The sequence below is a fragment of the Hydra vulgaris genome, chromosome 03 (assembly GCF_038396675.1).
Source record: "Hydra vulgaris chromosome 03, alternate assembly HydraT2T_AEP".
NCBI classification, from domain to species: Eukaryota; Metazoa; Cnidaria; class Hydrozoa; order Anthoathecata; family Hydridae; genus Hydra; species Hydra vulgaris.
Window position 1 is genome coordinate 33,684,514 of NC_088922.1, and position 72,089 is coordinate 33,756,602.

The following is a 72,089-nucleotide window of genomic DNA, read 5'->3' on the forward strand; positions in this document are numbered from 1 at the left end:
ACCCTTCGTAGCTAACCGCAAGTGCTCCTGCATAACTGGATCAAATTTAGCTAAAAGTTGTACTAAACCCAAGGACTTTCAATTATTAGACGTATATAGTTTGTCGGAGGTACCTCTGAGCGCCATATTGTTTTCAGCTAAATAAAGTGTAATATGCATCAATCTAGACAAAACATTATTCCATCTTGTTGTTTCTTTTCTAATCAAATATTACTCTGGGCAGTCTATTGTTTTCCCTGTTTTTAATCGAAGTTCAGTATCGATCCATGAAAGGTAAAACATGAAAGGTAAAAACTATGAGAAGTGCTATTCTCATGAATTTTTAACATTTCTGACAAGTGTTTCCAGTTGTTATATCCTTCAGACACTAAACTCGACGTTGATTTACTATTAAATAGCCGGCAACAAAAACAATAAACTCGATCCTTAGAGACGGAAAATATTAAGCAACGACGCTGAATTGTTTCGTTGTTTGCAAGTTTTTTTGTGAAACGATAATTAGAGAAATGCCGGCCTGTATCATTCTTTGGATAATTATCAATGTGAGTTTGTACTTGGTAGTTAGATATTATATGATCAATAACTTTGCTATTTCGAATGAGTGGCCATATGGCTGGATCCGATATATTCATAAAAACAATGCTTAAGTCATCTGGAATGCGTATGCACATCACCAACGGAGTTTGTTGCACATCGCCATCGCAAGTAGATATTGTAGTTTTAGCACAACTTATCTCGTCACTTTGAGAAACTTCGTCCACAATATCTTCAATAACTATCTGATCTACTGATGCATTCGTTGCTATTCCACATGTAGATGTCACATTCAGGTCTTGATTTTTTGTTGTGATGTATTTCTCTATATTTATAAACTTTTTTATTTTTTGAAATTATTTTTCTTTTTCTACCTTCCGTTTTCTATATTCTGACCCAGATGGTTTTCTTTTGATAAGATCAACGTATTCAGACATTTTGCAATAAATTAAGTATATCTCAAATATATTTAAACATAAATTACCACAATAAAACTTCGTTATAACGCTATTTGAGCAAGATAATTTTTTAATAGCGTAATTGTAGCTCAACACTTATTGGTTAATGACCCCTATTTAGTGTTAAAAACTCAACACCGATTGGTTAATTACCAATTTAATGTTTTTTAGTTTAACTCGTAAAATTTATTTACGTCTTTGTAGAGTTTTCTTGACGTTTTTTTTTATTTGGTTTAGTTTTAACAAGTACTCTTTGGTGCCTAATAGAAGGGGGGGTTGGAATAAGCGAGGGGGGGGGGTAGAAATATGACTAAAACTTAATAAGCAGGGGGGCTGGAGTAAGCAGGGGAGGGGGGTTGGAAAATTTCTTTTTTAATGAATAATGACGTAACGAAAGAAAGAAGAAAATAGAACGTTTTTTGAATAAATGATATTACGTAACGTAAGTAAGTAGTGAAAAAGAAAATTTTTATAAAAAATTGTCTTGTTTTGGATGGAATTTTTTCTAAAATTTAATAGCCGGGTGGGTTAGAATAAGAATGTCCTGGGTGGAAAATTGTTGAAAAATTAATTAGTGGGGGGGGGGGGGGTTTTGGACGTCTATTAGGCACCAAAGAGTACTTACAACTACGTAACTTTTTTTTTCGTTCGTAGACAATAATAAAAGTACTTTTAAATAATTAAAATGAGATCCAATCTCGACCAATATAACGATTGCGCTAAATTTCGCCCCTTTATATTCGGCGCCCTGGGCCATCGCCCAACCAGGCCCTACCCTAACGCCGCCACTGTATATATATATATATATATATATATATATATATATATATATATATATATATATATATATATATTTATATATATATATATATATATATATATATATATATATATATATATATATATATATATATATATATATATATATATATATATATATATATATATATATATATATATATATATATATATATATATATATATATATATATATATATATATATATATATATATATATATATATATATATATATATATATATATATATATATATATATATATATTATATATATTTGCAGCCGTGGCGCAGTGGTTAGAGCGCTTGCTTTTATAAGCAGGAGATCCAGGTTCGAAACGAGCTCTGGACAAATTTTTGCGTCACGGTAAGGACGGAGGCGTGAACTTCCTGGTTAAATGCACTTCCGCGGTGCTCTGTGACAAAACCGTTAGGACTTCTTGGGGCACCTAAAAAAAAATTGAAAAAAAAATATATATATATATCATATAATATAACGAGTTAATAAATATTTTATTAACTCGTTGCTCCCGCGTTAAGAGCTGGGTGGGCCCAAAAATTAGGGGTTTTTTGTTCCCAAACTCCAATCACCCTAATTCTTTTCAAAACATTCTTTCTTGATATAAGCATAAACATACAAAAGTTTGGAGTTTGCACAATGCCTGTAAGTGTCAAAACTCAAATATCTGAAAATCCAGTGTACACCACTGATAAAATAATAAAATATTAATTTACTTTTCAATCATCACTACCCATATAGATCTGAAACTGCGTGCAACTGCCACTCTTCTTTTCTGTAACACAAATATGGGGAAAATAATATGATGCACGCGTCATTTTTTTATATTTCGCGCTTTATCGGAAATAAACAAACAAAATTTATGTAATTTGTGTAATATCACATGATAATCATGTTGTTGATTTTTGTTTCGTTATAGATCTTATGGAATTATACATCATAATAAAAATTCATCTGTGCTAGAAGGCTTAAATAATAAAACAAAATTGTCATGATTGGCTTTACAATTTTTAGTTTTGCGTTATTTCAAAGTTCTGTCTGCATGCTTCATGTAGGCGATGAACCATGTTACAAACCAATTTTTGATAAAGGAATTAAAGAAGTAATGTAAGCGGAGTTAATTATTGTTTTTTTTTACGAGAAACCTAAATGAATATCAAAGTTTATTAATGCTTATTTTTTATTTTTAATATTTTTTCAAGTATAACACTAAGCAATAACAAAGTTTTTTCTATTTGTTACTTACAGTTTTGAATTAGAAAATCTTTTTTAAATTGAATATATATAATGTAAGGATGTGAGAAAATTTTGCCTATATAATATAGGAATGTGAGTTGCATATATAATATAGGGATGCCGCCCCCACCCCCTAAAATGTTACGCCCTGGCCTATGTGTATGTTTATACACACACTATTGCGTAGCTATATACTACAATAAATCTATTTTATTTTTGTATATTTATTTATTTACACATGCTGATATATGAAATTATAATAAACTAAATCAAAAATCTAAATTATATATAGATGTAATTATATTTGAGGGGTTTTCATAGAATACTTTGTTTGACAAAAAGAGATATAGGTAAGTTTCCTCGGTGGATTAGTCAATTCTTTTCAATATGAGGTTTTTACGGATTTTACTGATTCTTCCTTTCAGTTGATAATTTTTCTTTTTTCGTTCACATCTTCCCTTTTTTTAGAGCACACGTTTATATGTTCTCAATGTCTAAGGTTATTGATTGTTTTAGTGCTAAATGCTAAATTTTTCATCAGTATTTTTAATTAAGCCTTTTTTTAGTTTTCCATTAATACTTTGGGATAACAACTCATCGTAAATCACTCTAGGTTGCTTTTTTTTAAGTTCACGTGTATATCTTTTATTCATTTTTTGCAAAAACTTAATTGCAAATTTTTAAAGTAACATAAATTATGTTAGTTGTTTCTAAATTAAAAATATATTGTTACTGCAGTAGAAACATTCAATAAAAGTGCCACAAGTTAAGCACCTGACTTTATTTGCTTCAGAATTAAAAACAATAAAGTCTAATGAGCATAAAGTATTTAAATGGTTTTAACCACTATTAAATAATTTATTACTGGTTTTAAATTTTTAAAAAGCTGTTACTTATGCTAGTTAAGAACTTATTAAAAGCTGTTACTATTTTCTTTTTTCCACTAAAAACGATAAAATGTTATTAAATTTTTAAGTTTATAATTCATTTTTAACAAATCGGAACAGTATTTTGGAACAAAATATTTCATAAAAAAAAAATCCTTCTCAAGAAATTATTGGTGTGATAGTATTATATAATATTATCGGAATAAATTGTTTTTAGAATTATAGAAAAGCATCTATATTTTACATAAAAAATGTGTTTAATTAAAAATATAATTTATTTTTAATAATTCTTAACGTTGAATGCAAATCAGAACAATATTTCGGAACAGAGGGAGTATAAAATACCCTTAAAATTTAAAAAATACCTTTGATTACTTTATGACCTGTGGTGCATTGCAAAATATCTTTACAACATAAAATTACACTATTATTTATTTATAAAAGTTAACATGAAATATATTAAAATATAGGTTGACATTTTATCTAAATAAATACAAAGTTTTATTTTATTTGGTTCACAAATAGCTAAGCAGCCTGTTTTGGCCTAATTCTACGTTTTGTCAAAGCAAAAAAAATGAATTAAATATATTCTCACATCCCTAGAATATAGATGAATGATTTTTTTATATTGTAGTTATTTTAATGTAATAGCTTTGATTATTAATTCAGATTAACTTCGCGACCTCATGAAACATTAAACTTGAATGATATACCAAAAAATTTTGATTGGCGCAATATTGATGGAAAAAGTTATGCAAGCACGACTAGAAACCAACATATTCCACAATATTGTGGCTCTTGTTGGGCACATGGAACAACTAGTGCTCTTGCTGATAGAATAAATATCATGCGAAAAGGAGCTTGGCCATCTGCTTATCTATCTGTCCAAAATGTTCTTGACTGTGGTAGGTAATTAAGGTGGCTAACAATCTCCTTTTATGTTGAAAAGTATTGTGTAAAATTTAAATTTTAGATTTTTACTGTACTTCTCTACAAAAACTTATTCGTCAAGTTTTAGAATGTTTTATTATTTTAATCTACATTTTTCTTTTTAATATCTAGTTTATAATTAAAAAAAAAAGTTTTTGAGGAAAATTATACAAGTACTTGTAATAAAATACAGCCTGGCCTCTGTCAATAATGCTCTAATATATTATTTTAATCTACATTTTTCTTTTTAATATCTAGTTTATAATTTAAAAAAAAAGTTTTTGAGGAAAATTATACAAGGACTTGTAATAAAATATAGCCCCTGGACTCTGTCAATAATGCTCTAATAATTCTATATTTTTTTAGAAAGAAGTTTATCAGTTGATGCACATACTGAAACCGGGTTTCTGTTTTATTATGTCATCATCAATAATATTTCAAATGCAACTATAGTATTTATCTATATAAGTTATTTTTCTATCAAGCTAAAATGGTACAATTACCTAACAGATTCAAATGGTTTAGCTCAGTTAATAATTTTCTAGACAATCTCAACACTTAATTTGGTTTCATATATAAATTTTGAGAGTTTTAGCTTGTAAAAACACAAAAAATAATATATTATATTTTTATAATTGATCTTTTAATTTGCAACTATTTCTCTATGTAGCAACATTGCTACATTGAAAAATAGTTTCATTGTAAAATTTTACATTGTAGATATAATTGTGTTGGCATTTTTTATTAATTGGCCATTTTTTTATTGGAAATTGGTTGGCTATTACATGATTACTATGGTTTAAAATATTAAATCAAATTTTATTGTTGTAAAATTAAAACTTACTTTTAAATTATTTTGGTTAAAATACCGTGAAATTTATAGCGTTTTGAAAAACAAATTTGTTGATTTAATTCTTGAAAATTTTACTTAAAAATTTTAACTAATGCCTAATTATTGTTTTATTCTTACATTTAAAAAAACTCTAGGCAACTTTAATGGTTGTGTTTTTATGACTTGGAAACTCATTCTAGTATCTCATAATGAGGGTACAGCTCTAAAACTCAGTTTTATGGTTCTGAGGCCGGCTGGTTTTCAAAGAGTCAGGTTTCCCGAACTCTGTGGAAGCTCTCAGAGAGGCTGATTCAATCAGCTGTAAAATATCAGAGCACTAACAGTGCCATGTTGCGCATGGATGGTGTCCCTGTTTGTACTTTCAGTGTGCATTGTCGAGGCCACATTTGGAGCCCATACAACTTAGAGTTTATTAATAGTAATGAAGCAGTTGCTTGGACTATTAAATGGTGTACTGAGTTCTATCTATGCTTAAAGTCAAGTTCTTTAACAAATTTAAAAATGACTAAAGTACCAAAAACTATAATACACAAAAACCCATCGTTACCACCAAATTCTCTAAACCTATCATTCACTAATATTTGTGGTCTTCAAAGTAACTTTTCTTCTGTTGAGTCTTATCTCTTGTAAAGTTAACCAGACCTAATTACTCTTTGTGAAACTAATTTGAGTTCAGCTGTCTCAAATTGTGATCTTAGTGTTGATGGTTATCTTCCTTTACTTCGTAAAGACTCCAATATTTGCATGGTTGGCCTGGGCATTTACATTCATAAGAGTTCACCCATTTGCAGTGAAACTAGGTTTTAATCCACCAACTATTCTTTTATGTGCTTTTGTTTAGCACCACTTCATTCTATCGCCTTTCTCTTTGTTCTATATCGCTCTCATTCATTTCAAGACTGCACTCTTTTCAATGTTATTTCTGATCAAATTGACCAAGCGCTCTCTCTTTTTCCATCAACCAATATCTTGGTTAATAGTGACTTTAATGCTCATCACACTGAATGGCTTGGCTCTAGTGTCAGTAACTCTGCAGGCATTAAGGCCCACAACTTTTGCCTTCTCAATCTCTAACTCAAATAGTCAACTTTCCAACTCGCTCTCCAGACAATCCGAATCGTTCACCTTCACTATTCGATTTATGTCTTGTTTCTAATCCTAGTCAGTGCTCAGTTTCTCCACATTCACCCCTAGGTGCTTCTTTTATTCCCTCTCAACAATTCCAAGTCAGGCCTCACTCTTTTCCATGGTTTTCCTCGCATTGTGCTGCTGCAATTTTTAATCCAAACCATAACTTCCATATTAATCAGCAAAATAATTCTCCAGAAAACAGACATCTGTTTACTATTGCTAGAAACCTTCGCAAAAAGGTTTTGTCTGACGCCATAGCCCGCTATTTTCAGGTCATGAAATCTCATATTTCGTCTCAAATATTAAGCTCTTATGACTTCTGGTGAATCTTTACAACAGTATTAATAATAAGGGCAAATCATTATTCCATCTCTCTTGTAAAGTTCAGATTTTATCATTTCACCTAAAGAAAAAAGCTGAATTGTTTGATAAGAACTTTTCATCGATATCATCTCTTGATTCCAGTAGTTGTGTTCTACCTGATATAGCCCACAAACAGGTTGATCCATTGCTTGACATATGTCATTTTCTTCTTAGATTCATCTACACTTGTGGTCTGGACAACATACCTGTTATAGTCTTGCAGAAGTGTTCTCCAGGGCTGTTGTCTATACTTTCAAAACTATTTAACAAGTGCTTATCAGAGTCTTGTTTTCCAACCTGTTGGAAAGCTGCATCTAGTATCCTTATTTTCAAAAATTCTGGAGAGCGATCTGACTCATCTAACTATGGTCCCATTAGTCTTCTTACTATCATAAGTAAGTTTTTTGAATCTTTAGTTAATAAAAACTCACTTTCTGATCATCAATATGGATTTCCATCTTTTCGTTCTACAGCTGATCTGCTAACAGTAATAACTGATAGATTTTATTGTGCATTAGATAGAGGTGGAGAGGCTAAAGCTATCGCTCTTGACATTTCTAAAGCTTTTAAATAAGTTTGGCATGCTGGTCTTCTCCATAAGCTTTCTTCTTACAATATGTCAGGTAACATCTTTAAGGTTATTGAATTGTTCCTTTCCAATCGTAGTATAAATGTTGTCCTTGATGGACAGCACTCTTCTTCATATCCTGTAACTTCAGGGGTTCCTCAAGGCACTACCTTTGGCTCTTTACTCTTTTTAATTTACATTAACAATCTTTCAGATATTCTCACATCTAAGGTGCCTTTCTCGCTGATGATACTGCCATTTATTCTTGTCTTGATAAAAAGCCAACGTTCTCTGATTGCTTGGAGGGGGCATTTGAGCTTGAAAAGGATCTCACTTCTGTTACAGCATGGGGCTCTCAATGTCTGGTGAACATTAGTTCAGATAAAACCTTATTTTTTTCGGTCAATTTTTATCGCAATAATTTAAATCTTCCTATATTTATGAACAGTAATGCACTCTATGAGTCATCTACCCTTCATCTTCTAGGAATAACTCTTACTTCAGATCTTACTTGGAAACCGTATACCAAATCCATTGCAAAATTAGCATCTGCTAAGGTTGCATTTCTTTATCATGCTCGACACTTTCTTACTCTAGATTCTATTCTTTATCTCTATAATTCTCAAATCCGTCCTTGTATGGAATACTGTTGCCATATCTGGAGTGAATCTTTCAATAATGCCCTTTCTTTTTAGACAAGGTGCAAAAACAAATTGTTAACATAGTTGGATTTGCTCTTGCAGCCAACCTCTAACCATTATCACATTGTCATGGTGTTGCTTCTCTTTCTCTTTTTTACAAATACTATAATGGGCGCTCCTCTAAAGAGCGTCTCTTGTGCCATTTACTAAAATTCATTGTTGTGTTACTTGTTATTTAATTAAGTCTCATCTTTTTTCTGTGACTATTCCTAAGTGCTCAAAAAACTCTTATTCGTCTTGTTTTTTTCCTTTAACATCCTTGAATCATCTCGTTTTTTTCCTTGATCATCCTTGAAGTTCATAGAGCAAAATGACAATTGACAGATAATTTGTAATCTTTTAAGTCATCTGTCAATTGTCATCTTGTCCTATAAACTTCATCTTTTCTCTTCTAGTAACTTCCAACTCCTATAGAGGTTGCTTGCAGCCTTGTTGGAAGCGAAGATTTTGAAAAAAATATATATATAACTGATTTAAAATTAATAAAATGTTTTACAGTGAATACTTAAACAAATGCACCTCTTCACAGTTCCAATAATTATATGCCCACACATATCTTATCATTATATCTTCATTCCTTATGAGCGGAGAGACGCATGAAAAAAAGTACATACACAAATATATTAAGAAAGCACTCTTGAAAGTAACAGTTTTTGACATAAGATTAATTTTTTTTTTTTATAATAAGGAAATTGATTTCGCTTATTATAAGTTTATTTTAACCATTTTAAGCCTAAAATTTATACTATTTAATTGTTTGTGTTATAGAATATATTTGAAGATGAAATAAAAAAATTTAAAAACGAGTTTATATGTGGAGTGTAAAAGCTCTTGAAGAGTATAGAATGTGAAAATGATATATGTTGTACATTTTTCTCACCCAAAAACTTATTTTATTTCTTAATATTAAATATGATTTAGAAGCTTTACACTCCAGTACAATTTTGTTTTTTGTTTTTTTTCCTTTAATTCAAGGTTAGAAAAGCCCTGGGTTTTTTAAAAAAATACAACCCAAATGGGTTTTTTGGGTTTATGGCTTTTTTAAAAACTGATTAAAATGCCAAATTTTTATCATTGTATGTGTACTGTAATTATTTCATATATTCACCTTCCTATTGCTACAGTGTCAGGGGAGCTACTCATTTTTATAAAGTATTCTCCCTCAATCCTTAACTCAGAAGCACTGACATTTTTAAGCTGTGTGGAGAAACAGGTTGAGCAGGGTTATTTCAGATAGCGCAGAGTAGGTTTGAATCTCAACCTCTTGATTGCCAAACGTTTTACCACTATTCTACTGCCACATTATTTTTATGGTGCTCAAGGGGACTGTTCAAATACAAATGATGTTAATTAATTGCATTAAATTTAAAAAATATTCAGAATATTTTTTACTAATTTTTAAGAACCATTCATTAAGAACTATTATGATATTTTCACCTCCAGGTTCTTTATTTTTTCCTGGAAGACCTTTTATCACCTCAGTTTTGCTCCTCCAGTCAGTCATATAAGTAATTGTTTGTAAGCTTTTTTTTTTTAAACTATCAAGTCTGGTTTGTCTACTACTACTTTTTCGGAATTTGATCCCCAAGTTTTACTTTTTTATGTAGTGTTCCTTATGGAATGTTATAAGTTTTAGCAGCCTTCCTTATGTTAAATCCATGGTTTTTCACTTTGTTTACAGCTGTTATTAGGTCTGCTTGAGTGTGACTTTTTTTACAACTGCTATTTTTCTTTCTTTAGTAATTTCAAGGCAAGTTTCCTAAAATTAGCACACAAAAAACTCAAATTCTTGATAAAAATTTTTTTTGATTAAGCAAATAGTTATATAGACAAGCTACATCCTAAATTTTGAATAAGCAAATAGTTATATAGACAAGCTACACCCTAAGTTTTGAATAAGCAAATAGTTATACAGACAAGCTACACCATAAATTTTGAATAAGCAAATAGTTATACTGACAAGATATACCCTAAGTTTTGAATTAGCAAATAGTTATATAGCTACACCCTAAATTTTGATTTTATTAGAATAATAAACTGAACTCGACGTGTAGCAACTTTTATGGTGTTTTGTTACATGGTTTTTAAGATTTAAAAACCATGTAACAAAACTTGATAAGTCACTTTACTGCACAAACCACATAACTCTTGCTGTTTATATGGGGTAGAGAAAAGCTGAAAAAGACAAATTGTTTGCGCAACCCAAAATTGGCTTCTATATATTATATTTAAAGCAACTGAATCTAAATAACACAAGAAATATCTCTATTGTTTGTGTTTTTTCACCTTTTAATTAATTTGGTACTGATGTTCATTTTCATCTCTCTCCTTGTCTTTGGTAAATGCATACTAGTTTTCAATATGTTATCTTATCAAAAAGCAAATATGTTGCAAACTTGCATGCACATAACATATGTATTTAATGTTTAAAGGTGGTATGCACTTTATAAGGACAAGTCCACAGTCTAGTACATTAATTTTTTTTTTGCCTTACAACCTTCCATTTCCAGACTGTGAAAAAAGAGTAACTCTTTTTATATATAGTGTTATGCTTGTGGCCTTGTACTGAATTTTGCAGTTTAACACAAACTTTACAAAATAAAGATCAAATACCAATGTAAAATGACAGATCTAAAGCGCTTGTTCGGACATATAGGCATTTGAGAGGAGAGGAAAGATAAAAAATAACTATTAATCCCTTGTACTTTGAAATTTAGTTAGTAGAACAATTTCATTTTTCTTTATAAATATCTAACTAATTTGCCCTAATATTTTAATACATGTTACAATAATATTTAACTTGCTATATGGTTTAAAAATTAATAACTACCAACATGCTAGAAAAAATGATTGATCTGATTTTGGATTATTCTGTAAGGAGTTCGAACTAAAAATTATATTCTAAATACTACTTTGTATATAAATGCAGTCTATGCAAGAGTATTTCGATATAAAAGTTGCAATTTGATTTCGATATAAAAGTTGCAATTTGATTTCGTTATAAAAGTTGCAATAATGAAGCATTTATTGAAGCTAAAATCAGATTGAACTAATCAGTTGAAAAATGGGATATTTTAAAAAAACCCAAATATATCTATGTTTTTTTTCGGGTTGGATTTTTTTGGGTTAGGTTTTTTTGCCAACCCTGCTTTAACTACAAATATTATAAAACACAAACATATAAACAGTATAGATTTTAGACTTAAAATGGTTAAAATAATATTCTATAAAGCAATGTCTTTTTTATGGAAAGACAAAAAAAATTTTAAGTAAACAACTGATCTTAATTTATATGCATATTTACTTTTTCTTATGCAATTCTGGGCATAAGGAACCATTACATACTATTAAATATGTGCGCACCAAATTATCGGAACTGTGAAGAGGTGTATTTCACCTCTGGCCTGAGTTTTTATCTTTTTCTTTTTTAAGTTCATTTTAGTTAAATATTTTAATTTTTATTTTAATTAAATATTTTAAGTTGAATTAAAAATTATAGATCCCTCAGAGTTAGGATTGGCATTGCTACTTAACTGCTGACCTAAATGTGTCTGAAGTTGGCAATATTTTGCCAACCTTGTTTCTATGTTTGTATTAAAAATTTTGTGTAGAAAATCATTATTTTTTTACCTTATTTATCCTAATTGTGAGGGGTGAGAAAAAAAATTGTCAAAGTTCTAAATTGAATTTCCTTAATCTGTAACTACAATTAAAATAACATTTATATACATTAAAAAATTAGTAATCAGATCTTAGTTTATTATAAGTTTCTTGTTAAAAAGTGAGACATCATTGGCATTGCTACATTTCACTGTGTAAAATAAGACAAAAATATATTTTGGATCAAAAGTTTTGAATTTTGATGTTCTCACCAAATGATTTTAATTTATTTTTAAATATGTTATTTATATGTTCCATGTTAACATCTTTTATACAAATTTCTTTTAAATCACTTAATAACATGTCTCAGGCCTTGTTTTAAATAAAAAATGCTTAATGCATTAACTTAACGCAATATTTGACGTCATAAAATTTTATTGTTTTATTTTTTAAAGACATTAACTTTTTTAAATTACTGCAATGATATTAATTACCGCAAAACGAGATAAATGTTGTTTAACAACTTTTTTGTTATTACTATAAGGGAATGTTTATTTTATTTATTTTTTATTTTTTAATATTAAATAATTAAATTTAATATTGCATTTTTAAAAATGTTTGATAATAATAAATTTCTTTCTTTTCTCAACATTTGCATAAATGAATTAAAATATGTTAAATTTTTGAATTTTTAAATGGTTATTTCTTAAATTTCTAGTTGTGGCTTTGCAACTACAAATGGTTGTTTATTTATAAAAAATTAGCAAGTAACAAATAAAAAAAGTTTTTTTATTTACTTTATTAAAAGTTTATTAGTTTATTATTTTATTATTAAAATTATATTGCTGTATATATTGTCTATTAAAAAATAATCTCTGCGATTTAATTTGCGTTAAAAAAAAAGTTTAACTTTTTGTGCAAATTTTTGATGCGGCCGTTTATTTAAAATTTGATTTAGAGTTTTAAAAAAAATGTTGAGGAAGGAAAACCGAAAAAACAAACTTTTAATTTTATTTGAGTTTTTTTCATTAGTAAATAACGGTTATATCAAACATAGTTGTCATTCAAACTTTGTAACAAATATTTTTACATAAACGTCATTCAAAAGTTAATGTGATTTTTTAAAAATTAATTACTTCTTTCATCTTACGGCTTATTGAATAATTTAAAAGTTAAAAAAATGATAAAAAGTCACTTAACCAAAATCGCTTACTGTTTACATAAACTCGCTTAAGGCGTATGTAAATCGCTCTATGCGTAACGCTTTAAAACAAGGCCTGAGGTCTGATCACTGTTGCTGTGGTTGAGATTTTGTGCTAAATGGACTAAAATTTTAGGCTTTCACCATGAACCATCTCAGATTTTTATGAAACTTGGTAGGTTGGTTTACATTAATAAGAAAACCGAATTCTGAAAATTTAGGCAAAGTTTAAGGTTTTAATGTTTATGAGATAGAATCAATTAAAATTTCCTGATTTTTCAAAAAATGAAAACTTCTTAAGCAAAAACATTTGTTTGGTTCATATTTTGAAGCTCTATATTTTTGAAACAAAACTTCAGAAAGCTCTCTTATTTTATTTATTGTATACAACTTGTAGACTTACTTTTGTAAAACATCAACATTAAGTTCAATGCTACATTTATCCATTATGGCTGCATAAAAAACCTAAAAAACTCATAAATATAAAAAGTTGTTTTTTTGATGAATCAATATACAAAATTAATTATTTAATAAGGGACTGAATTTGAAGATTGTCAAATTATTGCATTTAAGAAGACAGGATTCAGCATTAAAAAGATAAGCAACAAGATAAATCATTCAAGAAACATAATTACCAATTATTTGAAGGATCCCAAGGGTTATGGTACAATTATAAGACCTGGAAGACCTCCAAAACTTACTAAAACAGCAACAAGGTGTCTTCTAAGAGAAGCTTAGAAAAAGGTTATCTTCATTCAGAGATCTTCAACAGCAGCTTCGATTTCCTGTTGCCATTTGTAGATTTTGACAAATATCAATTTAATCTCCAAACTTATTTTTACTAAACGTGTAGGAGCACCTTAGTTGACAATAAAACACATTGGCAAATGGATATGGGTATGGGCACAAGAAAAAAAGTCTTGGGATGAAGAATGGAACAATGTTATCTTATCAGATAAATAAAAGTTTAATTTGGATGGCTTTCAGTATTATTGGCTGCGAGTCGAGCTAATAATAATCAAAGCCATTGGGCCCATCCTAAGTAAACTTTTTTTTATCTGAAAGAAAAACAACTTTTTCTCAAAGAAATCTGGTGAAGGTTCCAGCGTTTGAAATAATTATTTAGAAGTTGCTGATCAACACTGGTCGTCTGAAATGATAAGAATTGAAAAGTAGGCGGTCAAATAATTTTCTGGACGATCAAATTTTTTGTTAGTTTGTATCAAATTTTTATAAGTGTAGCAATTTTTGCTTCACACTTTTTATGTTTGTGCTTGATAGCACTGGTCGCAGAATTCCCATTTAATTTAAAATTTCAAAATAATGAAAAAATAAAACTTTATATTGGACCTTGTTTTAAAGTGTCACATAAATACAAACAAGTTTTTTAAATAAATTTTTTTTAAGTGTTTTGTTATAAAGGCACTTTAACAAACCTTTTAAAAAAAAATTGTGATATGTTGTCCAGCTTATCGCAACTTATCATAAAAATTAACAAATAAGAATTTAATTAAGTTGATCAAGTCAACTTTTGATTCGTCATTCCATTATGCAAAGTCATTCATTCAAAACGTTAAAAAAGCTTTATTTTCTAATCACCTTAAGATATTTTTTTAGCGCATTGTGTCATTAACTTTAAGATTTTTGTTATGAATATCTCGTCCATTTATGAATATTTTTTCATATTTATATTACAAAATTTATTTGTTATATTTATAATATAAATATTTTTATTATATTTATAATATAAAGTATATTTTTTACATTCATTTCATTAAAACTATATTTTAAACTAAACAACTGTTCGCAACATTGTAAATGATTGTTTAGTAAAAACATTATTTAAAATTGACAAAAATTCCAAATTATATCAAAGTATCAAGCTCATTCATTCAATGTTTAGTTGCAAAAATGTTTCTTTCCCTCGTGTTCTACACAATGAAAAAGCGGTTCTAATATTAATGATCGAACTTTTACGGTTTCGATTATCAAAAAGAAATTATAGTTTTTTTTACAAAAACAATACAAGAAATATAAGAAACCTTTAAGAAAATATTTGTTGATTGAAACTTTAATGCAAGAATATTTATTTAAAAAACAATCAAATACTGAAAATGGTTTTGAACTATTAGTTTTTTGATTCGTCAGATGACGAATCCAAATCAAATAATGTATTTAAACCAGTTTTTTTCACTCTTTTTGAGTAATTTTTTTCTTACTGATTGTTTTGTCCTTCGCACTACATCATTCGCCCATAACTTTATAGCAGGACTTAAATCAAATACATTAAATTCTTTTCCTTGTAAACTTACTCAAATTTATATTTTGCAAATGTTTCTTTTTCAGAGAATTGCGTGTGTCCGTTTTCCATCTATTCATTATTGAAAAAAAGCATTTAACTTTTGCATTAGATACAGGCAAAGTAAATAGTAGTTTGACGAGAAGTAGAACTTTCATTAGAATCTTTCATTTTTTATTGAGCTGGAGAATATTTGCTGCCATATCTTGTGGTAACCGGTATTATGTGGTATTAAGTACTACTTAGTGTAATTTACTAAGCTATGCCAAGCGTCCAAAACTTCATTTATGCTCTTGATGAAACCAGCATGTTGCTACGGTGTTTTGTAGAAGTCATAAGCTTTTTCTATTCCTTTTATCCAAGAATGCATCGTTTTCAATACTTTGACACCAGCCTTCTGTATTTAAAATTTTTGTACTATACATATCAGGGATATTATCACATGTTTCTTAACGTTCTTTGACTAAATTCGTTACTAACTCAACAAGAATAGACTTTGAATTTTTTACTAATTGTTTAGCATTAACAATATTGTTAATTGCGACACCCTGGAAATAAAACTTTCCAGCCTTTTCGGTCACTTTGACAAGGAAATGTTTTACTGTTAGCAAATTGGTAAATTTTGACTTTTGAATATGATTTAATTGGTTTTTAGCTTGTTGAATAAACCCTGATAAAGCTAATACATCAATCTCATCACTTTAAAAAGATTTTGACAACATCTTTACCGGTGCTAAAATTTCGATAAACAATGCACTGTAAAGCAGTATTCTTGAATGAACTCACTTCATGTGGTATACTTTAAACTTAGCTCATTCAGTATTTGTAAAAGCGCAATCTTCCGTCATATTTTCCAGATGTATTAAATAAACACGGTATACGTCTAGTATCATCTCTAAAGCCCAAACTTTATGTGCAATCCATCATGTACCTAAAAATGAAACTTTTGCACTTTATTTTTTACTTTAGTCAACAAATTTAAGAATATTTGCGGATCCATCATGCATAACTAAAATGGTAAATAATATAATATTAATAAATCAAGCAAAATAATACCGGAAGTTTTCTTAGGTCGGTAACCATCAATGTTATATTCATTATCTTCTAAAATAGATACAAGTTCACCGAGCTGCCTTAACTTTTTAGGCAATTTTTTGTAAATATAATGCATTCTTAAAATAATGCAATCAACGTCATTAAATGATTCAGACTTTACTAATTTATCTTTTAATGATAACTCAAGACGATATGCTACACACCAACCAAACGTGATCTATGGAATTTCAGCTGTGAGCAACATTTTAACACCTGATTTGTCTCCTCTATTTACAGATGCACCATCAGTACCAAAACCAACTAATTTGTTATTGCAATTTTCAACTTCTATATTCTCAAGTGATTCTTTTATCATGTTAAAAACTCTGTGCAATGTTCCATATTCAACATATGAAAGTGAAAGAAAGTCACATTTAACAGATAGTTCCAATTTTCCTGTTGGGATTGGATTAAAGGTGACAACGAATATGGTCTTTTTTTTTCCATAATTGAAACATCGTTAAAACCATCAATTAGAATAGTGATAAAGCTTCAATTATTCAGTTGTTTTTTTTAAGACCTTTCGCCAAACTCAGCAATGTAGTCAATGAATTTTCCACAAGTATTTGCGTTCTTGTAAACTTGACCAAAGACTACACCATGTTTCTCTTGTAATTGAATTATTTTCGGATATAGATTAATTGGCAGTTCTTCTTTTACTATAAAGTAAGCAACTTCTAATTTTTCTTTTTGTCAAATCAAGATCCTTACTATGTATGGTTTGAATACCGGATAAAATGTCTGTTTGCCGCATTTCCTGCTGCAACTCATTTTGTTTTTCAATTCTATCGCACAAACTCATACCTCTCATACCTCTTGTTTTCATAAATATTTCAAAAGTTTTTAGTGCAACATTCCTTCTGCATGTATGATTGCAGATCTGTGTAGAAATTAACTGCATCATTTTCCAACACTCCATTCTGGCCTGTACCCTTTTAAAATCTGAATTTGAGAAGCATATTCTTGGCATACTCTGCATTTTAGCTCAGTGACTATTCCATGAACACTCTATTTCAAGTCAATCGTTAGTATTATATTTTGTAAGCGTTGAATCTTTCCACTTATTAGCTGTTTGTAATTGTAACTTTCTTTCGTAAACTTTTACTTTATTTTTAGTGGGTGTTTTAGATCCATTTTATGATTATTTTTATACTTTTTATATAATTTTACTTCTAAAACTTAGTTTTTCTAAATTGTAAACAAAAACAATTTTATTTTACTTAAAGCATTATGATGTTTTTAAGTCAACATTCTTTCTACCAATCATAAGCTCGCATTATTTATTTTTACATATTTTTATTTTTTATTTTACATTATTTATATTTACATATTTAAAGATTTGCTTCAAAGTTTAGTTTGAAAAGCATGAAAATTTGTTGGGAAGCTGTTAAAAACTTAAAAGGCAAGGAAATTATGTACAATTTCTCTTAAAATGCTTGTGATTTAAAAAGTTAAAGTTTTGCTGGTTGATAATGTATGCAATAGAGTAGGACTTGATATTGAAATATAATTTTCTAACTTATTTTCATCTAAAAATTGATTAATAAATCTTTAAACGATGTATTCTTTATTTTATATTTATTTTCTACCATTGGTTAAAGTTTGGAGTTAGTTTGAATACTGATTCGCTAAAAGTTTGAAAAATCAGGGGGTGTTGTTTATTTTCATTATTTATCTCTTGAGTATTTATCTCTATATATTTGTCAAGATTTAAGCTTAATATAAATAACCTAAGTTACTCCAAATGTGAAAAAAATCTACAGCACAAGGTTTTCTGATATAAATAATGGTTGTTTTTAGTAAAACTTATCATTGGAATGATATATAATATTTCTATGTTTTATTTATGATTTTCGATAAAGAAAAATTCTGTAAATGATGTAAATTTTTTCAAAAATATTTCAAACAAATTAATAGCATTAAGCAATTTAGAAAAGGTTTACAAGCTGTATATGCAATATACAAACCATTTATGCAATATTTAAATGAACCTCAATGAACTCCTTAAATTAACATTTTACTGCTGCATAGTAACTGTTGTTGTGCATTTGATACATGCTGTTTGTTATTCAAGTATTAAATATTCAAAATTGAATTTTTTTTTTTTTCAGCAAATGCTGGAACTTGTCATGGTGGTGGAATGATAGCTGTTTACAAGTATGCATACGATCATGGAATTCCAGATGAAACGTGTAATAACTATCAAGCCATTGACCAAGAGTGTAACTTATTTAATCAGTGTGGTACTTGTTCGACATTTGGTGAATGTTACGTTGTAAATAACTATACAAGATTTATGGTTTCTGAATATGGTAATTTTTTTTAATGGTTGTTTTATGGAAGATAAGCTAATGATTATTGCCGATAATTTAAGAGATATTTAAAAACAGGGCTTTAGAGCGGCTCCTTAGCTGGAGCTATCCCAAGCTGGTGATTTTACATGGAGCTGAGCTGGAGCTAAAATGTTTCCGCCCTTTGATATTTTGAAATATCAAAGTTCCATAAAGTTATTATTTTATATGAGATTTTTTCAAAGAGTTTAAACAATTATGCTAATTAAAATATTTATTTCTAAAAATTTCTAATGAATTAAAATTTCTAAAATCTATATATACATACATATATATATATATATATATATATATATATATATATATATATATATATATATATATATATATATATATATATATATATATATATATATATATATATATATATAAATTATGTTAGTGTATTTTACAAATAGAGTGCTCAATGTTCTTAAAGAACAGAGCAATAATAAATTAGTAAAAAACACTTATCTAACTTTTTTCTTCAACTTGAAGTTTCCCATTGCTGGATCATCAGGAAGAGTTACCAAATCTCAAAAAAAATTCAATTTATATAAAAAATATTTTACAGGAAGTTATAAATTATTATAAAAAATATTTTAATTACTATATTTTTTTGGTTAATGGGAAGTTACAGAGAGTAATTATTAAATAAATTTCTTTGGAATGGGGATAGTTTAATTTGGTCATTTGTTTTTATAATTGTTTAAGAGGTATTTATTTTCGTGCCTACATTTAGAAATTAATTCAGATTTTTTGTTTAATAAATTTTCCTGATTTAAATGAGTAATTATTTCAAATTTTTCTTGCAAACATAGCATACATTTTTTGGAATGTTATTATTATAGGCAGGGGCAGATTTTAGAATAGACCATTGTAAATTAAAATTTTTATTTTTTTTATTTAAATCCCAAATATATTTCGACAGCATAGTCTCTTTTGAATATTTTTTGTGTTTAAACAATTGTTTGTGGTTGGCATAACGTTTTTTCCATTCCCCCTCGGTTAAGCCAATATATTGTTTATCAGGGTTATTTTGTGAGGAAACAATGCACTTGTAAATTACATTTTTCGAAAGACATTTTCCATTTAGAGGGCAATCTATTTTTTGTTTACAATTACAATAATCAGTGTTTTTTTCTTTTATATGTTCATTTTTATTAATTAACGCATAGTTGTGGCCTTTTATAATTCTTTCTAAATTTTTTGTACAACTATAACTGACTTTAATGGTATTTCTGTTAAAAATCTTATGTAATTTATTAGAGGGAGGAAAATGTTTGTCTACTAATTTTAGAAAAATTTTACCTATATTTGTTGAAACATTTTTGCTGTACGGGGGTTGAACCAAATTATGTTTCTATTTCTATTAAGCTTTTTTGCAATTTTCTTTTCAATAATTAGCTCGAAATTTTGAAAGCCACTTTTTTTAAGGGCATCTTCATAAACGCGTTTAGGGAGTTTAGAGAAAATTGCAAAAAAGTGTAATAGAAATAGAAACATAATTTGGTTCAACCCCCCGTACAGCAAGTGGTAAAACCCCCTGTGCAATCCCCCGTACAGCAAAAATGTTTCAACAAATATAGGTAAAATTTTTCTAAAATTAGTAGACAAACATTTTCCTCCCTCTAATAAATTACATAAGATTTTTAACAGAAATACCATTAAAGTCAGTTATAGTTGTACAAAAAATTTAGAAAGAATTATAAAAGGCCACAACTATGCGTTAATTAATAAAAATGAACATATAAAAGAAAAAAACACTGATTATTGTAATTGTAAACAAAAAATAGATTGCCCTCTAAATGGAAAATGTCTTTCGAAAAATGTAATTTACAAGTGCATTGTTTCCTCACAAAATAACCCTGATAAACAATATATTGGCTTAACCGAGGGGGAATGGAAAAAACGTTATGCCAACCACAAACAATTGTTTAAACACAAAAAATATTCAAAAGAGACTATGCTGTCGAAATATATTTGGGATTTAAATAAAAAAAATAAAAATTTTAATTTACAATGGTCTATTCTAAAATCTGCCCCTGCCTATAATAATAACATTCCAAAAAATGTATGCTATGTTTGCAAGAAAAATTTGAAATAATTACTCATTTAAATCAGGAAAATTTATTAAACAAAAAATCTGAATTAATTTCTAAATGTAGGCACGAAAATAAATACCTCTTAAACAATTATAAAAACAAATGACCAAATTAAACTATCCCCATTCCAAAGAAATTTATTTAATAATTACTCTCTGTAACTTCCCATTAACCAAAAAAATATAGTAATTAAAATATTTTTTATAATAATTTATAACTTCCTGTAAAATATTTTTTATATAAATTGAATTTTTTTTGAGATTTGGTAACTCTTCCTGATGATCCTGCAATGGTGAAACTTCAAGTTAAAGAAAAAAGTTAGATAAGTGTTTTTTACTAATTTTTATATATATATTTATGTATATATATATACATATATTTTTTGTTATTTTGCCTCCCCAAGGCCAAAAAGGCCACTACAGATGAGGAACCTACTTAATTGTGGTTATAACCCTCTCTCAACTCTATAACTGCGAAACATGAACCTTGACAAACAAGGCCGCTGCGCGGAGAAACAAGTTGAGTGCAGTACTACCAGGGACGTGGTGGGGATCGAACTCTCGTTTATAAAGCGAGCACTTTACCACAACACCACTACCGCATGATATATATATATATATATATATATATATATATATATATATATATATATATATATATATATATATATATATATATATATATTATAAATTATTATCTTATAAAAAAAATTTTATTTACTTTCTGAAAATTGCAAGGGTTTTTTCAGAATTTAATTTTTATCCAAATATTTTGTGTGATATGTCATGTGGTTTATATTGCTGAGTATGATGAGTTACTTAAAAAAAATATTTCTAATCAATGACTGTTTAACAAAAATATACTTTATCCATGTATTAAGTCACATAAATTGTTTTAATGTTTTTTATTAGTTGAAACATTTAAAATAGATTTAAACATGTGAGCAGAGCTGGCTCGTGAGCATTGCTTAGTGTGTGCAAAAAAAAATTATCACCCTAGTTCTTCATTAACCTTTAAAAAAGGCCAGAGAACAACAATTGGCTTACATGAATGAAATTTTCATCTTCATAGTATTGATCGGGAAAAATTGCCCCACAGCATTTTATAAACTTTATACTTTTATATTAAAAATAAAAACTATATATTTAAAACTATTTTAAATATATAGTTTATATTTTTAATATAAAAACTATTTTAGAGAAACAAAATATAATTAACTAATTTATATGTTTAACTTGCGTATTTATAGAAAATATTTGATCTTGATATCACTTTAAATAAAATATTAAAAAATGGTATTGCGTTTTTTATATTTTATTCGAGATTTCTTGTTAAAATAATTTTTAGTTAAAAGCTTTTATTATATGTTAACAACATATAAGATATAAGTAAAAACAATTATATGGCAAATTTTTATGAGTCTTTGAGTGTATTAAGTAAATTTGATAGTCAAATAACTGTAAGTTATTGCAGTCACTTAACTGGTTGTTTTGATTTAGTTTAGATTTAGGTAAATTTCCAGTGATGTACTTTGTTCATTCAGAAAATCAAGCTAAATAGAACTTTAAAATTGGCTTCCACACATAGATTTAAAGTAATTAAAGTCAAAAGCGCTTTATTATGAATAAAATCTCCGTGCAAGAGAGCAAAGATCATACTTCTATTCAAAAGATAAATTTAGCGTGACATACTTTATGACCCCAAATAAAAAAACTTATAAAAAACACTACTTTAAAGAACAGCAAAAAAAAAAAAAGCTAAATAAGAAAAAAAAAAATTAATATGAAAAAACAACAAAAAAAACAAGTTGCGAAAATATTTTTTTCAAGAAAAAACTAATCGCGAAGGTGTGAAAAGCAATCGCGATCATGATATGCTTAATTCAAGCCCTAGTGTTATATTCATACAAAAAAATTGGAAGTGAAAATATAAAAATACCTCTTTAAATCTCAATAAACAAAGAGTCACTCTAATTAAAGAACAAATCCTTGTTCCAAATTGAAAAAAAATATTAAAATCATATTAACTTCTGGTATTTGTCATTAAATTCATCCACTATTGACTACTTTTTCATACATATGAAGAATAAAAATGTAATCAAAATTTTAAATTTTAAATAAAAGTGTTAAAAATTTTAAACTTTATAGAAACCTAAACTAAACAATTTCTATTGTTTTGGAAGGGGCACTCTTCTGGCTTTCATTTGAGCAAATTCAAATCTCTGCTCCCTCATATTTAACAACTTAGTTGTTTTGCTCTCAATAGAAATAATCGAAATTCTGTTCAGTTTTTCTTGACTGATGCTTTATCATAAACAGTTTTTTGATCAACTTTAGGTTGAAAAAAAAAATCTATTGCCTTGACAGACAGTGACTGGTTAGCAAGGTTCTCAATGCATTACAATTATTGGGGAATATTTCTTCAAGATCATGTGCAAATATATATGCTTCAATATATTCTTCAAGATCATGTGCAAGTTTTAGAATATCTACTGGATTTTTTTCATCAGTTTTTCGTGACAACAAACTAAGTTCAGTCATTAATTTTTCACCAGAAATATCCTTTTCGTCTATGTCAATTAAAATTTCTTCCAACCAATTACAATTATCTCTCAATACATCTTCACTCATGTTTGAAATATTTGGAATTTCAAATGGGAACTGAAAAGGAGACATGGTTGTTAAAAAATCTTCAAAACGTTCCTTCATAGATTTAATGACATGACTCAAAAGTATATCAAAGAAAGTTTTTTTGAACTTTGATCTGGAATCCAAAACAGAAACTTGGTTTGCTTTGAAAAAAAAATTTTTTCCTGACTCTTTTAGTTTTATTTGTGTAGTTTGTTTCGTTCAATACATCATGCCAAATAGCAATTCCACATATGAATTCCAAAGTATTTATTTTAGCAGCAATCGATGTAGCTGATACTTTAGTGGTTCCATCACTATCACTTTTGGCAACTTCACTTTTGGCTCGCTTATTTTTATCTAAAATATACTTTTGTAAACCCTTGCTTTTGCTTCTTATATTTGCACCATTGTCGTGTGCCTGACCTCTCATATCTTTAAGTGGAAGTTTATTTTCATTCAATGAAACCACAGGTTTTTGCTCCAACCCATGACCTATAAAATTAAATTTTGTTTATATACATTTCTTAATTTATAACAAAAAAATAATATTTAATAAATTTAAGAATCACTCTCAAATGTCGACCACGACTGAGTTGTTACGCTTTTCTAGATTTCGAAAAACAAGAGTTAACTGTTGACCTGATGACTAGTATCTGATGTGCAATCCACAATAATGGAGTAGTATTTGGCTTTCAGCCATGAGCCACTTACTGCATAATTTCTTGGATATTTTTGCTTAAGTAATGTGTTTTGTTTAGATTTTCCCCTGCTTTGAAAAAATGATATTCCATAATTAAGTCAAATTCTGCCATAAGTTCAACTATTTTCAGGAAACTTTGATTGTTTTCTTCATAAAGTTTATTAGATCCTTTAATTTCCATGTTTATGTGATGCCATTATAATGAATATGGAAGTTATCTTTTTACATTTTCCCATCGACCTATTTCATTCAAAAGTTGCTTCTTCTTTACACAATCAACGGTTTTTGAACTTTGAAAACTTCTTTTCAACTCAATCTAATTCCCAAATTTGCCAATATGATCAACACCAAGTTTAATGATAAATGCCTCTAGTCAGCAGATCCTGTTTTCTCAAAGAAATATAATCTAAACAAACGATTATCACTATTTTTTGGGTAGCTGATTAATTGGCGGTTTACAGGACCTTTCATAACTTTTTCTTGAATATTATGGTTTTTAAGAGTCTAAGGCCAATCAGAAACTTTTCCCCATGTATAAAAGTGAATGCAAGCTGTGTTTTAAAGTTGGTTTATTTATTTATTTAAATTCACCTCCCCAAGGCCATGAAGGCCACAATGAGGAGGTTACTAAAGTTGTGGTTACAACCATCTCTTAACTCTATAACTCTGAAACACATATATATATATATATATATATATATATATATATATATATATATATATATATATATATATATATATATATATATATATATATATATATTTATACATATCAATAGAAAGTTTTAAGAATATGAACAGATCTTTTTTAGTATATAGGGGGCGGTTGGGACACCCTAATATGTGTATATATATAGAAAGTTGTTCATTTTGTAAAATTTGCAAAAAATTAAAACTTGCCAGAAGTACTGTAAAAGATACCATCAAACGAAAGAAACAGGCATCTTTGAAGACAAAAAAAGATCTGGTAGACCACGGAAGACAACAAAAGCAGAAGATAATAGTATAATATTGATGAGTAAAAGAAATCGAAGACTTACGGCCCCGGAAATAACTTTAGGTTTTAATAGGAGTCATTCAAAATCTATTTCATTAACCACTACGAAACGACGTCTGAGACAAGCAGGACTTTCTGGCCGTTTAGCAGTCAGGAAACCGTTGCTACGGATTGGAAATAAAAATAAAAAGTTACAATGGGTTATAGACCACCAAAATTGGACAGAAGAAGACTGGGGAAAAGTACTATGGACCAACAAGTCCAAATTTGAATTGTTTAGGCAAAGATGTAGAATTTACATCAGTATTTTTTTTTATTTCATTTTTTGTCTTTCTTTTTTTCTTAAATAGTAACTATATGTATCTTTTCTAAAATAAATATGATATTTGAATTTTTTTGAAATAATTATGGGAGTTTTAATTAAAAAATTAAACAAAATCCAAGTGTCTGGAAACTTTTGGCCTGCAGTGTGTATATATATATATATATATATATATATATATATATATATATATATATATATATATATATATTTATGTGTGTGTATATATATATGTATATATATATATAATAGTGACTCATCAGAAATGCATTTCTGATGAGTATTGATTAAACAGTGTTAAATGAAAAAAAATTTTGTTAAGTGATTTTCTACTAATTATATATATATATGTGTGTGTGTGTGTGTGTGTGTGTGTGTGTGTGTGTGTGTGTGTGTGTGTGTGTGTGTGTGTGTGTGTGTGTGTGTGTGTTTATATTTATATATATATATATATATATATATATTTTTGTGTGTAGAATAAAAAAATTAATTGTGCTGTGTAACTTATGGTTATATCAAGTTAAAACTGTTTTTGTCATTAATTATAATTTTTTTAAATAGTTCACTTTTATTTTTACCTTTAACATATGAAGACCTGTTAAACCAAGTTTTTTAACATTTTAAAGTTTCATTCAAATAAATTATAATATAGAATATGATTGATTTGGTTTTAATTTTCTATTAATTTAGGGGAGGTCAATGGGCGAGAAAATATGATGGCTGAAATTTATAAACGCGGACCTATCGCATGTGGAATAATGGCTACTCCTAGTTTTGATAAATACACTGGTGGCGTTTACACAGAGTATGCCGATCCGTCTGAAAATCACATTATTTCAGTTCATGGTTGGGGTGTTGATGAAAATGGTGTTGAGTTTTGGGTTGGCAGGAACTCATGGGGTCAACCTTGGGGAGAAAATGGCTGGTTTCGTATAGTTACTTCTCTTTACGAAGGTGGTAAAGGCGGTATGTACAACCTTGGCATAGAAAATAATTGTGCTTTTGCTGTTCCGATAATTCCTAAAAATTGGAAAGTATAAGTAGCGAAGTTTGTTTTTAATTTTAATTAGTAATTTAGTTGTTTAATGTTATGCAACAAACTGTGTATATACTTGTTTTACTGTGTGTATACTTTTTAAATACTGCAATTCAACGAAATAAAACTTTATAATAATTGTTTTGAATTATTTTCTGGAAACTTCAGTCGCATTAAAAGAAAAAATTCGATTTAATCTCTTGGTTTAAAGTAGAGGAATATTCATGATCGCCTCATCTAAAAGGACCCAACAAGTCCTTTTAAGCGGCATTATACAGGGTCTCGAGTGCATTTAGAAAATCATTAAATTTCGTTCGAATTTTTAGAATTTAAATACCATATTTAAGTCGATTGCGATTTAAATTTTAAAATAAAAATAACTGTGTTATATAGTTATTAGTTAACTTTTTTTGTCTTTATTGTGTTGTGATTTTTTTTTAATAATATTTGGTTGAAAACTCTTATTAAATATTTGCCAAATGTTATCACTTTTCTATGATTGACAACAGGGCTGCTCAACGCGGTTAATGCATGTACTGAAAAATACACGAATTTTGCGTTTTTATAAAAAGGTTATGTTTCGCTGCATTTTTTTAACCCGAATAATTTTTAGAAAAAAATTTTTTTTTTCCTCCTAGCGCTTTAGTTTGTCTAAAGTCAAACAAAGTTAAATTTTTTTTTAATTACTCTAGTTTAGATATAAAATTTTGCTTTATAGTCGATGGACCATATTTTGATATAAAATAGTGCTGCTCTCAATGAAGATAAAACATTAAACTGAGAAAACAACTTTTTCAAACAAGTTTTAAGTTATATATTTAATTTCTAACCAGTCATATGTCTGCAAACATATTAAAGGTCGAAAAAAATTAGTTATTTCAAGTTTAAAATCTGTTTTTTCCATTTTATATGAAAGTTTTTATTAGTATGAGTGTGAAGAACACACAAATTGACATACGACTAGTTAGACTTTTAAAGTTAAACCGCTTAAGGTTTATTTAAAAGTCTAAGCTCAAAATTCAAACATTACTGTGATGTGAGCCATCCCTATTTTATAATGCCATAAAACTATTCAACTAAAATTCCGGTCTTTAAATTATCATAGATTAATATATATTTTTTATTTTTTTGTAGAAAATATATATACATATTTTCATACTCCATCGCAAAATATGATATGTTAAGTTTTAAACAATATATATATAGATATTGTTTAAACTTAACATATCTTTTAAAACTTAACATATCATATTGTTTAAAAACAAATGTTGCAGACCGGAAATAAAATATGTTTGATATCACCGAGAACAAGCAAGACAAAAAAGTTTGAGAACTTGCATTAACGGCGTTGAGTGTGGGGGCGGTGTCGTGGAGTCGGAGTCGCGACAATTGAAGCGGAGTCGGGAGTTTGAGTCGCTAAACAAAATCGCGACTCCGATGCCAATAGTAAAACCTCTCGGTGTTGCACGTGCATGTACAAAATATTTAACCTTCAAAAAAATTTTCTTATATTTGGCAAAAAAAAAAAAAATTAATTATCGCGTAATATTTTTTAAAGAATTAAAAGAATTTTTCAAAAATTTGTTAAAAAAATTCTTCGAAATATGAGTTGGAGTCAGAGCCCTACTCTGAAAATTTCAACAATTGGAGTCGGAGTTATCACTTTTTTTTCTACGACTCCACACCCCTGGATTGACGAAAAGGTATACAATAAGTATTTCTTAAGATGCCAATAACTGAATGTGCAGTTTCATTACAAAACATATTTTGTAAAAGTATAACGTATAAGAAAACCTTATACGATAAATTTTTACAAATCATGTTGTGAACATTTATAGTCAATAGCGTATAAGATTGTTACATAATAAAATAAGAGCATACACGTTACATAATAAAATAAGAGCATACACGTTACATAATAAAATAAGAGCATACATGTTACATAATAATATAAGAACATTCAGAAAATATACTCATGAAGTTAATGCTAGTACCGCTCCCATATTTAATGTTTTTTCTCCACAAATTTTGTAATATAATAAAAAAAAGTATGGATATTTGGTGTAGCTAGTTTATTTTAACCTAATTATTTATTAATAATTAGACAAGAAAAAGAAATAGAATTCGAATTTTTAAATTTCTTCCTAGTTTTTGTCCAGTTTCAAAACTTGAGAAAACTTCTTTAAAATATTTGAATAATGAAATATTCATCGTTTTTAGCTATAAAATATAATATTTTTAGCTATAAAATATAATATAATGCAGTTTTGCATGGTGCAAACGGTTTGCATTTATATAAAGTATATTATACTTTATATAAATGCAAACCGTTTGTACTATGCAAAACCGCATTATTTAGAGTAATAAGAAATATCTATTCAACGAATTGTTATTTATAAATTGCTAAAATAAAGCAATTTTTATGAATTCAAACATTCTGATTACAATCAACAATGATTACCAACGGTTCTTATATTATTTTTTTTTTTTTTAAATCCTTTGAAACATGACTGCAAGTATCCACTAAGGTTGTTAACAGAAAAGAGAGTTTAAAACAAGAAAACGCTTGCGCAGTAGGACGGTTCCATTCAAATACCACGCTTAAAGCTATGTATGTTTTACAGTATTTATGTTTTATTTTATTTTTTAATTTTACTTAATTTTGACTTGTTTCATGCAACAAAATTACAAAGTCAAGTTTTAGTGAAACTTAGTTTCGTAGTATTAGAGTATTTATTTTATTTATATATAAGTATTTTTAATCATAACGTAAAACAAGTACAACGAATAGGGCCGTCCCGAAGAAATCTTAAAGAGGGGAGTGACGTGTCTAGTATTTACCGACTATTTTTTAACAAATTTTTTTGTTGGGGGGTTTGGATTCCCCTACCCATTTCTGATGATGAATAGCATGGCTACCACAAATATTTATTAAAATTCGGAACCGTATTATAAGCTCGCTGATTCCCAGGATTTCACTAAAAGTTTTAGATATTTGAGGAATAACTTTTAAAATGAAAAGACATTTTAAGTTTTGCAGCAAATGTAATGTAAATGTTAGAATTTTAAAAAATGTATCATTATCAAATAGATTTAAGAAAGAAAGAAATTTTTTTTTGTATGGTTCAGATTTTGTGTAAAAATACTCAAAATAAAAACCAAACGAAAATTTTTGATTTTCGTTTGATTGATGACTTTTAATTTTTTTCTGAATGTGTCAATCAAATTGAGCTTTGATTCCATAGAGAAAATGAGATTTTTGCGCTGCAAAAACCTCATTAAAGTTCTTGCACCAGGTAAAACTACCGTCTCTAAATTTAGTAAAAATGATGCGCATCTTATAACAGCTGTAAAGATAACAAGCCGCGCTAAAGGCATCCTTTTTTGCATTGAACTTTTTTAGGGTTTTTATATCGCTCATATGAGGAATATAAAAACCCTGTGATGCAGATGATTATCTGATTATTTGTTATAAGCATTGAATAAATAAACGTCTCTGCGATAAATGCCAAAACTTCGCCATCTATTTATCTCAAGATAAATGAAAAATTATTTACAACAAACCTATCATATGGCAAATCACATGGGCATATTTTCGCGTCACGGTAAGGAAAGAGGCGTGAACTTCTTGGTTAAATGCACTTCTGTGGTGCTCCGTGATAAGACCGTTAGGACTTCTTGGGGCACCTAAATAACAATATATACATACATATATATATATATATATGAAGACTCCACGGGAAGAAACGGCAGGGTCGCATTTTGAAAATTTTGACATTTTACACTTTCCAAATTTATAAACAATATTACTATACTTTTTATTTGAATTCAAATTAAATAAATGATTGGATGTACTTTTAAAGTTTGATGGAACTAAATCCTTTTTTTTTATTATACAATACATATCTCCCCGAAAAGACAAGTTTTTATGAACTCAAATAATATTCGCAACTTACTAATAGACATAAACCAAGATTACCGTGTTTATTTTTTGAATTATCAAGACTCATGCGCAAGGTATAATCTTAGACCATTAAAAACAGTCGCACTGTTATTAAATCGAAATCACTATCAATGACGTGGTCCATTTTTTGATGATATTAAAAATTTCCTGAAGCTCCATCTACTCCAAATGACAGGGTCGCCACTGGTCATGGAAATCGTGGAAATGCCATGGAATTTCATTTGGTCATGAAAAAAGTCATGGAATTTTTAAGTTTTTGTTGAAAGTCATGAAAAATTCATTAAACTATTTAAAATGATCTTTTTTTTTTTCTACTTGTGTTATTTTTAGGATATTTGCAAAGAAAACTACTAGTATATTTATCTAGTCTAAGACCTTTTTAAAAAAGATTTTGCTGTGTAAGTTATAGATTACCATTTTATTACAGTTAGGTCAGGTTGCCTTTTTTATAAGATTCAAAATAAAATATCAGTTAAATAAATAACCAAAATACATTTATAAATTTTGTTTGAGTTTGTATCAATCAGTTATGGTCCGTTCATGTCAGGTCCCTTCTGCTACTGGTAATATTTAATCCACCACAATTTGCTTCAGTTAATAATTTAAAGCACTTAAGAAAATTCTGATTTAAAACCCTGAATTCTGGGTAAGGATAGAAGGAACTTATAAACCATGGATGGCGATCTTCCTAGTGATAGCATCGCAATAAGTATATCTGCATATGTTGCAGGCTTTGCACAGTGGGACAAAATCGAGTTTTTTGTGCAAAAATTATTTTTGTAGTTTTTTTTATTAGAATAGTTATATTTATATATAAAATGCATAAATAAAGTAATAAACATGTAATTATATAATATAAAAATAATATTAAAAATTTAATTTTGGTGAAAAATACAGAATATTTTTAATGGACAAGACAACTTTTATCAGTGAAAACATCAAAAATATTACTTTTCAATGCATATATTTGTCATAAAATAACATTTTTAGAATTATATTTACAGAACTTGTATATTATAACAGTAATGAAAGATTCTATAGGTATTTTTTTGTACAAAACATCTTTTTTACATGTACATATTTCTCATCAACTGACCATTAACCGAAGACCAATCTTTTGTTATAACTTTTTTTATTGCAAAAAGTAGTAAAATATTTATGATGCATGGCTATTTACATACATTTAGCATGAGATTTCCATAGTCAAATGTTTGGAGGATATTGGAGGATAGTTTATCTGATACCTAATAGTAGCAAAAAAATATCAAAAATTGTCTGTTTTCGATGCATAAAAAATAATGATTACACTTACGTTAAATTGTTTTAACGTAAGAGTAATCAATAGTACAATAGTAGCGTAAGAAAGTTGATAAATAAAAAATGCAAAATAGCGTTTTGGAACAAATGTCAAATTAACGTGTAAATAACCACATAAAAATATCGCTTAAACTGATATTTAATGTTTTTTTAACTAGATATATCCTCTAATGAACATGTCTTCACCATTACGCCAAATTTTCACCGTGCAATGCCGACATTGATTTTTTGGTATTTTGGCACACTCTGTCCCACTGTGCTTTGTTTAAAGCGTAAAATGGCGCGCCATTTAAGTACGAGTTAACGTTTTTGTAGGCGTTGTTACCGTTTAACGTAAGCGGTAAGCCATTTTAGTCAAGCCACTTTTTATCTTTTTTTTTTATTTAAATAAGTCTAAAGATTAATAAGTATATAGTAATTATCTCCAAAAAAACCACTTATGAAACTTAAACAGTTACTACTTTAAAAAGTTTGAATGACATTTGATATTAGCGCTATTTACGAAATGGAAGAAAAGTTAAGAAAAAAACAAAGAAAATTTTATTTTTATTGTAACCTAAATTCTCCATCAACCCAGTGAAAAATAAAACCGCGTCCCACATGGGTTACGCGTGGGTTCCGTGTGGGATTGATGGGATTTACGTGGGACGGTTTTTCCCATGTGGTATCCGTATGGAAATTTGTCACCTTAAACCCATGTGGGTAATCTCACATGGGTTACATGTGGGAACCATATGGTATTTACACACATGGGAAATCCCACGTGGGTTTCCTGTGGGGTTTGCATGGGAATTCATTTGAAAGCTGGAAACTAAAAAAAAATTTTTTTAAAAAAACTAAGAAAAATTTTTTTAAATCGACATAGCATTGCGTTACGTTTACATTGTGTGAAAATATTTTATATTAATATAGAGAATGGCAAGCAAGTATATAAGTACCACGAATAATGTTTATCTTTCTTTATAGAAAAAAGATTAAGATTTGGGCGCTAATTTACATCTCTACCCCCCTATTTTTATTTTTGATTATGATAGAGAATTTTATCCTGATTAAGAATCGTATAAAAACATAGACCTGAAAACCAAAGGAAAGTTCTCTAATTTAATGTTAAAGTGTCAAAAAAATATACCAAAAACGCTAATGTTCACCATCTTTTTTTATAACACTTTTAAATTTCACTATTTAATTACGCCACCTGGTTTCTGTAGTTTGAAAGTAATTAAAATACTCATGAAAATTCCAAAAGTATTCATAAAAATTCCGATGCAAAAAATTTGCAAAAAATAAAATGTAGTTATAAAAGATTCTATAAGAAATGTATCTGTATTTATGTGTTAAAATTATAATGGCGAACGTTAGACGACCGACTATTATCGAGTTTAATAGGATTAATTTACCGGAAATCGGTCGCAGGTTTAAAAACAATGATACCGAGTGCATTCGGTGGTGCAGGGAGTTTGGTTTACTTGCTATAGATATGATCTGTCCTCGATGTAACATCCAGAGCAACGAACAAAATTGTCATAATGTCGATGGAAAGATTTGGAGATGCATGCAAAAGCAATGCAAAAAGAAAATAAGTATTCGTGTTGGAAGTTTTTTTGAAAAATCTCAACTGAAACTTTGGCAAATAATAGGTATTACTTATATTTGGACTCGTAGCGCCGGAAAAAGTCGTGGCCTTTCAGTAGAAGACATACAAAAGGATTTAGAAATTGGTAGCAATAAAACTGTACTTGATTGGAATCAATTTTGTGGAGACATTGCTGTTACTTATTTCCTTAACAACCGTGTGCAATTAGGAGGGCCAGGTTCAATAGTGGAAATAGATGAATCGCTTTTTTCAAGAAGGAAATACAACCGAGGTAGAATTAAAGAAGATCAATGGATTTTTGGTGCGTACGATATAGCAACTAAAGAAGGGTTACTCATTCCTGTAGCACACCGCGATGCAGCAACCATATTACCCATCATTATACAATGGATTCGTCCTGGAACTGAAATATGGAGCGATATGTGGGCAGCATACCAAGGTTTAGCAGCGCAAGGTTTTCAACATGGTACAGTAAACCATACTTTACATTTTGTTGATCCTGCAACAAATGTTACAACAAACAGGGTTGAGGCAATGAGGCAAAGAAGCAAAGCCAAATTTAAAGCTATGTTTGGACCCACAAATAGAGAAATGATTCCCAATTATTTGTCAGAATTCATGTGGGCGCAACGTTTTAAAGAACATTCTTATTTTCACTTTTGGAACCAAGTTGTTGATGAATATCCCGTTTGATTATTATTTTTGTATATAGTAACATTTGTCTATCTAAAATAATAATATATTTAAAAAAATATGTATATAATCTGAAAATAAAAAATAAAACTTATTGAAGTTCGAAGTTTTTTAAAGAAAAAAATAAATAAAAAGAAAATTACACAACAAATTTATCCATAGAATGTTTTAGCGGAATAAAAACCGGGCTATCAAGTTTTTTTAATGATTAAGTTTCATTATGTTTACCGCCTTAATTTTAACTTAGTCATGTTTCAAAAAAGATGGCGAATATTAGCGTTTTTGGTATAATTTTTTGACACTTCAACATCAAATTAGAAAACTTTCCTTTGGTTTTCAGGTCTATGTTTTTATACGATTCTTAATCAGGATAAAATTCTTTATCATAATCAAAAATAAAAATAGGGGGGTAGAGATGTAAATTAGCGCCCCTTTTTAGTTGGCGATTCACATTTTCAAACACCATAGCAGATGTTGATGTAAGAGGTCCAAAATTTTTTATAATATGTATATATATATATATATATATATATATATATATATATATATATATATATATATATATATATATATATATATATATATATATATATACATATATATATATATATATATATATATATATATATATATATATATATATATATATATATATATATATATATATGTATATATATATATATATATATATAATGACATGTATCACAAAAATCCTAACGTTAAATAAATATAAAACTATACTATAATTTTATATAAACTATAATCAATAGTTTTATAGTTTGTTTTAACAAGAGATCAATATAAAAGTAATACTATATTTACCAGAACAATATATTCTGTAAGAAAGTGATTTAATATTGATCAATTTTTAATGTCAATATATATTTAGTCTGTTCAGTAAAAAAAAAGAGTTACATTGTAAACAATAAAAAATCATAAATAAGGACAAAAAAAAAAACAGAAATAAAAAACAAGTCACCATACATATCACTATGAATCGGAAAATGCTAGAATTTGTACTACATAAGATGCTAGAAAGATACAGAAAATGCTAGAATTTATGTCGAGTTAAAACTAACATTTAAAACCACATTATAAAACATTAACAAACAAATCAATAAATAAATTGCAAGCCACGCATTCGTTCCCAGATGTTCTTGAGCTTTTTTATTATAGAATTACAAAAATTAATTAGTCAACTATTGAGTCTGAAAAAGCTGTTTTAGAGTTGACTTGACTTCCGTGTGAATAAATAAAAGATGGCGTATAACAAATAAGACGAACTTTTGTTTTTTAAAATTACTTGGAACTTACTTAGTATTTCGTTTAATCCTGGTAAGTACTTAGTAGGAACTTACTAGGATTAGCAGGAAATTTATAAACGTGAATTTCATTAGTCATGACTAATGGGAAACTTATTAAGTTTAGCCGTATTAAGCGAAAACTTACCAGGATTAGTCGTATTAGCAGGATTAGCAGGAAGTTAAACAGGTTCCTAGTAGTATTGGCCGCATTTTTTTTCTCGGGTACGCTTTAAATTTTTTAATATATACGTTTATTAAACGTCGATCAAACGTTTACAATATTGACTAATATAAGTCGTTATTCTAAACGTTTGATCGACGTTTAATAAACGTTTGTTATATTATAACAATGTAATACAGCCATTGGTCAGGAAGACTAACATAACAGCTTTAGTCATGCGCTTTAAATAGGCATAATTAAAACGAAATAAAAAACTTATTAAAAAATTATTTTTTATTGGCTAAATAATTAAATTAGACTTAAATGTATTTTCAAGATTTACTTTCTAACAACAACTGAAAGCAAAACGACTGATAAATAAATAATAAACGAGTGTCGGGTGCGCCATTTTAATTCATAGAAGTTAAAAAGTTCTTATCACGACAATCTACCTTCCTAAATGCCAACAAATCAATAGACTCCGATGTTTTAGAAATTATTAATAACGACATTGACACAATTAAAAAATATAAGTTGCTGGTCTCTCGTTATGAAAGTCCTGCTGCAAGAACTTTTTTCGTAAGTTTTATAAACAGTTTACACTCATTTTGTAAACACTAGTATTATTGTGAAACAGTAGTTATTCATCTTTGCAATAACCAAGAGGTTTAATAACTAAATATACATTTTTTTATTTTTGATGTATTTTGGCTCAATTTAGTTACATTTGCTAAAGAAAATTGGTGAAACAGAGCTGGCATATGTTATGTCGCGACGTTACTAATTTTTTAATGTCAAAAATAAACATGGATGGCGCAGGATATTTCAGAAACTTCCATTCAGAAAATCCTCTATATGTAAAGTTGTTCTATGTAAATCCAATTTTGATTTATGAATGTACATTTAAAATGGTAACTACCCTTACCCTCGTTTTTTGCGGTTACAACTTACCCTCGTTTTTTGCGGTTACAAATCAAGTTACGAAATTAGACAATCAGGATACGAATCAATCGAAATCAGACGATTAGGATACGAATGTAGAAGATGATGTTGCACAAACAGGTGCATGATGAACAAGCGGTAGAGGTATTTTAGGAAGATTTTTGATAATGCATAAACCAGAGAAAACAGTGATCCAAAATATTTGTTTATGAGTTTATTAATTTTATTAGTAATCTTTGACTTAATATTAATGCAAATTTTTATTTTCTGCTAATGATATTGAATTTAAAAAATATTTGATAGAAATTGTTACTAAAAAATTTCCACTGCAAAAAGCTTGATCATTTAATTTTTCTTAAATATCGAAACATAAACAAGTATAGTGCACAAACATTTTTTCTCTAAACACCCCTCTAACTCCCACTATATGAAAACGTTTTATATAAGTTTATAACTTTATATATAGTTTTTTATAATAAAAAGATAGTATTGTATAAAAATATATAAATATATAAAAGTAGTATTGTATAAAAATATATAATCATATTACAATAGTTATAAAAAATATAAAAAATAAGACTAGGTCTTTTATAACTATATCTTATATATAAATTTTATTACTTTTATAACTATATCTTATATATAAATTTCATTACTTTTATAACTATATCTTATTTATAAATTTCAAGACCTATAATGCTATATTACTTATATAAAGTTAAAAGGCGAGCGTAATTTTAATTTATATTAGTTTTAAAACTTAAATAAAATTGAAATTACGTTAACTTAAATCAAAGAAACTATTAGACAAGATCTAAAAGTTTAATATACGTTTGCAAAGACTAAATCTAAACGCTTTATATACGTTAATTAGACTTGATTTAAACGTAAATTAGACAAAATCTAAACGCTTTATATACGTATAATAATCCTATAATAGACGTCTAAAATACGTTTGAATATAAACGCTTTATGAACAATTGTTCTAAACGTCAATCTGGATTTCATTCCAAACGGATAATCGACCAAATTTGAACGTTTTGTCAAAACATTGTTTTGACGTTTAATAGACGTTTGCGTGTTTACTGGGTCTTGTAAATAGACCCAGTAAAAGATTTCACACTGGCTACGTACAATCTAGGTTTGTAGACTGTTAATATGTTTAAGGGTTATAATATTTACTATAAGTGATTCCATAATATATGTATTTATACTGGTATATATTTTATATTATTTTAGAAAAGTGTTGACATAGGAGCTTCATCTTGAACTCTGTAGCTAATTGCAAAGAGCTTCAGATATTTAATTTTGACCTTACACCAAAAAATGTTAGGAAACTAGCATGTCAAAATCATAATGGACAATAATTGTGCTTGGAGAGATTGCTTTACATCTTTCCTACAAAAAAAATCCAACATTGTCTTTAAGAGCTCCAGAGGCTACAAGCATTGCACGTGCCATAAGTTTAAACAAACACAATATTGAAATATTTTTCAATAATCTTTAGTGTTGCAGCCACTAGATAGAACTGTCTATGGTCCTTTTAAAAAGGCTGTAAATACAGTCATCAACAATTGGATTATCAGTAACCCTGGAAAATGTATGACAACTTATAATATACTAGAAATAGTGAAGGTTACCTTTTCATTGAGCATGACACCAAATAACATACTTAGCGGGTTTTCTTCATGTGGCATCCACCCATTTAACCCTCAAATATTTAGAGATTTTGACTTTGCTCCAAGTTCAGTAACAGAAATACCTATGCCAGTCAAAACCGATTCTCAATTAACAATGCTTCAAACCTCAAAGGTTGCAGTCTTACCAGAACCATCCACTTTTGTTTTAAGTTTGACTTTGTCATCACAGGAGCCTTCAACATCACAAGTGAAATCAATTTCTGAATGCTCTGTGCTTGCAACTCCAGATAAAGTAAGACCAATGGCACTAGAAAGCCTTCAAAAAACACACGCAAGAAGAGAACTTCGTCTGTATTGACTGATTCCCTTTCAAAAAATGCTCTGCTAAGGAAAAGGGAAAAAACAAAGCAACAAAAAAATATACACAAGACTTATCATCATCAGAAGATGAAAACTACTGTATCACTTCCATGGATACTCGGGCTAATAGCAGAGATACTGAAAAATGGATCAAATGTTGTGAGTGCTCAAGCTGGGAACATGAAGAATGTACAGCGGGAGGATCCTGCTAGATTTGTAATAATTGTGACTCTGATGAAGATTTTAAATGGTCATTTTCAAAGTGCTTTGGTGTATCAATTGTATATGTTATTCTTAATGAATTATAAATGATTAATACAATATTTGTTTTCTTTTTAAAAATATTATTTTTACCATATAGACCTTCATTTGTGATAAAATAAATTATAACAACTTGTCCCTCTTATCATGACAACTTGCCCCGAAGGTGGGGGAAGTTGTCATACCTTCTTTAAAAATGGTGGCATGTTATACTCAAATGGTCTGAAGCTTTCCAAAGTTGTCTTTTAAATAACTATAATAATAAACTAACATATAAAATAGTTTTTGTGAAAATTGATTAATTAGTTTTTGAAATATCTAGGAAAATATAAAAAGTATGACAATGTGCCCCACTCTCCCCTACTTCCATATACCATATTGGCGGCTAAATAGAAAAAAAAACCAATTCTTTTAGACGTAGGGATATTTAATTTCATTTTTGCCGTTAATTTTAAATTAAGAAATTTTTTAAGGAAAATTATTTTCAACAAGTACAGTTTCTACCAAATTAGCAAAACAAAATGAAAGATATGAACGAAGCTAGAAAAACCTTCAAAACTTTTTTCTTAGCAAAGAGAAAACCTAAAAACTACAAGTTTTAAAATTTAAATCGTAAAAGTTAAGATCACCTTGGATTATTTCAAGGTAAAAATCGATCAAAAGTGGATTACGAAAAATATAGCGTCAACTATACATTATACAAACCTAATAAAAACAACATCAAGAAACGACAATTGAAGAACTTAGCGCTAAAAGTACTAAAGTCACAAAATAAATGTTTTGAGAAAATCTACTGTAATCAGTCTTTTTAAATCCTTATTTTAAAGTGTTAGATCAAAGTAGATTTTCTCAAAACATTTTGTTTTGTGACTTAAGTACTTTCAGCAATTTTAATGTTTCCTAATCTTCCCTCCAGTTTTGACAGCAGTATGAACTCAGCCATCTTATGAGGTGCCCTACTTAAAGTTAAGAAAAAGAAAGAGGATCCCAGGTATGTTTTACTAAAATCTTTTTGAGTCGACATAAATCGCTTATAGCTTTGGAGTTCGAGCAATGGTACCTTTGATTTGCACTTGTTTTTCATTTTTTTCTTTTATTGGTTTGTTTGTTTTGTTTTATTTTGATTTGCGGCACTATATTTGAACTTTTTCAAGCCTTTTATATTATATAAAATTTAGCGATATAGTAATAATTTTTGTGATGTTTATTATATTTTTACTTTTTATTTTTATTTTATCTGTTTCTGGTGTTTTTAAATTGAAGACATTGCAAACGATAAATAGCATAAAATTCCTTTGTTAAAAAATGTGCGCTTGGTTGGTTTCGTTGAATAAAAAAAAGTCTTAATCCTTGTAATTTTTTTATTTTTTTTATTTTTTTGTTTTTGTTTGTTTCTATTATATTTGCGTTTTTTTTTGTTTTGATCAGTACTTTTTTTTATTTTTATTTTTTATTTTTTTAATATTATTATTTTTTGATTGCAGTTTAGATTGCAGTTACTTACATTCATATAAATAATCTTACTTATATATTTTATCGCCATATCAATTCACAGTAATGAAAACTACACATAGCGAATGTGCTGTTTGCAAAGTTAATATCTATAAAAATCAGAAAGCTATTTTTTGTGATAACTGCCTCAATTGGGTCCACCTAAAATGTAACAACCTCAATGATATTGACTACCAATTACTAAAAAACTCCTCAAAAAATTGTTCATGGTTTTGTATAAATTGCTTAGCTAGTATATTTCCCTTCAATAACGAAACTATAACTGACAATGAAAATCTTGCTAATGGTGACACTAAAATAAACAAAAATTATCAAGTATCAGGTTTTCCCATAGAGAGTCTTCACACAGTATTCAACACATTTAATACACATATTAATAACAACAACAAAACTCGAAAAACCTCAATAAACAGTTACTACACCAATGTTGATGATTTAAAATGTATAGCAGCTGACAAATCCTCATTCAATGTCTTTCATATCAATATATCATCACTCTCGAAACATTTTAATGACCTTGAAAATCTACTCCAATCAACAAAACTTGAATTTGACATAATTGGTATATCGGAAACCAGATTGAATAAAAAAAGCCCACAAACTAGCAACTTAACACTTAATGGGTATTCCTATGAACACACACCATCTGAACCACATGCAGGTGGTGCATTATTATATATAAATAATAGGCTCGCCTCTAAACCCAAAAACGATCTCCACATCTTTAAACCAAAAGAACTAGAATCTATCTTTATTGAAATTATAAATCCTAAAAAATCAAATATTATCGTTGGTTGTGTTTACAGGCATCCAAAAATGTCTTTAGACAACTTCCTATCATTCTATCTTAATCCGTTACTTAAAAACCTAACAAAAGAAAATAAAACTGTATTCATTTTAGGGGATTTCAACATTGATCTGTTAAAGTATGACACAGATTCATATACTAGAGACTTTTTAGATTCACTCACCTCAAATTACTTTCTACCTCACATTGTCCACCCTACTCGTATCTGTAAAACATCAAAAACACTAATAGACAACATCTTTTCAAATCTTAAATCAAATAAATATAAAGCAGGGAATCTTACCACCACAATCTCAGATCATCTTCCACAATTTCTGATAGCCTATAATATTCTTAAACCACCACCTAATAAAAAGCTCTTAATCCAGGAAAGAAACTGGAAAAGGTTCAATGAAGTTGCATTTAGAAACGATTTTCACAATCTTAGTTTAGACAGAGAACCAAAAATATACCCTGATAATTGTACTCAGTCTCTTGAGAATACTATTTCCAACATTAATCTACTGCTCGATATCCATGCGCCTTTGAAAAAGCTTAACAAACAAAACATTAAATTCAAGACTAAACCATGGATATCAGATGAACTCAAGCACTCTATACAGCACAAAAATAATCTCTTTAAAAAATATATTAGGTCTAAAAAATCAAACAAATAAAACCATATATCATAATGAGTATAAAACATTTCGTAATAACCTCCAATCTAAACTCAAAGAAAGCAAAAAAAAATACTACGATAATTATTTTACTGAAAACATAAAGAATATAAAAGCAACCTGGAAAGGCATTAAAAACATTATTAATATTAAAAGTAACTCTCAAACAACTCCTAATGTAATCATACATAACAATAAAACAATAACAAACCCCTTTGATATTTTTAATGCTTTCAACAACTACTTTACTAACATTGGTAAGGATGTCCAGGCAACAATTCCTTCATCCATGAATCATTTTACATATTACTTATCAAATCCTTTTCAAAAATCATTCTTTATAAAACCTACTGACGAACATGAAATTTCAAATATTATCAACTCTTTAGACGCAAATAAAGCTTCTGGACCAAATGGTCTGGCTGTTAAAATTCTAAAACTATTAAAAACAGAACTCTCAAGAATTCTTTCTAACATTTTTAATATCTCGTTCTCAAGTGGTATTTTCCCAGAAAACTTAAAAACTGCCAAAGTTGTACCTATTTTTAAAACTGATTCAAAACTATTAATATCAAACTATAGGCCAATTTCTCTCCTCTCCAACATTGATAAAATTCTTGAAAGGCTAATGTTTAACCGCTTATACAAATTCTTCAATGAAAATAAATTGTTTTGTGAATTACAATTTGGTTTTCGAACAAACTACTCTACATCACTTGCTTTATTAAGTCTAACAGAAAAAGTTAAAGATTCTCTGGATGAAGGAATGTTTGGATGTGGCATTTTTATCGACCATCAAAAGGCTTTTGACACTGTAGATATTGACATTTTACTTTATAAGCTATCGTACTATGGTATTAGAGGAGTCTCAAACTCTTGGTTCAAATCTTTCCTTACTAATAGAACTCAATTAGTATCCATTAGTGGGATGAGCTCAGACCTAAACGATATCAAAGTAGGTGTTCCTCAGGGATCTGTCCTTGGCCCTTTATTGTTTCTTATTTATATAAATGACGTGTCTAAAGCTTTAAAATTTTGTAGAGTCCAACACTTTGCAGATGACACAAACCTTCTCTATTTTAATAAGTCCATAAAAAAAATCAACAAATATGTTAACTATGATCTTAAAAAACTATGCCTCTGGCTAAATGCCAACAAAATTTCCCTCAACTCCAAAAAAACTGATTTAATATTATTTAAAAGTCGTCACAAAAAATTAGATCAGCAGCTCAAAATTAAGTGAATTAATGGGAAAAAACTTTGGTGCAAAAAATTTGTAAACTACTTGGGTATAAAGCTAGACGAAAACTTAGTCTGGACTTACCATTATAACGATTTATCTAATAAGTTGAATAGATCCCTTGCCATCCTGTCAAAGCTAAGACATTTTATACAACAAAAAACTTTAAAATCTATTTACTATGCTTTGTTTCACTCTCATCTGACATATTGCCTTTTATCATGGAGTCAAAACATAAGTACTGTAAATCGCCTATTTATCATGCAGAAAAAAGCAGTCAGGGTTATTGAATTTCTACCAAACAATGCACATACATTCCCATCTTTTAACACACTACAAATTTTAAAACTGCATGATATTATCAAAATTGAAAATTGTTTATTTATTCACAGCTGCCTTTACAAAAAACTACCTCCTATATTTAATAAATGGTTTACTCTACGCAGTACAATTAGCTGCCAACTTACAAGAAATTCTTGCAGAGGTGCACTGAGTGTGCAAAAATATAATACAAAATCCTACGGCAAACATTCCTTTAAATACTCTGCATTAATGGACTGGAATCAAATTCAAAATAAATTAAAATCAATCCCTTTTAGCAATATTAAAAAATATGTTCTCAAAACCAAATTAAAATACTACTTGCTACATCAAAATAAATAGAAACAGCAATAGTATCACTGGTGATAATAGATAAATCACCATATAAATTATATAAGATACAAATATGAATGTAGACTAATTGCAACCTTCTGTGAGTGTATTATTTATTTTATTTGCTTCTTTTTTTTCTTTTCTTTCTTTTGTTTTGTTTTGTTTTGTTCATGGTTGCTCTCCTCGATTTAGCCTAGCTATATGAGAGTGAACCATCCAGAATGTAGACTGTACAAATATTTTTTATAACGTATAACATTCTTATGTAAAACATCTATATTTCTGGTAAATATATTGCTTTTTGTTGTTGTTGTTGTCGTCGACGTTTTCTATTTTTTGTTGATATTCCCAGTCAAACACAACTTTTAAAAGTATTATTTGAGTTTGTATGCTGTACGGACTTTTTTAAATCGTGATGAATATTGAAGAAATGATGTAAATAAAAAATAATGAACATTTTCTTCATTTTACTTGATAAAGTGAGATTACTGATGATATACATTCAAGACTTGAAATGTTATTTTTGTAAATACGAGAGAAGCCGCTAAGACTTTGCACGTAACATAAACATTAGTTACCGTAAACCGGGGTTACTTTGAACAGCGGGGTAACTTTGAATACAAAAAAAAAAAAAATGACAAAAAAAAAAAAAATTTGAATAAAAAAGAAAAAAAAAATTTGAATACAAATCTATTTTTTTTCAAGTTGTTATTATGGCAAGTACTTATATGAATCTGTTCAAACATTAAACATCAAAATGTTAAAAATAGTTTATAGTTTGATTATTTAAAGTTTTACTTTGTTTATATATGTGTATGTGTTTATGTTTATACACACACGTATATAAATATTTATATATCTGCGTGTGTTCAAATACAGAAACAAATTGTTTCTGTATTTGATTTTCTGTACTTTGAGTCACACATACATACACATTGTTTAACAATGTGTATGTATGTGTGACTAACTGTTTATACAAATGATACTTTAATTTTTATTCATAATAGTATTATATATAATACATGTATGACAAAGAAATTTTTTAAGTTGTTTCATATTTTTGACTATTTATGTAGTGGGGTTACTTTGAACCTTATTCAAAGTTACCCCATATGCGAAAAAAAGTATACAATAAAGTATGTTATGCTATAGCAATGGAACATAACTATAGTAGGCTAACAAACTTCTTTAGATTTAACATGCCTAATAAATTTATAAACAAAAATTATGCAACTTAGACAACAAGCTGCTACACTAGCTGAGGTTGTGTACAAAGTATTCTGACTAATTTTTTTGAGAAAAATATCCGAAATATTTAAATCGTTTTTTAAGGAATAATAAAAACCAATAAACAAAGTAAAACTTTAAATAATAAAACTATAAACTATTTTTAACATTTTGATATTTAAAGTTTGAACAGATTCATATAAGTACTTGCCATAATTACAACTTGAAAAAAAAAAAGATTTGTATTCAAAGTTACCCCGCTGTTCACAGTAACCCCGGTTTACGGTAACTAATGCTTATATAAATAAATATATATATATATATATATATATATATATACATATATATATATAAATATATATATATATATAAATATATATATATATATATATATATATATATATATATATATAAATATATAAATATATATATATAAATATAAATATATATATACATACATATATAAACATATGTGTGTGTGTCTACATCGTAGACACACACACACACGCACACATAAATATAAATATATATATATATATATATATATATATATATATATATATATATATATATATATATTTGTCTGTGTGTGTCTGTGTATCTAAATAATTTTTTTGCAAATCACTAATAAATTGTAAATCTTGTATGAAAAATATGTCATGTAATATGTGTATGAACATTCAATATTGTGTTGAATTAAGTTTGTTGAAAGTACTGTTATTTATCTTTAAATTTGTTTTTGTTTAGCATTTCATAGCAGTACTATCCCACGTTTATATGAAAAAAAACTGACGTAAGGCAGTATATAAATTATACTGAGTGCCAGTTTTCAAATTTTATGTTAACAGTAAACATTATAAGATGAAAGCATTAATTGTTAATTGGGTGCAAGTTACCACCTTGCATAACAGAGTTTAAAAACTTAATCCAAAAACACATGGAAAATCCATAGTATACAAATATACAAAAATGTGCTTCTAGTCAAATTGTCTCTGGTTATGTTTATAAAGCTGACCATTTATGGACAACAAGGACCAAAAGTAGACCACTTAATGTACAATACAATTAAAGTCTGGACGGTTTGATTCTATTCACTCGTTTGACTGGTTTGTTTTTGTTTTTTGTCAAATTGTAGGAGTTAAAGTTCCTATTAGTTATAATCTAAGCAATCTATACAGTGAAAAGGTACTTGAATTTACTAAAGAAAATAGTATCATATTGCAAAAAAAACAGTATCTTGTTATATAACTGATATCTCTACCCATTTATTGCAACCTCATGATGTTACATTGTATGGACCTCTTTAATAGTATTAGAGGAAAATACTTGATCAATCGAAAACCTCTTGTGCCAAAAAAAGAACAGACAATTACAAAAAATAAATCTCCTTTGTTCTTTCTTTGCTTATAAACATTACATTTTTTCAGATCAAAAGGTAATCAGCAACTTAGTAACTTAGTGGTTTTGAAAGAAATATGGAATTTACCCATTAGATATAAGTATAATCTTCAATCATTTGCCAGATGGTAGTTGTAATTTTAGTAAGCCAAGCAGTGAATAATTTACTTAACTATTGTTTTATGTTGATTTTAAGGAAAAGCAAGCTCAAAGGATAGAAATAAAAAATTACTTTTTCTCTTTTAAAAAGTATTTTTTTTTGAGGACTTCTTTGCATAATGTAAAGATGTTCCACTTGCATTGTCTGTCAGTAAAACTGAGGTAAATGAGACTTTTTTTATGCTAGTCCACTTAAAACTTACCAATTAAAATGAAATAAAATACTAAATGGGTGATTGTTATAAAATAATATTATTTTATTTTAGAAAAAATAAATTAGTGTGAAACTTGACTGTTTTTTTTATTAAATATTTAAACAAAACAGTACGTTTTTGAATAGGTTTTACTTTTACAAAAAAACGCATTCAAAGTTACCCCATTTGTGGGGTAACTTTGAAAAAAGTTCCGGCAGCTGTTGATGACCAAACTGCCCGTTATTTTACGGAAAAACCCATCGCATGTGAACGGAAGTTTCCGTTAACATACAATTTTTTCGGTTAAAATACAATAGATTTTTTCCGTTAAACAACGGGAGGTTTGGTCATCGCAGCTGCCGGAAGTTTTCCGTAAATAAACATATATTTCCGTTTAAATTAAACAAGTTTTCCCCGTTAAACAACGGTAAGGTTGCAGCAGCTCAGCTGCCGGATAGTTTCCGTATATAAAAGTAATGTTGCAGTTTATAATTCGTTCATTAGACGATGTTTCGTCTGACTTTTTTTTTCCCGTGAAGTTTGGGAAGTGACTTCCCGATGTTCGCGGGAAAAAAAGTCATACGAATTATCGTCTACAGTTCATTTGAAAATTTAAACAAATTATTTTTAGCAAATAGTATATACATAAAAACGATTGTATTTTTTTAAAAATATTTTCTGAAAACAAATTTTCTTTGATTTGCATTAAAAATATTAAACATTCCGTGATTTACATTTCACTTCAACAGCAAATACATGAATAAATAATAAATTAGTAAAGTATTGAACACTTTCAAAAAAATTATTAACAATTTTGATCAAGTATATACCAGCACATAATAATATAATTATATTACATTTCCCTATATACATTTACAATATAGATATACTTAAAAACTCATCTTTAAGTAATATATATTGGTTAAATAATAAATATAAATATAAGTAAATCAATCCAAATACAAAAAAATACAATCTTTCCCTTCTTTTCCACTTTGAGTTAACTATAAATCTAAAATAAAAACAAAAAAAATAAAAAGTTTTTGAGTAATGAAAGATTTTAATATTTAACAAAGTAATCTTCTATATATATAAAGGGCAATGTGTGTGTGTGTTTGTTCTCTATAGAAATCCAAACCGCCGGACCGATCTCGATGAAATTTGGCATGGGGGTAGTCCTCGAGGGGGAGAAGGTTCTTAGCTGGGTTTTGACCCTGTACCCCGACCCCCGGGGTCAAGGGGGCTAAAAATTGAGCCCCCCTGACCCCGGGATCAGGGGGGCCAATTTTTTGGGCCGATTTTTGGGCCAATTTTTGTGTACAGATATCAGGTAAGCCAGTTTAAATATTGGCCCGGGCAACGCCGGGTAACTCCAGCTATATATATAAAGGGGAATGTGTGTTTGTGTGTGTGTTTGTTTGTTCTCTATAGAAATCCTAACCGCCGGACCGATCTCGATGAAATTTGGCATGGGGGTAGTCCTCGAGGAGGAGAAGGTTCTTAGCTGGGTTTTGACCCCGTACCCCGACCCCCGGGGTCAGGGGGCCCAAAAATAGGCCCCCCTAACCCCGGGGTCAGGGGGCCCAAAAATAGGCCCCCCTAACCCCGGGGTCAGGGGGGCCCATTTTTTGGGCCCATTTTTTGGGCCCATTTTTGTGTACAGATATCAGGTAAGCCAGTTTAAATATTGGCCCGGCCAATGCCGGGTAACTCATGCTAGTAAATTATAAAAAACACTCATTATGTGCAATAGTTACCTAAAAGTTCTTACTCAATATGACTGATTTAACTAAGGCCAAGCAACAGACAACTCTGATAAAGTTAAATACTCTTTTGAGCAATAAATAAATACTTAAAAGAAATAAGAACTTAAATTGAAGTATGATACAAATAGATGTTTGAAAGTGCAATGTAACCAATCTCAGTTTGTTTGTCATTGTAATGGTGATAACCGAATTTCCTGTTTATGCCATTGTTGGCGCCATACCCCATTACTCCCAATATTAAAATTAGATTTTTTTATATTATTAAATATTTAAAAATCTTTACAACTTCTTTAAAATCAAACTCCAATAACTAATTACTAAATTTACTTACAAAATAACTCAACAATTTAACAATAAAACCCAAGTTTTCATTTCTGTTCTATAATGAAAGCTTAATTAATCAAATAATTATTTTTATTTACTATAAAACCCTTTCAAAAATCAAATTTAAAATTTATCAATAAAGATACATACTTAGGTCTAACCATTAAGAAGCTAAAAAAAATTATAAAACATAACTATAATATAACAGAAAATTGATAATTTAAAAATGAAATAATTTTTACCTATCTAGTTCATTGTCATTACTAAAAAAGTAAATATGAAATCAATGAAATACTTTTTATCATTTTTAAAAAAAGTTATTTTTTTTTGTTCATGCTTAAGTTAAAAATTGTTAAAAACCAAAGTACCTATCTTGAATCCCTTTTTTTTTTTTTTGTGCAGAATATCTACTTCGATAGACTGTAATAAAATATATTTAAAAAGTATTTAACAGTTTTATAATTTTGAAAAAATATACTTTTATTTTCTTCTTGTTCTAAATATAAATAATGAAATTAATGATGAATTATAATACTTATTACTAACTTTTTAATTCTTACACCTTTGAGTGCTTTCTTATCTAAACATAACACAAAAATGGTATAAATATTTTGTAATAGACATTAATATTAATATATATACAGTCATGTGACATTGAAATGGAAACATATTTAAAAAGCAATATTTTTTTTATACTTAATTTTTTTTTCTTAAACGTGCATTTTGATGACCTTTGTTATCATAGATAAGTTTACAATGTTTAGACCTGGACATCAATGCTTAATTTATAAGTTCTTGAAGGATGTTCCTCCATATATCTTTTATATTATTGAATAAATCCTGCAACCCATACCCGGTCTTCTCCATTTGAAATTTAATGCCAGTGCACGAAAAAGCGCTGCAGGACAGTCATTTTAAAGTTAGCCAGCACAATTCAAAAAATTAATTTTTTTCTGCTATTTAAATAAAAATAATGAAAAGAATGCTTTGAATAAATACAAGATAAATTAATTAAAAAAAAACTAATAAAAATAAGCCATTTTTCATAAAAAATAAACAAATGATCAAAAAAGTTTTGTTGTAATTTAAAACAAAACGCTTTTATTTTTTTGGCAAGCGCTTTTTTATAATAGGGTACTCTCGGTGCTTTTTGATATTTACGTAAATACGTTTAAATACGTTTGGATTTTTAATCACATTCAGTAAAGTAGAATAGTTTTTCATCAGTTGTAATAACTTTTGTCCAGTTTTTCTTAATAAATCTGTAAAGTTTTTTTGATCTTGTAAACCTTCTCTCGATTGCTCAAGGTGATAATGAATGTACATATCCTTTTGAAACTTTTTTTAAATTAAATATTTTATCAATGTAACATTTAATTGACGTTCTTAATATCTTAAACAGAAATAATTGGTGGTTTATCTTTTTATTAATAAGTTTTTCTTCTGAAAAATTTGACATAAATTTAGCTTTAATGGTCAACGTTTAGCTTTTTTGGCAATTAAATCATCTTTTTTTTTAATTCTCGCCACATTATTTTTAACTCTGCTAATGGTGGTTATTGAAACTTTAATTGATTCCTTTTCTAATAAATTCTTAATCATTCTATACTATAATACTCAAGTTTAAGAAATACCAACAATAAAATATGTCTTTTAATATATTTTTGATTTTTTTTTGTCAAAATGCTTCGTTTACATAAATTTTTTTTTTCTGTTAACTATTTTAAATATGTGATTAAATTATATAAATATCGTTAAATATTGTTTAAAAGTAATCAAGTTTCAAAAGTATTTTCATTTCAATGTCACATGACTGTATAAGAATTATATCTTTATATATATATATATATATATATATATATATATATATATATATATATATATATATATATATATATATATATATATATATATATATATATATATATATATATATATATATACATATACATATATGAATTTAGACATATATAAACATATCTAAAATTAAAAAAATTAGTACACCTTTAAGAGAATCCTCATCATTGTCATTTAAACAATCTTGAAAAGAAAACAAGTTTTCATTTCATATTTAAACTAAAATATAATAAAATCAGCTTATGTAAATATGAAATATTGACAAATAGAATAAAAAATTACAAGAAAGAAATACAATAAAACTGACCAAATCAGAGTATCTAATTTTATCTAAATATAACTTTCATAAAAACATATTTACATTTCACTTCAATAAGTAAACAAGCATTATGAAATGTGCAGATAATCATTAAATCGTATATAGAAGATAAATTTTCTTGGATATTTACAAATAGTATTACTATTTGTAATTATCCAATAATTTTAAAAGCCATTTAAGTATACATTTAACCATATAAGTATATATATACATATATATATATTTTTTAAACATCTTCGCTTCCAACAAGGCTGCGAGCAACCACTAATTAAAGTTGGAAGTTACTGGAGGAGAAAAGATGAAGATTGTAGAGCAAGATAACAATTTCGGACGACTTAAAAGATTTGAAATTATGTGATACAGGAAAGCAAGATGTAGGAAGCGAATTCCACAGAACTGATGTTCGAGGAAAAAAACTAGATGAATAAGAGTTTTTGGAGCACTTAGGAACAGTCACAGAAAAAATATGAGCCTTGATTGAATGACGAGTAACACGAGAATGAATTTTAGAAGATGGCACAAGAGATGCTAGCTCTTTAGAGCAGTGCTCATTATAGAATTTGTAGAAAAGAGAAAGAGAAGCAACATTACAACAATGTGATAATCGTTGGAGGTTGGCTGCAAGAGCAGGTCCAACTATATTTACAATGTGTTTTTGAACCTTGTCTAGAAGAAAAAGGGCATCATTAGAAGATCCGCCCCAGATATGGCAACAGTATTCCATACAAGGCCGATTTGAGATTTACAGAGATAAAGAATAGAATCAGAAGTAAGAAAGTGTCGAGCTCGATAAAGAGATGCAACCTTAGCAGATGCTAATTTTGCAACAGATTTAATATATGGTTTCCAAGAAAGATTGGAAGTAAGTGTTAATATTAGAAAATGAAGAGTAGATGACTCATCGAGTACATCACCGTTCATTAATATAGGAAGATCTAACTTATTGTAAAAACGATTGGCTGAAAAAAATTGAGTTTTATCTGTATTAAAGTTCACCAGCCACTGTGAGCCCCAGGCTGTAGCAGAAGTGAGATCCTTTTCAAGCTCAAATGCTCCCTCCAAGCAATCAGAGAGAGTTGTTTCTTATTACAACAAGAATAAATGCAAGTATTATTAGCAAACAATGCCACCATAGATGTGAGAATATCTGGAAGATCATTGATGTAAATTAAAAAGAGTATAAGGCCAAGGACAGAACCTTGAGGAACCCCTGAAGTTACAGAATAAGAAGAAGAGTGCTGTCCATTGAGGACAACTTTTATTCTACGGTTGGAAAGGAAGGATTCAATAATCTTAAAGATGTTGCCGGATACACCATAAGAAGCAAGCTTATGGAGAAGACCAGCATGCCAAACTATCAAAAGCTTTTAAAATGTCAAGAGCGATGGCCTTAACCTCTCCACCTTCATAAAATCCACAATAAAACCTATCAGTTATTACTGCTAGCAAATCAGCTGTAGAACGAGAAGGTCGAAATCCATACTGATGGTCAGAAAGTAAGTTATGAGATTCAAGTTGAGAAATTAAGTGTTTGTTAATTAAAGATTAAAAAACCTTGCATATGATAGGAAGAAGACTAATGGGACAGTAGTTAGACGAATCATGTTGCTCTCCAGAATTTTTGAAGATAGGAATAACAGATGCCACTTTCCAGCAGGCTGGAAAACAAGACTCTGATAAGCACTTGTTGAATAGTTTTGAGAGTATAGACGAAAGCTCCGAAGAACACTTCTGCAAGACTATAACAGGATGTAGTCTGAGCCACAAGCTGTAGAAGAGTCTACGCAGGAAATCACTTTAGATACAGAAGCTGGAGTGATACGAATGTCAAGCAGCACAGTGTAAGGAAAACCATGGAGAAGAGTGAGGCTTGACCTGGAATCGTCGAGAAAGAATGAAAGATTCCATGCCAGCCTGAATCCACAAAGTTATGTAAGAAGCACATTTGTCGACAGGAAGACAAAAGATTTCTACCTAAGGGTCACCACGAAGAAAATCCCAGAAAGAATCCCAGTCAGCTTTAAGGTAGTTAAAAGAGGTGCGATAATAGGGGGATTTAGGTGATGAAGAAGAATGAAATATTAGTTTTAGAGAGATCAAACTGTGATCAGAACTACCTAAGGGTAAATACGGAGAAACTGAGCACTGACTAGGATCAAAAACAAGACATAAGTCAAGTAGAGAAGGTAAATGATTCGGGTTGTCTGGAAAGTGAGTTGGAAAGTTGACTATTTGAGTTAGGGATTGAGAAAGGCAAAAGTTGTGGGTTTTAATGCCTGCAGAATCACTGACACTAGAGCCAAGTTATTTAGAGCCAAGTTATTTAGAGCCAAGTTATTTAGAGCATTAAAGTCACCAACAACAACTATATTAGCTGATGGATAAATGAAGAGACGGCTTGGTCAATATAATCAGAAATAACATCAAAAAGAGTGCAGTCTTGAGATGAAGGAGAGCGATATAGAGCAAAGAGAAAGGCGATAGAGTGAAGTGGTGCTAAACGAAAGCACTTAAAAGAGTCTGTGGATTCAATCCTAGTTTCACGACAAATGGGTGAATTCTTACGAATGTAAATGCCGAGGACAAGCATGTGACTATTGGAGTCTTTACGAATTAAAGGAAGATAACCATCAACACTAATATCGCAAGATGAGACAGCTGAACTCAAATTAGTCTCACAAAGAACAAGTAGGTCTGGTGAACTTTGCAAGAGATAAGACTCAACAGAAGAAAAGTTACTTCGAAGACCACAAATATTAGTGAGTGACTGGTATATATATATGTATATATATATATATATATATATATATATATATATATATATATATATATATATATATATATATATATATATATATATATATATATATATATATATACACATACACTAGAATTAGTTATATTAATAAAAATCTAAAATAGGCTTTTAATGTGACAAGTTCGTATGCTAAAGTTTAATTTAGCATACAAACTTGTCACATTTTGTATGCTAAGGTAAATTTCCGTTAAATTTCGTTAAATGGGTACTTTTTGTACAAATAACGAAAAATTATTCCGTAAAAGTACGGAACTTTTTAACAGTGTGGTTAATAGTTTTGAAGAAAAAAGTCCCACATCAATTTTTTATTTTTTAAATTTAATTTTGATTGAATAGTACAACAAAAAATAAATTTTTTGAATAAAAGCGTTTACGTTTTCTCCGTGACAGAGCCCCTGAAAAGTATTGAAGCTTACGGACTTATCGTAATAAACAATTGTAATAAACAAAACAAACTGGAAAAATTAGCGTAAAGAGCAATGAAACGCACTTTAAAATGTTGAGGATGATGTACAGTTTTTCTAAAGAATTGTATAAACTGAAATTTAAAATTAATACATTGTGCTATGGCATCTAGTGATTCTGACGATGAGCTTATAATTCCAACTTTTTTGCAAAATGAATCAATCACTGGAGTTTTAACACCAAAGAAAATTTTTAATCATGAATACACTTTGTCACCTTTAACTCTTACACCTCCTTCATGTATATCAAAAAAAAGAAGTCATTTTTCATTATTAGACTTGCTTTCAGAAAAAAGCAATTTAGTTGTTAAGCTCGAGGAAAATGAAAAAATTGATCAAATGAGAAAGTCTTTTGAAGAAGGTATCTATGATTTTTTTTTTTTGATAATTTGGACAGGTTAAAAAAATTAAATAATCACATAAAAATAAATTGCTTTAGCAACATTCATGAGAATATAATCATAGCTGTCAAGTTTTTAAAATTGGTATGAGGGAGACATCATTATATTGTCCAACCACAAGATATTTACCTATATTTATATATAGTTTCCTACCCCTATTATTTTATAATTGATTATGATAGAGAACTTTATGCTGATTAAGAGTCATATAAAAACATAGACCTGAAAATTTGAGGAAAGACTCTGATTTGATGTTGAAGTCTAAAAAACTACACTAAAAATGCTAATATCGTTATCTTTTTAATTATGTCTTTTAATCGGTTTTTATTTAGAAATCAATTGTTTAGAATTTTTTTTTTCAATTACACAACCCAGTTTTTATTGTTGTCATTATTGAAATTCAGTTAAATATTTTAATGAGTATGTGTTTTTTTTTATAATAAAAAATTTTTGGGACAGCTTTTGGCGCTACTGCAGTTTCTCCCCCCCCTTTTTTTTTTATGATTGATTATGATAGAGAATTTTATGCTGATTAAGAATCGTATAAAAACATAGGTCTGAAAATCAACGGAAAGTGCTCTAATTCGACGTCAAAGTTTAAAAAAATCCCAATACAAACGCTTATATTCGCCATTTTTTCTAAACCTTATCAAAATTAATTACTATTAACCTTGTGCAATAAACTTAGCTGGTTTCCGTCAGCATTGAAATTGATATTCAAAAATGTTACAATCAAATATGAAAAGAACCTTAGAATGTGGACAAATGAACAGATAATTAATATCTGGTGGCTATTTTTTACGATAACGATTTGTTTAAACTGGGGTGTTTGATTTTTTGGTATTATGTAAATGAAATATAACTTTTATTAAATATATTTAAATAATTCTTCAATTAGATAATATTAATTAACAAAGTTATCAATTTTAAAAAATTTGTTTGAAACTGTAATGCTTTTCTTTAAATTTTTTTCAAAAGTTTTAATTTAACCCCCTTTTAAATTTATATGTTTTAAAAGCGTTTTTGGAAGTAAAAATGACATTTTGCGCTTAAAGTATATAAAGCAACATGGCTCTTCGAAGACCAATAATGAACGACTTTGACTCACTTTCGCTAACAGAAATTGGAGCAAAATTTAAATACAATTTAGAAGATACAATTCGTTGGTGCAGAACTCATGGTTTACTGGCTGAAAGTATGAGTTGTAGTGTATGTGGCGTTCCGTGCACACAGCAAGCTAAAAACAACGCAATCAATCAAATAATTTGGAGATGTCCGGTGAAACGTTGTAAAAGAACTTTTAGCATAAGAAAAGGCAGCTTCTTCGAGAAATCCCATTTACACTTGTGGCAGGTATTAGGCTTGACTTACGTTTGGAGTAGAGGCGCAGGTAAAAGTCGAGGGTTTTCGGTAAGCGATCTTAGGCAAGAGCTTAATATTGCATTTGATCACACTATTGTTGATTGGAATCAATTTTGCAGAGACATTTGCGTCGAGTACTTCCTCAATAACCCTGACCCAATAGGCGGTCCTGGGTGCATTGTTGAAATAGATGAATCTGTTTTTTGTAAAAGAAAGAACCACGTTGGTCGCATAACCCAGCAACAGTGGATATTTGGTGGTTATGAACCTGCGACTAAAAAAGGATTTTTAATTCCAGTGCAAAATCGCGATGCGGCAACATTGATTCCAATCATACATAAGTGGATCCTACCTGGCACTACTATCTGGAGTGATATGTGGGCACCATATAATGGCTTGCAAGGGCCTTTATATCAACACGGCACAGTTAATCACACCTACAACTTTGTGGATCCGCAGACAGGAGTAACTACAAATCATGTGGAAGCTATGTGGTGTCGAGCTAAAGCAAAATTCAAATCAATGATGGGTTCGACTAATTGCGAAATGATAACAGATTATTTATCAGAATTCATGTGGATGCAAAGATTCAACGAACATCGTTTTTATCATTTTTGGGACCAGGTTGTAACAGCATACCCAGTCTGACCAGAGTAGTACTTACTGTGTGCATAGGAAACATCACGTACATTATAATTTATACTCTAGGATCATTGTAAACCAAAAACGGCTATTTTCATAGCCACAAAAATTTATTTAAAACATTTTTTGCAGAGAACATTATTGAAGTATGTTCATAAATAAAATTTGAAATAATAAAACGTACAAACATACTGAATGTTTGTACGTTTTATTAATAAAATTTGAAATAAACATACTTTAACGAACATCAATAAACATCAGTATGTCCATGAATAACATTTGCTATTTTAAAAATTTCAATGAATTTGAATAAAATGTAATTTATTCTTTGGTCTTGCTTAATTATGAAAATAAAATAAATTTAAAAAAAAATGACGAATCATATGTTAATTACTTTTTAATTGCATTGTATCTTTACAATAGTTTCATTTTTAATGAATTTAGTTTTGAAATTCTGTTGGTTAGCACGAAAGAATTTTTTAAATTGTGCGTGCAAATTTCACAAGATGAACATGTTTTACTTACCTTTTAACGTAAAAACCACGTTAACTACGAGTTAATTATAGTGACTAAAACAGCCATCAGCAGTTATTTTCAAAATAGCGAATATTAGCGTTTATATTGGGATTTTTTTAAACTTTGACGTCAAATTAGAGCACTTTCCGTTGATTTTCAGACCTATGTTTTTATACGATTCTTAATCAGCATAAAATTCTCTATCATAATCAATCATAAAAAAGGGGGGGGGGGGAGAAACTGCAGTAGCGCCCAGCTTTTTAGATACATTCATCAACTGACAAATAGGGATTGGTGCAATTAAATGTACATACATCGACGACAAATAGAGATTATTTATTGACAAATAGAGATAGTTTTTCTTTAAAGTGTTAATAAGAACCAGGCTGTTTTTAAGATGATTAAGAAAAGAATCTAATCAAATTCGAGTATGAAGAAAATGGCAATTTATTGCTTTTTGTGTAATTTTTTAAACTTCAACATCGAATTAGAGTGCTTTCCCCAAATTTTCAGGTCAATATTTTTATATGATTCTTAATTAGCATGAAATTCTTTATCGAAATCAATCATAAAATGATAAGGGTAGGCAACTGAAACAGTGCCTCTTTACCAACAACATCAAAGAAAAAAAGTCCTTAAAATTTAACTGACTAAGTGTATTTGAAATTGCTATTTATTTGAACATCATAACTAAGGGTAGGATACAAGAAACGAACTTGCGGGAAGTTCGACTTTAACTTTGAAGTCTGACTTTGTCAAGTTAGACTCCAATAAAAAGCTTGAGCAAATGCGTAAACGAAACTTAAAAATTTCAAGATTGCACTCGAGAAAGTCAACTTAAAAAACTTAAAAGGCGTTGATTTGAAGGCCTGAAAATCAGAAAAAAAAACTTTGCAACCAATAGCAGCAGAGTATTTGAAAAGGAAAAACCTTTAAAAAAAAGCAAATTAACGGCATATTTTTTAAAATTATTTCTGAGCTTTATACTTTAAAATATTAACTTACAAAAATAAATGAAAAGGTGTTACAAAAATAACAATTTTAACTTTTGTAATTTATTTTTATTAAAACTTGGTAAGTTAATAAAAAACACTGGGTTTAAATGAAAATGCTCGTGTTATCTTTCTATTTAGTCCAAGGCTCTAACTACGATGTAACAGCTGCTTAACATTTAAATTGCATAAAAAAATGTCAAACAAAAGCTTTTTTTTGTTCATTTTCCATGTTGAAATTTTTAATAAAAACTAAAACTAAACTTTAACAAGGCTGCAAGCATACACTAATTATGTTGGAAGCAGAAAAGCATTTAAAAATTATGACAACAATTTTCAATACCAAAATGAATATGATATTTATAGAGATAGAACAAAATCAGTTGAAGAAAATAGTTAACACGATTTAGATTTCATCTAATGTACAGCAGAACCTTTTTGCTATATTAAAAAGTCAGCAGTAGAATAATAGGATCAAAATCTGTATGATCAGGAGCGGATCCAGCATTTTTTGGTCTATGAGACTGCTAACCTCTGCAGAGCAAACTCTAAACAGTTATATTTTTAAACTTATGTCAAATTAGGATGCTTTGCAAAAAATCGCCCCTCAATTTGAGCTAAATTGTATCATTGAAATGACAGGAAGAGTGTGACCATTTAGTTTAATATATGAACTAGAGAAAATTTTTTTTGCATTAAGTTTATATTATGAACAATTAATTTCGGCTAAATGAACCTAGAAGAAGAGATTTAAGATTTCAGAGAGGAAAAGAAATCTGGCGAAACTGACCTAATCAAACTCTAATATCTTAACAAGAGACAACATTTTACAAATATTGCCACAAAATCATTTAATTTGTGCACATTGCATAATGAAACCTCCGTTATATAAATATATTTAACGTAATATTAGTGTCATCAGCGGATGTTATTATCTACCAGTGATTTCTTTAACTTTATAATATAACTTGATTTATGAAAAAAAAAATTATTGAATCGCACCCAGAAGAAATTTAACAAATTGTCTTCAATCAAAAGTTGCAAGTAACAGGTAATTTTTTCTTTTGTGCCAGCCCCCCTTCCCCCATATATCTTAAAGTTAAAGGTATCCATATACCTTTAACTAATAAGAAAAGCAAAGAGTAATAACTAATAAAGAAGTAATTTTTAGTACAATAAAAATAAATTTTTCATATATTGGCACATTTTTTTTAATATCTTGAAAAAATGTCCTAATATTTTTGTTATCAGAGATTAAAGTATATAAATTTTTTTGTAATATTGATTTTTATAGAGTTTTTTTACTGAATTTTTATTAAAAACTTGTGCAAACAATTTGTAGTTAAAGATTGACAAACTTTTTTCATGTTGAGAATTATTTAGATTAAAAGTTTAGCGTAAAATTATGTTGAATATAATCGTTATAAAAAGATAAGAAATATTATTGCGATACAGTTACAGACAATTTACAACAATTATTTTTAACATAAGTTCTTCAAACTTTTGTAACAAATGTTTTTACATATTGTTATTCAAAAGTTAATGTTGTTTTTTTAAAAATTAATTACTTCTTTTATCTTATCGCTAATTTAAAAGTTAAAAATTGATAAAAGTAGCTTAACCAAAATCATTTTCTGTGTACGTAAAAATTGCTTAAGGCGTACGTAAATCACTCTACGTGTAACGCTAGGTAAAAAGCGTTACACGTAGAGTGTAACGCTTTTTTACACTCTGTAAAATTGACATCAAATAATTTTACTGACATTAGGTAAAAAGCTGCTGCAAGGCCTGATGAAGATGTTGTTTTGTACCAGACAAAAAGATGTCGTTTTTTACCAGACAAGTGCTAGTCAATGTATATATGTATACATACATATATATATATATATATATATATATATATATATATATATATATATATATATATATATATATATATATATATATATATACATATATATATATATATATGTATATATATATATATATATATATAAACACCCCCTGCCTTGGGGTTCTTGGTTGAAAAAGACTAGAGATGGTGTCTCGATAAAAGTACTCATCTTGGGCAGACGTTAAATGCATCCAGCTACTGTCTTTTAGAAGGCCTCCTAGGCAAAAACTTAAGAGGTAAACAGATTCTACCTGTTAACCAGTCTCGCACCCCTTCTTCATCTATTAAGCTGGCGCAGATATATTTTTAATACATTGTTTTTAGTTTAGGATTTTGAATGTTGGATCTTCTTGACTCAATACATGGGTTTTGCTTGTGTCTCAATTTTTATGACTAGGCAACTCATTCTATTATCTCTTAATGAGGGTACAGCTCTAAAACTCAGTTTTATGGTTATGAGGCTGGCTGGTAGTTAGGTTTCCCGAACTCTGTGGTAGCTCTCAGAGAGGCAGATTCCATCAACAACTAAAAAATATCAAAGTATTAACAGTGCCATGTAGTAGTGGTATAGTGCCATGCGGTAATGATGTAGTGGTAGAGCGCTCGCTTCATAAGCGAGAGGTTCCGAGTTCGATCCCCACCACATCCTTGGTAGTACCGCACTCAACTTGTATCTCCACAAAGCGGCCTTGTTCGTCAAGGTTTGTGTTTCGGAGTTATAGAGTTGAGAGAGGGTTATAACCACAAGTAGCCTCCTCATCTATAGTGGCCATCTTGGCCTTGGAGAGGTAAATTATTTTAAAAAAAAAATGTTGCGCATGGATGGTGTCTCTGTTTGTACTTTTGGTGTGCATTGCGGAGGCCGCATTTGAAGCCCTTTGTTACGGCTTAATAATAATGAGGCAATTGCTTGGGCTATTAAACAGTGTTCTGAGTACTATCTATGCTTTGAGTCAAGTTTCAATAAATTTAAAAATGAATAAAGTACCAAAAACTATAAAACATAAAAAACCATCATCATCACCAAGTTCTCTAATCATTCACTTATATTTGTGGTCTTCGAAGTAACTTTTCTTCTGTTGATTCTTATCTCTTGCAAAGTTCACCAGACCTACTTGTTCTTTGTGAGACTAATTTGAGTTCAGCTGTCTCATCTTGCGATATTAGTGTAATGGTTATCTTCCTTTAATTCGTAAAGACTCCAATAGTCACATGCTTGTCCTGGGCATTAACATTCGTAAGAATTCACCCATTTGTCGTGAAACACGTGAAATTTGTATCACTCCAGCTTCTGTATCTAAAGCAATTTCCCGCGTAGACTCTTCTACAGCTTGTGGTCCAGACAACATACCTGTTGTAGTCTTGCAGAAGTGTTCGCCGGAGCTGTCATCCATACTTTCAAAACTATTTAGCAAGTGCTTATCAGAGTCTTGTTTTCTGGCATGCTGGAAAGCAGCATCTGTTATCCCGATTTTCAAAAATTCTGGAGAGCGATCTAATTTGTCTAACTACTGTCCCATTAGTCTTCTTTCTATCATAAGCAAGGTTTTTAAATCTTTAATTAACAAACACTTAATTTCTCATCTTGAATCTAATAACTTACTTTCTGACCATCAGTATGGATTTCGATCTTCTCGTTCTACAGCTGATTTGCTAACAGTAATAACTGATAGGTTTTATCGTGCATTTTATAAAGGTGGAGAGGTTAAGGACATTAAATCTAAGGTGGCATTGTTTGCTGATGATACTACCATTTATTCTTGTCGTGATAAGAAGCCAACACTCTCTGATCCCTTGGAGGGGGCATTTGAGCTTGAAAAGGATTTCACTTCTGCTACAGCATTGGGCTCACAGTGGCTGGTGAACTTCAATTCAGATAAAACCTAATTTTTTTAGCCAATCGTTATTGCAATAATTTAGATCTTCCTATATTTATGAATGGTAATGTACTCGATTAGTCATCTACCCTTCATCTTCTAGGATTAACACTTCCGATCTTTCTTGGAAACTATATATCAAATCTGTTGCAAAATTAGCATCTGCTAAGGTTGCATCTCTTTATTGAGCTCGACCCTTTTTTACTTCGGATTCTATTTTCTATAAATCTCAAGTTGGTCTTGTATTGAATACTGTTGCCATATCTGGGGCGGATCTTCTAATGATGCCCTTTTTCTTTTAGATAAGGTGCAAAAACACATTGTTAACTGCAAACACATTGTAAACTGCAAAAACACATTGGACCTGCTCTTGCAGTCAGCCTCTAACCATTATCACATCGTCGTAATGTTGCTTCTCTTTCCCTTTTCTACAAATACTATAATGGGCACTGCTTTAAAGAATTAGCATCTCCTGTGCCATCTACTAAAATTCATTCTCACGTCACTTGTCATTCAATTAAGTCTCATCATTTTTCTGCGACTGTTCCTAAGTTCTCCAAAAACTCTTATTTGTCTAGTTTTTTTCCTCGATCATCAGTTCATTGGACTTCGCTTCCTTTATCTTGCTTTCCTGATTAATATAATTTGCAATCCTTTAAGTCGACTGTTATCTTGCTCTACAATCTTCATCTTTTCTCTTCCAGCAACTTGCAACTCTAATTAGTGGTTGCTTGCAGCCTTTTTGGAAGCGAAGATGTTTAAAAAAAAAAAAAAAAAAAAAACTTTTTGTAAATTTAATTATCCACATTAATGTTTTACCCAAATATAACATAAATGTTCTATTGAAGTTTCATTTTTGGCTTTTTTGTTGTTATCGTTTTTGTTGTACTTCACCAGCAAGTTTAGTGAAACTGAAACTATAACTGAAAGTTTTTTTAATTCCCTTAATAAAAAAACATTAATAACTTATTTTAAAGTGCATTAATAAATATTTATATTAATATGCAAAGATTTTTTAAATTTCCTGACTTAAGATAAACAGTAAAAATGTAAATGAAGAGTTTTTGAATAATAAGAATAATTATAAAAAAATCATTAAACATATTTAATCATTAGACATGTTTGCTGCCAAGTCTTTTTTAGCAAGGCATAATGCCTATTTTGACTTTTTAAACTTTATTCTTTAATTGATGTCAGTTCCATTGCCAAGCCGCAAAATCTGTGATGTAAAATTTCTGCCAAGGCTGTTTAGTGTAGTTTCATTCTTAATTCTAAGGCTAGAGATCAACATTTCAATAAAAGTCATCTTTTCGATCAAATATAATTTTAAAACACTTTTTATGCTGAATATAAAGGAGAAACAAAAAGCACTACAAGTATACTCGTACTTCGGCAATGGAGAATAAATGTTTCTTTAATGCTGAAGTATTAGTATATTTGTAGGCATTTTGGAACTAAAATCGTTGTAATGTAGAGCAATGTAGTTTATTTGATGCATTAAAACTGTTTTGATTTTTCTCCACGTATTTAGGATTTATCATGGATAGAAAAGGTAGTTAATCAATATTTTGTTATCTTAAATCCAGTTTTTTCATTTTTAGACCATAAGTTATATTTGAAACATAATTAGAAAACATTTAACTTATTTAAACTAAGCAATTAAAAAGTTAAGATTTTTTGTCAAGACAAGAGTATAAAGTTGAATTGTCAGCAAATAGAGCCACTTTAAATTTCATGAAGATTGTTATTGTAAATAAGTAACAATGCAGGAGCAAAGATAGAACCTCGTGGTACCCTTAAAGTTATTTGAAATAAAGAAGAGGGTAGGCCTTCAAGAATAACTTTACTATTGCAATTAGAAAGAAACAATTTGATAACCTTAAAACCTTTATATAAAGAAACTTAGTTCCAAAAAAAATTGGAACTACAGGGCTTGTGATGAAGCAACCGTGATCGCGCCGCGCTCATGAAACACGCCTGTAAACGGTATTTTTAAACCTTCTTGGTGCGATAAACAACACTCGCTCAGCTTATAACGAGAGTATTAAATCACGCTCGTTCAAAAGGTTGACACGGAAAAAATAATAAGCTTTTATATGGTTTTTTTAGAAAATATTTGTAGTAAAATTTTTTAGGTAATGATAAAACTTGTTGATTTAACAGTAAAACTCCGTCTTCCTTATACTTATATCCTTACACGAAGTACTTAAAATACAAGCATTACGTCACTCGCTTTCTGCACGTTTTTGTTTTGCTGTTTTGTCAGCATTTTTCTGTTTTGCAACATAATGAATGAACAGTTTGAAGTCGTTACAGCCAATTTCAATAATGGAATGTTAACTATTTTACCCAAGTGCGTGTGGAAACACAATGTGAATATAAAAATGTGCAAATGAAATGGGAGTAGAAAATTAGGAAATAACTATAAGAAAGTTAAAGCTTCTGAATATTTTTAATTTTGTAAAAGCGTCAAGTTAAATTTATTTGATTTATTGTTAATAACATTCCACACATCATTTACACATTTGCTTGATGATAAGGTTTATGTTAATGTTAAATGTTGAATTATTTCAAAAATGTAAAAAAAACTAAACTAAGATAAAGTTAAAAAAAATGTTAACTTGAAAATAAATCTAAATGAAAGAGAAAAAAATTAAAAACTTAAAATAAAAAAGTTTAATTAGGTAAAATAATCTTTTTTTGAGCCATGTTACAACATTCTTTTTTTCTACAGAATTCTTCTTTTAACGGCGCAGTTAAAACTTATAAAATAAATACCGCTGACATTAGTTGAGCGGAAAATCTGTTGTTTAACTTACAGCTAATAGTTTTGAAGAAGAATTTCAAATTATTCTTGTGTTATAATCTACTAATTTTTTGATGATAAAAAAAAGCATTATTTAAATAAGAAATTATAAAAAAATATATTTAATAATTATTAATTAATTTATGAAAAAAATTAATTATTAAAAAAATATCAAGAAATATAAAAACTGTTAATCGTAAATATTAGGTTAACAGTGTTTTAAATACATATCAAAACAACGAAAGCAAAAAATTTTAGCCACGAATTTATTTTTTAATACTATTATAAGAACTTATTAAGCACTTGTGTTTTTATTTGGTTGCATTTTTTTTACCATTAATAGTTTAAAAAAATAGTGATCTGGCACAAATAAAAAACAAGAAGTTGGGAAGTATAAAAAACAACATTGTTGAAGTAGTTTAAATGCGCTGTTGTAGATAGTACTTCAAACATTGACGAATGAAAGTCGTATAACAAATAGAAAGCTTTTTATAAACACAGTCTTCCGCAATTTTCAAATTTCAAGATCCCTCTTGCAGCCCTGACCCTGAGCGCGCATAATTGCTCTCGATGACAACATATTATAATTTTATTAGCGTGATATAACACGCTTGACAATTTTCTTCATCACAAGCCCTGGAACTATTTATTTAGCACTTTTTAAAAGTTTAGCAAAAATTGAAGAGAGTTCTGGAGAACACTTTTTTTAAGACTATGATGGAGATCTTGTCTGGAGCACAAACTGTAGAAGTTTTTAATTGAGAATCAACTTTAACATTGGAAGCCAGAGTGATTTTGATATTTAACAATGGGTTAATCTGTTCAAGATTCAAATTAGAGTAAGATTTCCTTGCTAATAACTCTGCTTTATTTTGGGGAGATTAAAAAAGATCAGACCCATGAATTAGATTAAATGTAAGACTTACTTTAGTTATTGACACTGTTGAAGACTAACCATAAGTCTCTAGAACCTACAATCTGAGATAAGTTACAAGATTTAGTAAACTGAGAATTACAGAGCTTAACATCAGACAGTACTTTTTTTATTGGGTTCTTGCAATAATTAAAGGACATTTGTTCTTAAGAGAGATGTTCTTGTAAAAAAGGTGAAAAAAATGATTAATGTTTAATAAAGCAACTGCTCAAGATGGTGAAAAATGTCGAGTAGAATGAGGCTTGACTTAAAATTGAAGAGAATTAATAAAAGCTTCTAAACTTTTATTCCACAAGGAATAAAAACTTCCAAGATGCACTTTATGCATACATATTATGGGTATAAATATATATGCTTCCTATTTATTTAGACACTGGCATACAGCATCCTTTGATTAATATATAAACTTTAGTATTTATATGGTGTAGTATTTGCCGAAAAAGAAGATGATCATATGGATGTGTGGTGTGACTATAGCAAGACAAGAAAAGAAAACTTTCTTTAGTTCAGAAAAAAAATGCTCCAGATTGTTTATATTAGAAAAACAGCATAAAAGAGGAAGGCTAAAGCCTGATGATGATGATCATCATCAGGCTTTAGCCTTCCTCTTTTATGCTGTTGATGATGATGATAACAATGATGATTATGATGATGATCATTATCATGATGATGGTAATAATGATGATTATGCTAATCATGTTAATCATAATGATGTTTATATATAAATATATATTCAAAATATAATATGAATTTTGAATTAAAAAATTATTCTTTAGGATGTATAAATGCTTATGCAGCCCTGGTCACAAAGCCCTGGCTATATTTTATCAAACCCAGCCCCGGTCTAATATTACCCCTGGTCACTTACTACGTACAGGATGTGTTAAATTGCCTTCTATTGAGCACTACTGGGCTATGAACAGTCTTTATAGATTTCCATTATTTTCTAGAATAATGTCACAAAATAAATTTCATCTATTGCTATGATTCTGGCATTTTATAAACAATGAAGATTCAGAAAGTGAATGTTTGCATAAGATTGAAGTACTTCTTGAGCACTTGAATAACAGAATGAACAATATATACTCTCCTGATAAAAATATTTCTATTGATGAATTGATGATGCTTTGGAGGGGACATCTCATATTCAGGCAATACATAAAAAACAAAAGACATAAGTATGGAGTCAAAATGTATGAGTTTTGTGAATTAGATAATGTTGTAATGAAAGTAAAAATCTAATCTGGCAACTCTGAATAATGGCTTGTTAAGTTAAACAGGAGTTATTGTTTTAGAGTTAATGGAGAACTTTCTAGAAAAAATTTATCACTTGTATAATGATAACTACTACAACTCTTTTGAATTACCAAAGCATATGTTAACAGAAAAAACATACATATGTGGTATATTAGGAGGTGATCCTATAGGTAAGTCAAATAAAAAAAAATGTACAGCAGCTAAGTTGAGAAAGGGAGACAGTGTCAGCAAAAGCAGGAAAGGTATAATTGTGGCTAAATGGAAAGATAAAAGAGACGTTCTAATGATTTGCAACATGCATTAATTAGAGATGGTTAAAGTGACAAACAGAAGAGGTGAAAAGAAACCCAATATAATTGGACGTTATTATGAAGGCATGCCAAGAGTTGATCAGGCTAACCAAGTGGTATTGTTGCTAAATTACTTTCAGTCTTTAAAAAGCATATATATATACATATATATGCTTTTCAAAGTATTTACTCAGTAATAGTCTACAAACAAATGCCAAACTTACCAAGACAACTTGGAAGGCTGAATAAATGCAAATTTCATAAGTGCGAACTGGCATAAATGCAAACTGGCATAAGTGCAAACTGGCATAAGTGTGAACTGGCATAAGTGTGAACTGGCATAAGTATGAACTGGCATAAGTGCGCCAAAAAAGAGTTTGTAAACATTGACATAAGTACAAAATGTCATAAGTGCGAAGCAGTTACAAAAACTGGCATAAGTGTGAATCAGCATAAGTGCGTGGAATAAAATTGCAAATATTAACATAATCGCAAATATTGCACATATGCTGATTCGCACTTATGACAATTTTTGCAACTGCTTCGCACTTATGCCATTTTGCACTTATGCCAATTCGCACTAATGCCAATGTTTGCAAGTTCTTTTGGTGCACTTATGCCATGTCGCACTTATGCTATTTTGCACTTACGTAATTTGTACTTATCCCAGCTCGCACTTATGAAATTTGGGCTTATTTAGTTGTCCCAGACAACTATCTTCTTTAAAATTTAACTCTATGTCATCTATCAAAACAACACAATGATGTCATCTATCAAGACAACACAATGATGTCATCATTCAAAAATGATTCAACACAATGATTCAAATGTAAAGGTAACCAATGTAAAGTTTGTCAATTATATCTACTTGTAGATAAGTATAAGTCATCCAATTATTTGTATTAAAAGTTTTGCATTACTTGTAATTTCAAAAATGTAATTTATTTTTTAAGTTATTTATCGTGTATAATATTTTGTAATGGACTTTTTACATATACTGGATAATAAAATAATTTAAGAAACTGTACAAATAGCCATATTTCCATAACTAGAAAATCAACAGACTGATTTTAAAATCATGTATATGATTGCCAGAGATTGTACAATAAAACTATAGAACATTTCTTCAAGCTCTTTAATTTTCTTGTATTAAAAAATTAAAAATGTTTGTTTTCCTATAAAAGTCATTTTCACAAGCAAAAACATGACACTTTTGAAGCTTCATTAAAAAGTGGTAAAACAATTGAATATTTGTATTATCTAGTTGTTTAAAAAACACATATGAAAGTCCTGATAAATGGTGCAACATTTTTTGCTTTGATTAGTTATTCTGATTTTGGCTATTATCATTATAACTAATTCAGGAAAATCCATATTTGCAACAATTTGTATAACCAATCCAATATTACATTGGTTATACAAAACTGATATATCATTTATTTAATAACTGTAAGTTATATTCAAACTTTTTATGCAGATGATTTGGCTAGATTGGTAGATGAGACTGAAACTATGGAATGTGAAGATACAAATCATTCTCAAGAAATTGAAAATCAAACTCAAAATTTAAACACACATGATAAGCAGATTCTGAAAAAGGTTGTTATAAATTCAAGTTTTATTTATTGTAATTATTTTATTATTATTAGATTATATATATATATATATATATATATATATATATATATATATATATATATATATATATATATATATATATATATATATACATATATATATATATACATATATATATATATGATGTATATAAATTATATATGATGTATATAAATTATATATTAATTTATATAATTTATATACATCAGGCCTTGTTATAAAGTCTTAAGCGTACAGCAATTTATGTATGCATTAAGCGATTTAATGTAAGCAATAAGCAATTTTGGTTAAGAGACTTTAATCATTTTTTAATTTTTAAATTATTCTATAAGCTGTAAGATAAAAGAATGAAGTTTGTGTAAAAATATTTTTTAGCAAAATTTGAATGACAATTATGTAAGATATAAGCGCTATTTACTAATAAAAAAAACTCAAATAAAATTAAAAATTTATTTTTATTTTGTTTTTATTTTATTGTAATGATTGATTTTTTCGCTTAAAAAATGCTAATACTTTAAGTGTGAAGCAAAGATCATATTAATATAATTAAATTCTGATAAAAAATATATGATTAAAACCAATTTAATAAAAATGTATAATTTTATTCTAGTAGAAAAAAATATATATATAAATTAGATTTAAAAATATATTTAAGTTTATTAAAATTAAATGTAATGCTTAGGTTTAACTTAACTGTCAAATTTATTTAAAAATATTACTAAATGTTGCCTAATTATTAAATTTTATTTGTTCTTAAAAAAGAATTTGGTCATTTTTATCGCAATTGTTTTTTCTGTTTTCTTTCCTAAACATTTTTTTTACTCAAAATTAAATTTAAAAAAAATGGCTGCATCAAAAATTTGCACAAAACGTAAGTTAAACTTTTTTTAAATATGATATATCGATTATTTTTTAATAATCGATATATCGCTGTTTATATCGATACAGCGATATAATTTTATGCATCTGCACAAGACTTGAAAAGAAAATATTGGAAATGTAGTCTATCAATTCTTGCAGATGAAAAATTTCTAAAGTTTATGCTACATTTACAGTTTTTACTTTTTACTTTACATTTATATTGAGTTGCTGACAGTGGCATATTTTTTTAAATAATTTTACTTTTAAAAATCACCCTAAGATGTGCTAAAACGATGCTCTGAAGGTGCTCTAAAAATATGTTAATAGAACATTCTTTTAAGTATTCTCCATCTGAAAAAATATTTTTTTTCCTTGTTTAGTTTCTTCTGCTGCCTCAAAAGTAATATTACTTGATGATTTTAATCACAAATGTATTCTAAGCTTTAACAATTTTATCATCATTTTTGTACAGATACTGGGAGTTATTTTTGTTAACTTGCTTCTTCCAATGATTGGTTCTCTGAGAAATTATACTTTAGCACTCTTGTTCTAGAAGTAGGGTCTGAAAATCGGCAATACTACCAAGACTCCATCTGCTGCTTTTCTAATAACTCTTGTAAAGGTTACTCCATTTACCTAAAAAAAAAAACAATTTTGTAAATTAATATATTTAATCATTTTATTTCCACAAATTATTATGCTATAAATTGCAAATACCTTGCATATGTTTCTCTAAATGGGTTTTTGCACTTGCTTTTTTTTTCAATTTTTTTTATTAATAACCTTTGAGAAGACAGTTAAATACTTAATGTAACCTTTATGAAGACAATTATATTGCAACTACATGATTCATTTTTCTATATATAAACTATAGGTGCAACTGCATGATTCATTTTTCTGTTTCTAAAATATCAACACCTCATACTTTTTTGCACCAACCTATAAGTATATATATGTACCAAAAGTCATCATATCCAATAATCTCAGCACTACCACATTTCAAGTCTTTTACAGGCAACATATGTCTAGCCTTCTATCTACCATTTAGCAATTTCTCCTCTCATAGAACTGTCACTGACAACTTAACCTTTAATCTCAAACATTTTATTACACTGACAGTATCACCAGCTACTTTAAAAGGTGGCTGACTTGTGTTAGAACCTACATTGGTTGCAGTAACATACTTGTTACTGACCAATAATTATTTCTGAACAATGACTCACCTGAGGCCACTAATCTACCATCAGGTGTGCCTCTTGTTAAACAAGGCATTCTAAGTTAACAAGCTCCTCGTAATTTCATCACACTAAAGTAGGGATTTTTTTCAGAGGTTTACATAAGCCGAGTCTGGTCTTTGCCACTTTTTTACTTAATATATATAAATCTTCTTAGTTAATAAAGTTACTACGTTATTTCTTAAAAGATAATTAAATTTCTGTCAGTTATTTTAATAATTTTTTGATTAAATTTAGGTATAGGTACAAGTGTGTGGGTGCATATTATCAACTTTTTAATATCAAAAGTTGTTCTAGAAAAAAAGTTATACTAGAATTGTTTAATTCTAAAATAAAACAACCCTTATAAACATTCAATTGTTTTTAAATTCATTTATTGTCAGAACAAGATAAGATTATAATTTTTAGTAACTTAATAATTTAACTAATATATAAGGGGTCGTCCATAAATTGTCACGCTTTAGGGGGGGGGGGGGTTAGGGTAGGCGATTTTGTGACACAACATTTTTTTTTTTTAGTTTCAAATCTAGAGAAGACTTTCTTTTAATTAAGAGAGTATCTGACCAAACCAAAACCCTCAGTTGATGTATCTACATGTTGATTGTAAAATCAACTACACCTAAATCTTACATAGTCAATGTGTACACTCCATTAACAAAGTAGTTACAGCCTGTTAACAGACTGTTATGGCTGTAACAGTATATGTGCAGCACACATTCTGCGCTTTGACTTTAAATGGTTTAAGTGTAGAACTTCAGTTGGTGCACAAAAGTATGCAGCAACAAAAAAACAATCTTTGTAATTTAAAAAAATATAAAAAATTTCTATACTGAGAGATGAACCTGGAACCCTTGGTTAACTAGTCTGAAATAGAATCCACTCAACCACGCTAACGTATCGGTTTGTAAGAAAATTTTATTTATAAAATAATATTTTTGCATGTATTTATTATTATGTATTATATATTATATAACGTCTGTTCA

General features: G+C 28.6%; 3 protein-coding genes across 4 annotated transcripts in view; all 3 read left to right on the forward strand.

Moving 5' to 3' along the window:
- The first annotated feature begins 2,674 nt into the window (after positions 1 to 2,674).
- LOC100213044 (cathepsin Z) lies at positions 2,675 to 26,929 on the forward strand. The gene is made up of 4 exons (XM_065792974.1): positions 2,675 to 2,914; positions 4,600 to 4,835; positions 18,783 to 18,983; positions 26,446 to 26,929. The coding sequence occupies exons 1-4, from the start codon at positions 2,799 to 2,801 to the stop codon at positions 26,793 to 26,795; spliced, it is 903 nt and encodes a 300-aa protein (XP_065649046.1). The 5' UTR covers positions 2,675 to 2,798; the 3' UTR covers positions 26,796 to 26,929.
- A 6,488-nt stretch (positions 26,930 to 33,417) lies between these two features.
- LOC136078630 (uncharacterized) lies at positions 33,418 to 34,359 on the forward strand. The gene has a single exon (XM_065794413.1). The coding sequence runs from the start codon at positions 33,418 to 33,420 to the stop codon at positions 34,357 to 34,359; it is 942 nt and encodes a 313-aa protein (XP_065650485.1).
- A 20,042-nt stretch (positions 34,360 to 54,401) lies between these two features.
- Positions 54,402 to 72,089, forward strand: part of LOC101239367 (uncharacterized) — a 74,027-nt gene continuing 56,339 nt past the window's right edge. For both annotated transcript variants that reach the window (XM_065792975.1, XM_065792976.1), the window contains exons 1-2: positions 54,402 to 54,783; positions 68,871 to 68,992. In XM_065792975.1, coding sequence (XP_065649047.1) covers positions 54,525 to 54,783; positions 68,871 to 68,992 — 381 coding nt within the window. In that variant the 5' untranslated portion in view covers positions 54,402 to 54,524. The remainder of the gene's footprint in view (positions 54,784 to 68,870; positions 68,993 to 72,089) is intronic.

What these genes read in the sequence shown, in the direction of transcription:
- LOC136078630 (XM_065794413.1), top strand. Translation starts at nt 33,418, where the DNA reads ATGGCGAACGTTAGACGACCGACTATTATCGAGTTTAATAGGATTAAT.
- LOC100213044 (XM_065792974.1), top strand. Translation starts at nt 2,799, where the DNA reads ATGATTGGCTTTACAATTTTTAGTTTTGCGTTATTTCAAAGTTCTGTC. An exon ending in AAAGGAATTAAAGAAGTAAT is followed by an intron (nt 2,915 to 4,599) that starts GTAAGCGGAGTT and finishes TTATTAATTCAG; the next exon opens with ATTAACTTCGCGACCTCATG. An exon ending in CCAAAATGTTCTTGACTGTG is followed by an intron (nt 4,836 to 18,782) that starts GTAGGTAATTAA and finishes TTTTTTTTTCAG; the next exon opens with CAAATGCTGGAACTTGTCAT.